Source organism: Rana temporaria, chromosome 1, assembly GCF_905171775.1.
Source record: "Rana temporaria chromosome 1, aRanTem1.1, whole genome shotgun sequence".
Classification (NCBI taxonomy): domain Eukaryota; kingdom Metazoa; phylum Chordata; class Amphibia; order Anura; family Ranidae; genus Rana; species Rana temporaria.
The window spans coordinates 499,552,885-499,624,973 of NC_053489.1; the positions used below are offsets into that span (position 1 = coordinate 499,552,885).

At 44.8% G+C, this 72,089-nt stretch overlaps 1 protein-coding gene across 1 annotated transcript; it reads right to left on the bottom strand.

The window, feature by feature from the left end:
- Positions 1 to 3,115: 3,115 nt before the first annotated feature.
- PGRMC2 (progesterone receptor membrane component 2) lies at positions 3,116 to 30,398 on the bottom strand. Its single transcript, XM_040330785.1, has 3 exons — positions 29,894 to 30,398; positions 6,466 to 6,621; positions 3,116 to 5,202 (listed from the first exon to the last, which is right to left on the bottom strand). Exons 1-3 carry the CDS (start codon positions 30,213 to 30,215, stop codon positions 5,105 to 5,107), a joined length of 576 nt encoding a protein of 191 aa, XP_040186719.1. The 5' UTR covers positions 30,216 to 30,398; the 3' UTR covers positions 3,116 to 5,104.
- Positions 30,399 to 72,089: the final 41,691 nt, after the last annotated feature.

Here is a 72,089-nt window from a genome sequence, read left to right on the forward strand (position 1 = left end):
TGTACTTTCATACAGAAGTGGGCTTCTCCATGGATTTGGAAGCTTTGGGCTGTCGGGTGCGCTTGTGGCCAGGGGAGACTGTGGGCTTAGAGGACTTGACCTTGAAAAGGATCTTTGGCCACAATAAAATTTGTTTGGGCAGTGAAAGAAGGGCCAGGCTTCCGATACATGTCCTTAGTCTTACACAACTGAAATAGAAGGGTACTCTTGCCACCCATGATGTTTTTGATAATGTCATTCTAGAGAACTACCAAAAAGACAACTGCCCACAAAGTTGATTTCATTCAGGACCTATTTGAACATTGATCTGCAGATCAGCACTTAAGCCAAAGAAGACACCACAAAATGACAGCAGAAAGCAGAGAGCTGCTGGATCTACCAATTCCATATAGGCAGCGGAGACGTGTTCTGAAGCCAAACCTTTGCCTATTCGGTCAGTGTCTGAGAAACCAGGGAAGAGGCTATGCTTTCTGCTTTCCTGTCTGATGGGTCCTGAAAGAGAGGGATTTCTAAGATTGAATGATGGTGGCCTTATTCAGTCTTGAAATGGGGTGGTCTACACCTGGAGGAGTAGACCACTTTGACAAATGCCTCCTCAAAAGGGATAGCACACAGAGAAACGTTTTGGCAGGGTGAATGACTTAGCTGGACGTGACCATGTCTTGTAGATAAAATTGTCAAAAACAGAAAATACATTATTATTTTTTTGCCTGAGTCCCATAGGGAACCTGGAAATCTGTCAACGTGGATAGGGAATCCTCTATGTTAAAAGTTTCCTGAACCACTGTGATAAAATGCGAGACCAGCTCCTTCTCATACGCCAGTGGCTGCCAGTAGCTTCTTTTCAATAATTTCAAAGAGGACACATCTCCCTCAGAGGTCTCCAGATTCAATAGGAGGTACGTCTCACCAGTCAACTCTGTAGGAGGCTGCTTGGTAGCGGCTCTAAACAGCCTGCAGACCTGCTACCGAAAATCAAAAATAGACTGGAGGCAGAAGGACCAATACCACATAGCTTGTGTCCAAGTAGCGGGCAGATGTCTTCCAGACTGAGGAGTTTGGTAGGCTTAGCAAAGTGGCTCCACCAGGGAAAAAGTCTGTAGCCCCACAGGGAGCACGTGCCATATTGCAATCCCTAATCGTAGGGAGCCCTGCGATCCACCTGCCACAACTCAATCAAGGCAGAAGAATAGACTAACCCCTCCAGACCAGCACCTGTATTAGAAGTTCACTAGCAAAGTTTTGCTGTGACAAAACTGTGGCATCAGCAGAGAGATGGCAGGAAAACTCAGCATGCTGAATATATAAGGCTGATAACCGTGATTTGACAGTGGAAGCCACTGTGCACTGAGCCCTGCGTAGCTGCATTAGGAAAAATAACACCCTCCTGGTCTGCCTCAGCAGCCTAGACAGCTTCACTGTTATTGATGTTAGGCCTTTTGGAAGCAATAGTAATTTCACAATTTGCAAGAATTCCATACTTTCCAAGAGGTTGTATAATAAGCAACTAGATATTCCACCTGAATGACTGGAACCAGTTAGCCAACTTATGGCCCCTTTCACACGGATGGATAGAATTGTGCTTTTAGCTGCGGATTCTCACGTTTTCTACCGCAGCTAAACGCTTTCCTATGGCCCCATTCACACACTGCATTTAGCTGCGGTTTCGTTATGTGCGGATAGAAAAAATAGAATTGACTGCGTCCAGGAACAATTTAGCGCAGCCATCTGCACATAACTGCAGATAAGTGGTTTGTGTCAACTGCGGATAGCAGTGTTCGTGTTTGTTTTTGTGGACAGTGAGGCATTCAGTCTAGACTAGAGCATCTTATGTGTTCATACTTGCAAAGGGGTTTAACCACTGCAAGGTAAATATCCAACCATCGTCTCACTCTGGCATGCAGGATGGTTGTACTCATGCTTGGTATACTGGCAATCAAATGACCTATATTACACAAAGCAATGCAAATGACCACACAGAATGCAAAAAAAAAAGTCATAAGGGAGAGGAGTGAATGGTGTCAGTGCTTTTTTCCCCCTTTCAAATATTTTTAATCAGCCCTGTCATGGCATGTTTTGAATGTAAATTTATATTGGTGGGTTTAGTTCAACTTTAAACTGCCACCTTTGCCAGACAGCTCAATCTGTTAAAGGGAATTGAAATAGAACCGATTTACTGGCTGGCCTGCCAGCCAGCTAATAAACTAGTAACAGAAAAACAAAATTGACATTCTGTTCTTCCCACAAATAGGAGCTTTATTTTGGTGGTATTTGCTCATCTTAGCGGTTTATATAAAAAAAAAAAATAAAAAAAAAAAGGAGTATTGGGTATATAGTATATATATTTTACTATAGTAAAACATCCAATAAAAAAAAAAAAGTCTTCATCAGTTTAGGCCAATATGTATTCTTATACATATTTTTGGTAAAACGTAATAAGCGTATATTGATTGGTTTGCGCAAAAGTTATAGCATCTACAAAATAGGGGAAAGATTTATGGCATTTTTTTACATTGTGGAGGACAGATCAGACACTTTTTTGGGACCATTAACATTTATACAGCAATCAATGCTATAAAAATGCACCAATTACTGTGTAAATGTCACTGGCAGGGAAGGGGTTAACACTAGGAGGCCATCAAGGGGTTAAATGTGTTCCCAACTGTGGGGGCAGTGTAGTGACTGGAGGAGACATATCGCTGTTCCTAATTGGTAACAACAGACTGTCAGAAAGAGGATTTGTGTGTACTGGTTCTCATGCCCATGATCGCGGGTGGCCGGCGTGCACGCGGGCTACGACTCCTAAAAAAGAGGCCGAGGTACAGTGTTTCATGCAGGGAAGCCAACCAACCTCCATAAATGTACGTGAGCCGATCGGGAAGTGGTTAAAGCCCAGGTGCAGGGGGAAAAAAAAAAAAAAAAAAAAGTTTTCTCCAGGAATGACTGGTTGAGCTTCAAAAAGCTTGCAAGTTTTTTCTTTTTTCTTTAACAGATAAAATATGCAAACCTATCCATGTAAATTTTAGTGAAACCAATGCATTTTATGTAAAACAGTCCATCTAAAATGTAAATCTTAAGTGCATGCATAAATCAGTGCAGCAAAAATAGCTGAAAGTCATATCAAAGCAGTTTATTCAAATTCTAGATAGTCCATATATTATGCACAAGTGTCATTCCACGATATACATAAAAAGGTAGGGTACTGCTACCAGTTTCCATCCTCAAAGCGCATAGAAAGAGACATAGATTTGGTTTAATGTACATGCTTTATTAAAACGGTACCCTTATTTACAGTTTCCTGAACGCATCTCACATTTCTCACATCCATACACACTCCCAGGCATACACTCTACTCCACATAAACATGAAGACTGAACTTTTCTGAGCAAAATAAAGCAGTGCCATGGACAAGGGGTACTTTTGGCCATTATAATGCTACCTTAATGTATATGAACATATATATGGCAGTAATACTGAAGATTCTTTTTTTTCCCCCCATTCTATTTACAGAGAACATTATCAAGGTTTTCCAGTCAACACAGAACACCAACTTCAGTATCAAATCTCTGACCTTGAACTAATACATATTGGGTTTGATTTCCCTTAAAGCGATTCAAGTCTTTGCAAGAAGTAAGGCACATAGGGAACAACTGTGCTGCTGTAGAAGACTGTGGTATGCTTTATCAATGTGTTAAAAGGCCTCAACAGCAGCAAAGTGGTTCATATTGATTTCATGAGTCCAGACTAACACTATCCTACCATTTGCTGGAAACGTTGCCTTCAATACAATTGGATTTTTTTTTAAAAACCTCTTTAAATCACTAGACAAAGTTGGCACAAAGCCAGTCCGACAGTGGAGGGAAAATCTTTTCCTTAAATACATCCAACAAATCAGGTTGAGATTTCTTTAAAGATCTGGCCACCTAAAATGATCTTTTAGTGCAGGGTAGTTGGCACTCCACCTCGTGTTTTCTGTCTCTTGGAGCAAGAAATTTGCAGCTGGGTGTTCCCAGTTCCTCCCACCCGTTACAGCCATTTTAAGGAGGGCCTGCTCTCTGTTGCTCTTTAAATTTCCATTACAAAATGTCAGATATGGGACCACTCTTCATGCATTAGAGAAAGCAAAACACTACAGCAGTGTTTAGAGAGACAGAGATTTCACCACTAAAGTACACAAGGAATATAAATTAAGGTGACAGAAACCAGCAGATTGCTTCCTATAACAAAATATGGATGGACTAACCTCTTTAAAGAGAAGCTGCCGCCATAGAAAAAAATGGAAAGTTAACATTGCCAGCCCGCTTTTACACTTCTATGCCATCAACCTTATTACTCAGTTACCAAGTCAAAAGCCTGGAACATGCATGCAGCCAGAAAACAAAACTCCTGACCTTCATTATCTGTTCCAGGTCTATAATTAGTGAAAAAAGAAATGACACCCCCCATATGTATTCAGTGTCTCAGGTAAGTAATCATTCCAGCGGTATCTAGTGTGGAGAATATGACATGTTGGGGGGATACCTGAGGATTGGTGGTGAACATTTACCTTCTTTTTTTTTTCCTTCAACAAAACTAAGTGCCAATACCTGGAATTGCTTGCAAAAATGTACATACAAATTTGAGGACTTCACTTGAAAACATTGGTTTAAGTAGTGCAGACTGACGAGTCAAGAAGTGATAAAGACCCAAGATACCACAATGCGTACGCTCTCCTCAAGCGCTCTAATCACCACCTGCCAGTACCATGGTAGAAAAATCGCTTGGCAACATGTGCAGGTTATCAGGAGATCATGGAGCTACTGCTGACAGTTTTCATATACAAGACAGGTATAGCTATACACAAGTTTCCCACAAAATTTTACTCCTGGACCAGGATTCCTTATACAGATACAGCAAATGTGTCGGGGAGAAACATGGCTGGCAGTTTAGATTAGACTGCTAGTATTAAAATCTTTCACAGACCCTCAAGGTCATCATTCTTATTTCTTTGTACAAAATCTGGCAATAGTGTTAAAAACACATGCCACCCAAGATGTCCATGGGTGTTGGTGGGAAGGAACAGGCTGCAGTTTCTGAAAGGCCCCTGACTTTGGTTGTTGACAGTTCAATCTTGTTTTGAATGATCCCGAACATCTTCCTCATCTGTGTATTCAGATGGCTCTTCTCCAGGTTTCAATAATCGGCCAACATAATCATACTTCTCTGTTAAAAGGAGGGGGGACGAAAAAAAAAGAATTACCAAATTACAGCAGATGGCAACATAAAAATAAATAAAAAATTATATATTACATGGGATAGCTAGCAATTAATGTGGCTTCATCGGTCCAGGGATTTAAAATCTCTGCGGCTTATTCTTCTATCCCTACCTCTAATTGTGTATGGATATTAGGCATTCTAAATTGGTCAGCACTGTCACAAGGACGAAGCTGGCTAATCAGTCTCAGTTTAGTCCGTCTTGTCAGCGCCGTGGTGTCTGACACATTACATTCAGTAGGGGATGTAGTTCTGCTTTAAACATTTGGGAAGGCAAAGAAAACGGATTTACATTTTGTGGACATTAGGCTTGTTTTAAACTCTGATAGTTATAACCATTGGGTTAATAATACTTTGCCTCAGGTGACAATAACTGGACACCAAGTAAAGCAATATCTTCCCATGGTAAAAAGACTTTGGGCAGATGTTTGGGGCATGGAGAAGTCCTGGAGATGACCATATCGAACAATTTATTCAACCATTTCCTCCTACTCAGCCATCTTCTTTAAGCGTTCCCTTAAAAATAATCTCTACAAGGAACCCTATCCTGCCTCTAAACCTACTTTCTCCATCAACACATCCCCACACATTACCTTATGAACCACTCTCTTATGCCGTAAGCTCTTATGAGCAGAACCCTCTTGTATTTAAATTGTATTAAACTGTTGGTTCTATAAAAAAAAAAAAAAAAATCCTGCATCAAAATAGTAAAAGATGTTGTAAAGCTATAAAATTGTAAAACCAGGCAATTACTTAACAGAACCTGGGCCAAGACCTATAACAGTGTTTTTGGATGCTAAGAGCTGCCAGTATCTGGCAGCATGGGAAAATACTTCTTTATAGCTGTATTTACCCTTTCTGGCGATTTTAGCAACCTTATACAAGCATTTTAGAAGTGTATTACACTTGGGCCCCAAGGGTTTTCTGAAAGGCGCACAGAAGACAGTTTGACTTCAAGCTTCCTCAATCTTACAAACTGGAGAAAACCTTTATGAAGGTCAATACCTCAAACCAAAATTCCCACGAACAGGAATTTTGACAAATGTTCAATCTAAAAACTCTGCTGAACAAATGTAAAGCAGAAGAAAAAATATCTATATAAAAGCCAAGAAAAAAAAAAAAAAATGAAAAATAATGTTTAATCAATATACATTTCCTTTAACATTTACTGTTGAACAAGTGCCTGAAAATCTAAATTATTAAAATAAATACCTTTAAACTGCATCTCCCATTCTCGAACACTTTCCATTTGCACAGCATTGAGGTCTGACAGATCATCATATTCATCTCTAAGGGCCTCCTTATCGAGGCAGAATGTTGCAAGTCCCCTAGAAGCATCTCTGCCAGCGAATATCCCATATGGTCCATCTATAGGAGAAAAGAACCAGTCCTATGAAGCAGATATACAGGGGAAAAAAAAAAAAAAAACAACACCACAAAAAAACACAAAATTGGAGCCAGAAAGTGAATATTTCCCCAATCCAGCCAATAATTTTCATGGATACAATGAGTTGAATTAGGCTACTTTGGCAAATAGTTACTTTTCTCATGAAATAAGGCTGGCATTCTGTATTTGCCAAGTGCATAATCAGACATGTCAGTCCCAGCTAAAACATCTGCACTTACGCACCAAGAAAAAAAAATAAAAACATTTCACTAGATGCTGTATACTTCATGAAACAGATCCAAAGTGGAAATCCAACTAAAACTTGACAGGAAATCGGCCAAAAAGGTGTCCATCATGCTACAGTATGGAGAAAATATGAATAAAACAAAGTGCAGCGCTATAAATACATATAGTGAATTGAATAATTAATAAGGAGTTCATAAAAACAAATAAACGTCAAATATAAAATAAAAGGTCCCATAGAAACAAAATCTGTGCTTATAAAAAGGTAGATACAAGGACAGTGAGCGCGACACCCAAAAGGTAAGATCAAACTGGAGGCTTGCCAGAAGACCAGCGAACGCCCCTTTACTCAGGGAGGTCAATAAGCACTTAAAGCGCAAGTAAACCAATCCATTTACCAGTTTCAAAAAACAGTTTTGTTTCTGGCACGTGTCGTAAATGTAACATTCCCATTGGTTGTGCTCGAAACCAAACTGTCAAACCATCCAATGGCTGGTGCCATAACTGATCACATCATGGCAGTTGTAGATTAAACAGAGGCAAAGATGGGGGTTTACTTCCACTTTAATCAGACTCCAAATCCACCAGCAAAGTCTTGGGTAGCAAATAAAAGGATAGAAGATAGACAAGTACTCCAGGAGTCCATGCCAGCAAGTCCTCACTCCTCTCAATGAATGGAGTATATGCAAAATACAAAGCTCCATATAGTACAGTACAAATCATTTATTATAAAGAAAAAAAGTAGTGCACTTACAGTTAAAACATTAAAGGCGTGAATCATATCACAGGCTGTAAGCAGGTCAGTTTCCCTTAACCAAAATGGCTGCTTATTGACCTCCCTGAGTAAATGGGGGTGGGGGGGGGTCGCTGGTCTTCTGGCAAGCCTCCAGTGTGATCTTATCTTTGGGCGTCGCGCTGTCCTTGGATCTTCCTCCATCAGCACAGAATTTTTCTAGGAGACCTTTTCTTTATTTTCACGTTTGTTTTTATCAACTCATTAATTGATTTATTCAATTCACTATAGGCATTTATAGCGCTGCATTTTGTTTTAGTCATTGTCACGTAACTGGGTTATAGTGTTCAGCTGCCAATCTTGGATCCAAGCTCAGATAAACTCTCCCCTATAGTATGGAGAAACTGCAGAACGGATGTCTGCATGGTTTAAGAAACAATTTGTGCCTACTAACCTGGAATATTCACACCACAGTTCCCAGAGGGCTGGTGGTTAGTAAATACTGAAGTATCACAAGATTGTGCATAGCAGCAGATCACCAGAGGGCCAAGTGTTAATGTCAGCAAGTGACACCTAGCCCCTGATGGTCCTGGACCCAAGAAGACAGCACAGAAAATGTTGCTGAATTATATGGACTTGTAGTTTTTTTTTTTATTGCAACAAACATTTTTGTTGAAGCCAAATTTAGATTTTGACATTAAGCGGAAAGGTTCCCTTTAAACTCTAAACACTGCCGCAGTGCTACTCCCTGGCTGCTGCATCCATTCCACCCTCCCAGCTACCCACTGCACACTGTGGTTCCTCCCACAGAAGGACAGTACTTTATCTACCCAAAAGGATTGAATACTTGCAGACGTCAAAAGGAACAGCATTGCAGCAACCAGAATGGTAAACATATAGCTTTTTTTTTTTTTTTACAGATAATTCTGTTTTGAACACTTTTGCAATTGCGACAAGAAATTGTGACCTGGCGCCTGGGGAAGCTTAGGGCTGCAAAAGGCCGCAAAGTCGCGGCCTCAATTAACGACCGGAGCGGGGCGGCTTTGTGGCCTTCTGCAGGCCTCAGCTTCCTTCTGTGATCTGGCGCCATCTTGTGGTGGCCGTTGGCATTACAGGTTAAATTACAAGTAGCAAAACAGCAGTTCCAATGTGTTTTTTCACTGCCATCTCCTTCCGTCTAATTAGAACCCCGAAACATTATATATATATTTTTTATTCTAACACCCTAGAGCAGGTATATTCAATTAGCGGACCTCCAGCTGTTGCAGAACTACAAGTCCCATGAGGCATAGCAAGACTCTGATAGCCACAAGCATAACACCCAGAGGCAGAGGCATGATGGGACTTGTAGTTTTGCGACAGCTGGAGGTCCGCTAATTGCATATCTCTGCCCTAGAGAATAAAATGGCGGTCGTTGCAATACTTTGTGACACCGTATTTGCGTAGCGGTCTTACAAGCGCACTTTTTTGGGCAAATTTTTTTTTTTTTTTTTTTATTTAAAAAAAAGTGTAAGACAACAGTAAAGTTAGCCCAATTATTTTTTTATATTGTGAAAGATATTACGCCGAGTAAATTGATAACCAACATGTCACGCTTCAAAATTGCGTCCGCTTGTGGAATGGCGACAAACCTTCGCCATTGCATGTTTTACAGAGGAGGTCTAGGGATAGAATTATTGCTCTCGCTCTACCAATCGCGGTGATACTGCACATGTGTGGTTTGAATACCGTTTATATATGCGGGCGCTACTCACATATGCGTTCGCTTTTGCACGTGAGCTTGGCGGGACGGGTGCGTTTTTTGGCTCCTAACTTTTTTAGCTGGCTCCTAGATTCCAAGCAAATTTGTCAAACCCTGTGGTAGGGATCCACCCAGTTTCCTGGACAGAAACCTGGCTCTGCTGAGAGCCTGAGCCAGCCCCTTCCATCACCCCCAACACAGCCCAGCGCTTAACTGAGTGCTGGAGAGGCAGAGAACCAGTGACTGACAGCCACCGTTCTCTGCTCGCAATGCAAAAGAGAACTGAGCGATCAGCGTTTTTTGATCGCTCAGTTTTCACTGCAGAGCTAGCAGGGGACAGATGCTAGTGCTACATTCATCCAGATAAGTATAACCGTTCGGGGGTTTTCTTTTCTTTTTTTAAAAAGTCTATACTTGTCTTTCAAATCTTATTTTCCAGACTGTAAGAAAACAAGATGCAGACAAAATTCAGGTCTGTTAACAGCCATACAAAAATATACTCACCCACGCTGTTTGATATACTGCTTGACAGAAATATGTACAATTTCTGTCTGCTCTGTAGGTTACTTTGGTCACGCGTAGTTTAGTTTAATGCATCACTAAAGTTACTAATTGCAGTGCAAAGTTCTAAGGGCCTGGACTAGTAGTGCTTTTTTCTCAGGCACATGTTTAAATTCCAGTGGGTGATGGGTTTCTGGCCGTTTTATCACTAGTGAAGAGATGTTTGAGAAAAAAAATTTGCTAGCAAAACATTAAATAAGCCAAGATAACTGCATAGTTTCAATTTGTTGCATCACATTACTGTGTACACATGATTTGATATGTGTTGCCAACGAGAAAAAGATAGACGTGGCAGAGAATGCTCCAATATGAATTCAATGCATGTTTAAGAAATTAAAAATAGATTTTCTCCATAAAAAGAGAGAAAATATATAGGATTTATAGCAGGTTACCAGTTTCAACAAGCCTGAAGTCTCCACCCAACTATTCTCATAAATTAGAGGCTTTGTGAAAACTGCCATAATGGCTGTCACAGAAACAATGACTGTACTGCTCAATGGTAATTAATGTAGGCAGCATCTGATAAGGCGGAAATCAGGGGACAAAAGGTAGGGAAGTACACCAGTTCATAAGAGGGGGATTATAATTATTTGCTTAAACATGTAAAAATCCATGCAAAGATTTAATCAATTAAAAATGTTTTGCCCTTAACAATCTGCATAGAAAGATTCAGCTGTACATTAAACGGCAACCTCAGAACTATAAGCAACCATCTAGTGTGCTTGGCTTATAAAAATAAAAATCAATATACACTGATCAGCTCTAACATTATGACCAGCCATCTAACACTGAGTAGCAGGTCCTTTAGGTTTTCACCAGCTTGCCTTCTTCCCATAATGCTTCCTGATGCCACCTCTTCCCCAGGCAAGTGACACACATGCACCCAGTCTTCCACATGTGTAAAAAAAACATGATTCATCAGATCAGGCCATCTTATTACACTGCTTAGTGGTTCAGTGCCGATGCTCACGTGCCACCTGTTGGTGCTTTTGGCTGTGGACACAGGTCTGCATGGGCACGCTGACCAATTTGCGGCTTCACAGCCACTTACACAAAAAAAAAAAAAAAAAAAAAAAAGATGTGTATGCACTGTGTGTTCCTATACCTATCGGAACAAATATTAACTTTTTCAGCAACTTGAGCTACAGTAGCTGTTCCATTTGATTAGAGTACACACATGCCAGCCTTTGCTCCCCCAGGTCCACTAGACCTGCTGATTGGCTCCCCGGAGCATGCGCACCCACGAAAGCTAGTATTGGTACAGCGATTTGTGAAGCACATCTTCGTTACAAGAATATTGCTTTTTTTGACAGAAGTGCAACGTTGAAATACAAAAACTCTTAATAATGCCACCATGCAGTGCACATTTACATGAACTATTTGGGGGGGGTGTTATGTAATCTTCAGGCCCAAAATAAGCATGGGTGTAAAAACAGCTCTGGCAACAAAAGGGTTAATGTGATTGTTAAAAAAAAAAAAGGAAATTACTCTTTACAAACACATTATACTTACCTTCTCTGTGCAGTTGGTTTTGCACAGAGCAGCCAAGATCCTCCTATCGAGTGCCCCCACAGCCAGAATCTTCCTATGGGGGCCCTGGAGCCGAGTCACAGCTCCGCATTCAGACACGGAGCCCTGAACCTGCCCCACCCACTCTTCCCTGATTGACAGCAACGGAAGGAAATGGCACTGCTGCTGTGTCTCAGCCAATCAGGAGGAGTGTCCCGGACAGCTTAGACATTTGTGGACATCGCTGGAGAGAGATGGGGCTCAGGAAAGCAGTTAGGGGATGCTGCTACACACAAGTTTTTTTTATCTTCATGTATTTCAGATTAAAACCTTCTGCCTTTACAACTCCTTTAGGCTGCATTCACACCTGAGCGTCAGTCGTTCGGCGTTTTTTTTCCGGCGTTTTGTCGCGCGTATTCATGCTTATTTGCGCGTTTGCATACAGCGTTGTCCGACGTTTTTGTACTTTGACGTTTTTTAAGTTAGCCAATAGGAAAAACTATCATCTTTTCATCACTTGTTGCTAGATTTTTTTAATCTTCTGCATGGGCGACAAGTTCTATTGATTAAAGCGACGAAACGCCCGTAGCAAACGCCCGTTGTCGCGCAAGTCGCTTGAATCGAGCATTTCCATTACTTTCTATGGGAGATGGAAACGCTCAAACCGCCCGATACGCGCGGGAAAAAAAGTGTCTGGAACTTTTTTTTGGCGATGGGCGTCAGGCGCATCAGCGTTCAGATGTGAACCATCCCCATAGACTTTCATGTATTTTGGTCCCTCTGGCGTTTGCGAGCGTCGCGCTACAGGCGACAAAACGCCTAGGTGTGAATGGGCTCTTAATCCTGCACAGATCAGACGGTGTGCTGCTCTCCTGTAGTGGACAAGCTGTGAAGCTTATTGACAAGGAGCAGCTCTCAAGATATCAGTAGTAGTGAGTGTGTGGCCACATGTGAGAGGGTTAACTACACAAAAAATGTCACGTGGTGTCAGTCCACAAGAGAAAATTGAGAGCCTGAGCCCAGTACATTTTTAACATAGCAATGGGTATTTTTTGTACTTCCAGGGTCTTAGGAGAATCTATTTGGATTCTATTTCTGGTGACGGTGGGATTGTAATGGCAGGAAATATAGAGCTAAATTTGTATTATTTTGCGCCAGTTTTTTATTTATAATATATATATATATATATAATGATTTGGTGTTTTACCCTGTCATTGACAAGTTAAAAGGGATAAAGGAAACGTACGTGTATTACAGAGATGTTTGGCAAACGTTCCCCCAGACATAAGCTATACATTTAAAAGGATTGTACAATGAGTTTACACAATTTGTTGCCATATTTAGAAAGGCAGCTGATGTATCTGATATTTATTCACACCACGTATATGCAACTTGTGTCACAGGTCAGGGTTACACTTAAAGTACAACTGCAAGGTCAGCACCAAATAACTCTATACAGAGTGGTCTTGCTGAATCAAATCTCTCACTGTAGATAAATATAATGGGTTCAAAATATAAGGTAGTGATCTTATGATAAAAGTCATTTGTCTTTTTTTTTTATTTTATTTTTTATGGTATTCAAGGTTGATTGGCACCAAGAGTAATAGTGATCTGTAAAGTGGAGCAAGCCAAATTTTATTTTAATGCAGTAACCCAAGCAAAACACTTATATTACTATCACTATACTATACACTATAACACTATATTACTGTGCACTTTACCAGAAAGTGACCAGGCACAATATTGGGAGTTGTCTTTGACAGAACATTTGTCCATACACAGGCAGTTTCCCAGCCCAGCAGTTGTCAAACACAAAAAAAAAAAAAGTCCAATGTCATTGTCTACAGGCCATTTTAATAAGCATTTGCCAGAAGAGTTTGCAGCACACCTCCCCCACATTTATCCATAAACCTAAACACGAACAGTAGTATGAGGCAACTATTGATGTGTAGGTTTAGGGTAGGGGTAAATAAGATTACACGCTGTTGATTTTAGTCAGTAAAATGGTATCACCCTTGAGTCAAACTTATTTTGTTGATGGCTACCACAGTACAACACTCTGCTACAGTAACAAGAGATTAACGTCCCTGGCGGTATGATTCTGTCTGGAATTACGTACCAAAAGCGGTACAATTATTTTGCAAGGAAATTTGGCGTTTTATACTGTAGGCCTGCAATTCTTAGGAAGAACTCATTTAAATCTGACCAAACAAGAGTAGTAGGCATCCCCGGTATGATTTTTTTTTTTTTTAAATCAAAATATAAATAAAAAAATAATAACAAATAATATAATTATAATAAAAAACGGGGTTACTTACCGGTAACATCCCTTTTCCTGGAGTCTTTCAGGACAGGTACTGTAGAGAGACACAGGCTCCTCCCCTCACAGGAAACACCGCCTTCCAATTAAGAATTTAAGCCTCATCCTCCCTCAGCTCCTCAGTTTTTTCCAGAGTACCTCCGGCCAGCTGGGGAGACACAAGAACACGTCATAAAAGTATAAAATTACATCTTACCTGACGGCCTCGTCTGATGAGTTTCCATAATATCCCCTACAACAAAAGAGGGTGGGTACCAGTGCTGTCCTGAAAGACTCCAGGAAAAGGGATGTTACCGGTAAGTAACCCCGTTTTTCCCTGTTCGTCTTTCAGGACAGGTACTGTAGAGAGGATAAGCGAGCACCTTACCCTAGGGTGGGACAACTGCTTGCAGTACTTTGCGTCCAAAAGCCTGGTCTTTGGTTGAAAGTAGGTCCAGTCTGTAATGTTTTACAAACGTTGAGAAACTAGACCATGTTGCAGCCTTGCAGATCTGCTCCGGGGAAGCACCAGCACACTCTGCTTGGGAAGTTGCTACTGCCCTGGTGGAATGAGCCTTGATACCCTGTGGAGGCTCTACCCCCTTAGAAGAATAGGCTAGAACGATGGCTGCCCTTAACCACCTGGCTATCGTGCGTCTAGAAGCCCTAGACCCTTTCTTGGACCCAGAAAACAAAACAAATAGTGAATCAGCTTTCCTGAACTGACTTGTGTAATCCAAGTATTGTAGGACACACCTCCTAACATCTAGGTTGTGAAACTTGTGTTCCTGTTCCCTCACAGGATTTGAACAAAAAGAAGGCAATGTTATTTCTTGACTTCTGTGAAACTTAGAAGCTACCTTTGGTAGAAAAGCCGGATCTGTCTTAAAAATGATGCGATCCGGAAAAACTTGAAAAAAGGGGACCCTAATAGATAGGGCCTCGAGTTCGCTCACTCTCCTGGCAGTAGTGATCGCTACTAAAAACACTGTTTTGAGAGTGATCACTTTTAAACTACATTTGTCTAAAGGCTCAAATGGTTCTACTGTAAAGGCTTGAAGAACCAATGAGAGATCCCAAACTGGGAAGTTGGAGGTTTTAACAGGTCTCCGTCTACTCAAAGCCTTAAAAAATCTAGAGACCCAAGGGTCAAATGCTAGTTGTTTTTCAAAAAATACACTTAGCGCTGACACCTGACCCTTCAGCGTGCTAGTTGCCAACCCTTTATCAGCTCCAGCTTGAAGAAATTCTAAAACAGCCACCGAGCTGTTGACACTGAATGAGCTTTCTGCACACCAGATGTTAAACCGTTTCCACACTTTTTGGTAAATGGCTTGCGTCTCCTTCTTTCTACAGCTTAGGAGTGTTTCAACCAAGCGTTCTGAAAACCCTTTGCCCCTCAGCAGCTCTTCCTCAGAAGCCAGGCTGCCAGGTTCCATCTCTCTACCTGCGGGCAGCAGATTGGACCCTGCAAAAGGAGATCCTCCCGAATTGGTAGAATCCAAGGAGATTCTATCGATAGATTTTTTAGGATAGAGAACCATGGTCTCCTGGGCCAATGAGGTGCGATGAGAATGAGTGTTGTGTTCTCCCCCTGCAGTTTCCTCAGGACTGCTGGTATTAGAACCGGAGGGGGGAAAGCATAACACCTGGAGAACTTCCAGGTTTGGGCCAGAGCGTCCACCGCCAGAGCTCCATCCCATCTGTTTAGGGAAAAAAAGAGCCGAGTTTTGGCATTTTCTCTTGAGGCGAATAAATCCACCTCCGGAAGACCCCATCTTTGAGTGATCGCTCTGAAAACTTCCTGATTCAGAACCCAATCGCCCTCCCTCAGTTTCTTCCTGCTGAGGAAGTCTGCGACCTGATTTAATTCTCCCTTCAGATGTATGGCTGAGAGGGACAAGACATTGGCCTCCGCCCATATGAGAATAGATTTTGTCAGATCCCATAAGGACTTGCTCCTGGTGCCCCCCTGCTTGTTGACATAAGCTACTGCCGAGGAGTTGTCTGTCCTGATTCGAACATGCTGTCCCTGCAGCTCCTTCTGAAAGGCTTTGAGGGCTAACTCTATCGCTTTTAGTTCTCTCCAATTCGAAGATTTTTGCGAGTCCTCTTTTGCCCAGCGACCCTGTGTCAGAAGGGAGTCCAGATGTGCTCCCCAACCGGAGCCACTGGCATCTGTTGTCACTGTTCTGGAAATCGGGGAGATCCAATCCAGGCCCTGTAAAAGGTTCGCCCCCTTCCTCCACCACCAAAGGGACCTCTTGATGTGAACCGGTATGGATATCAGGGAATCCAAGGATTCCGGTTTGTGGTCCCAAATGTTCAGTATGAACAGTTGTAGAGGTCGGAAATGCAGACCCGCCCACTGCACTGCAGGAAGACAAGATGTTAATAACCCCAGAGCTGACATGACTTTCCTTATCGGAAGCTGGCAACTGCTCTGAAGAAGTGATATTACGTTGTCCACCTTCTGAACTTTTTCTATTGGGAGAAAAGTCATCTGTCTGGTTGAGTCCAGTACATATCCCAGAAAAGTGACTCTTTGGGAGGGTGTCAGGCTGGATTTTTCCAGATTGAGTAACCAACCTAGGTTCTCCAGAATCCCCTTTGCAACCTGGAGGTCCTGGGACAACCGTGTCGGAGAGTCTGCAAAGAATAGCAGATCGTCCAGGTAAGCTATCACCAGGATGCCCTTGAGACGTAGAAAGGCTAGTACCTCCACCATCACTTTGGTGAATATGCGGGGGGAAGAGGAGAGCCCGAAGGGGAGTGCTTTGAATTGCAGGTGAAACATCCCCTCTCTGGACCTCACGGCCAGTCTGAGAAATCTCTGATGGCATTCCGCTATTGGGATGTGTAGGTAGGCATCCTTTAAATCTATGGATGCCATGAAGCAGTTCGGAAGGAGGAGTGTCCTCACGGAATAGATGGAATCCATCCGAAACCGTTTGTACGTGACCGAGGTGTTTAGAGGTTTTAAATTCAGTATAAGCCTGAATTTCCCTGAAGGCTTGCGGACCACAAATATGTGGGAGTAGAAGCCCTTTCCTATCTCCTCCGATGGAACCCGAACTACCACCTCCTGATCCTCCAACTCCTGAAGAGAGGAGATCAGAGCCACAGATTTCTCTTTGCATTGGGGCAAATTGGTGACTAAGAGTCTGGATGGGGGGGGACTTGAGAACTCTAGTCTGTACCCTCTCCTTATGATCCCCAGCACAAATTGGTTGCTGGTGATCGTCTCCCATTGTGGGAGAAAGGCCCCCAACCTTCCTCCCACCTTGACTCCGTCATTGAGGTTTTTGGGGCTGTTCAGGAGCACGAAAAAGTGCCCCGGCACGGCCTTTCCCTTTTGGTCCCCAAAACTTTTTCTTTCCCTCAGGTTTGGGGACTTCCACCTTCTTTTGGGTCCAGAATTTTTTCTTTGTCTGTCCCCCAAATTTTTTCTTTAAGGGGAAAGCCTTCTTCTTGTCGGCTGTACGATCTAAGACAGCCTCCAAGCCTGGCCCAAATAATAAGTCTCCTGTAAGGGGGATCCCGCACAATTTAACCTTTGAGGCGCTATCCCCCTGCCATGTCTTGAGCCAGAGAGCTCTTCTTGCAGAATTAGATAGAGCTGCAGATCTGGCAGACATGCGGATTGACTCTGCTGAGGCGTCCGCTACATACCGTACGCCACTCAGTAAAGTTGGAAAAGAGGAAAGTATAGTCTCTTTTGGCGTTCCGGCCTCAATATGTGCCTTAATTTGTAAGAGCCAATGCTCTAAATTACGGGCCACCACTGTTGCTGCCATAGCTGGCTTAAGGTTCCCCTGGGAAGCATCCCAGGACTTTTTTAATAGCGAATCCATCCGCCTGTCCATGGGGTCTGAAAGGACCCCCATGTCCTCAAACGCCAAGTCCGTATGTCGGGATACCTGCGAAAAGGCGGCATCTAGTTTGGGGGATTTGTTCCATACTGAAGCCTCCTCTTCAGAAAAAGGAAACCTCCTCTTCAAAGAGTTTGAGAAGAAAGGTTTCCTCTCTGGGTCCTGCCATTCTTTTTTGATGGCATTGACCAGTACTTCATGGACTGGAAAAACCCTTTTCTTTTGTTCTCCCAAACCACTGTACATCTGGTCATGGAGTGACAGTGTCTTTTTCTCCTCAACTATCCCTAAAGTAGCGTGGATAGTTTCCAATAACTCTTCCACCTCTTCAAGGGAAAGCTTGTAGCGAGAGACCTTTGAGGACCCTGCCTCTGTCTTCTCACTATCTGACTCCTCTTGGGAGCTAGAAGCGGCACTGTCTTGCTCCTCCTCAGCATCCTCTCTGATATCCGCAGGTTTCTCTCTACTCCCAGAGGGAAGAACCTCAGGATTCGGTGGAATTACCTGTTGCGCTACAGAAGGGCTGCTTTGGGGCAATTGAAAATTAGCAAAAATATCTTTAAACGATTGAAAGGTGCCAGAAAGCTCTTTCATAGAAGCTGCTAATTCAGATGCCTGCTCTGCCTCCCTTTCTTTAACCAGCCCTTCAATACATCTCCTGCAAAGTGCTTTGTTCCAACTCTCACTAAGTGAAGATCTGCAGGAAGGGCATTTCTTCCTGCTGTGGGCTGATTTTTCTGTGGATTTCTGAAAAACACAGAAGAAAGTGGAGGCTAGATTAAAAGAGAGACCAGCGCATAACACAGGTAACCACCAGGAGTGTTCTAGGACCAACCACCACCAGGGTTCCAGACACACTACACTAACAAACTCCCCGACCACCAGGAGAAGAAAACAAAAAAATCACCAGTGAAGCTGTACAACATGATAAGGGAACACCACCCCAGGGTTCTCCTTACCTTAGAGTGGCTGGTGCTGTCGTCATCCGGAGGTGCACGGGAAGCCTCTGCTTCCGACATCTCGCTGAGGAATGTGGTCGCGACTGCCTGCCAAAACGCCGACCCTACGGCTGAGAAGAGAGAGGCCGCACCAGCCCAGCGTCAGGCCTTTTCACACTGCAGCGTCCGGGACCAGTGACGCGTATCCGGCGGAAGTGCCCGCCCCCCCCGGAACTGACGTCACTCGTCATCCGGTCCGGCCCAGCTCCTGGCCGACTGTGAAATCTCACAGGGAGCGTGCACCCCGCCTGCAGCGCCACCCCTGTGCGTTGAGTGAATAGGCCTCCGCGGCTGAATCCACCCCAGGAATGTCTGCGGGACGCTACACGGCGATGTCCTGGGTAAGTGACTTCCCCAGTCAACCAGGACGCCATGCGTTTAAAAAATAGCCCTGAGCCCAGGGAGAACAGGTCCCCCCTCTCAGGAAAACTGGCCTCAGCTTCCCCAGCTGTCTGGCCCTTGGCCCCCAGCGGTGTCTCCCCTCCGGAGGAAACACCATAAACTGAGGAGCTGAGGGAGGATGAGGCTTAAATTCTTAATTGGAAGGCGGTGTTTCCTGTGAGGGGAGGAGCCTGTGTCTCTCTACAGTACCTGTCCTGAAAGACGAACAGGGAAAATTATTCAATAATGTAATCAACTCAAAATCACTAAAATTTGCTCAGTTGCAGAATTGTCGCTGTCATTACTTTTATTTTTTTATGACGAATTTCCCCACAAATCGCTATCGCACAATTCTGCAAGTGATTCTAATTTATTATCGCTGTTTTCTAGCTGATCTAAAACCACTTTTGACATAAAGGGACACTTTTGGTTGCTATGGACAATCTCCAGTTTGCAGGGAGAAAGAACAGTTTTTATTTTATAAAAGTACATGTAGGGCACTGGGCAGACCACTAGGGACAAAGGGGGGTGTGTATTTTTTACATACAGTACTGTAATCTATAAGATTACAGTATACTGTATGTAATGTGTTTGTTTACTTTTTTGAATTTGGCGCCGTTCTCCGCCCCCCGTGCGTCGTAACGTCGCAGGGAATGGAGATCGGCGGTACACGGGGACACTGTGAATCGAGCGAGGACCTGCTCGCTCACACAGCGGGGATGCATCGCAGGATCCAGGGACAAGGTGAGTAACTTGTCTGTGGATGCTGCGAGAAGGTAAGCCACGCCGCTGCACATCCACCCCGAGCGTGACTCGGGGATACCGATCTTAGCATAGAGAAACAACTAGGTTAAAGCCTACCCTAGCCATTTTCTCACTCTTCCTAGTCCTGAATAGAGTGGGGAAGGGTGAGAACTATAGGGGAAAGACTAAACTTGCAGCCACCTTCATACAAGATCCATCACCAGAAGAAATCTCCCAGGGGATCCGGTGCACATAGCACTTGTCCCCATCCAATCCTGTGCAGGGGTTGCCGAGTTGTGGTGCGGGATAGCCAGACCCACCCAGTCACCTAGCTATTCAACATTAAATCAACAGAGACATGGTTCAGAGTGAGAGCTCAGGAGGAGAGGGCCGTGACAGGCAATGCACACAGAGCCTGCACAATAGTCACCTCACCCCTAAGCTGCCAGATAGAACATCTGTGTGCCGTGCCATCTCCTCAGCTTTCATCTTTAAAATTTACAGAGTCTGGCTCTGCAGCCTGCTATTCAGGGGAACAGAGGGTGGAAACTGTTGGCTTGTGTTGTGAATAACGCAGCTCAAGAAGAGCACACTTGGTCACAAACACAAGCCAGGTACTACATGAGGCCGTCTCAAAATAAGTATAGTAGCTGTTGTGCTGTTGTCAGATTGTTTTTTGAAAATGAAGGTGTTCTTTTTAAGCTGTAATCCCTTATAAAAACCAGCGACAGTTTCTACTCTCTACTGCACACTTAAAAAAAAAAAAAAAAATTACTGTGTTTTTTTACACTGTTACTAAAAAAAAAAAAAAGTTTTAATCACTTTTATTGCTGTCACAAAAAGTATAAACATCCTTGTGACAGCAAAAGGAATGCGACAGGCACGTTTTATGGAGGGATCTGGGGTCAATAAGACCCCCAAATACCTCCTTTGCATATGAAAGCATTAAAAAAAAAAAAAAAAAAAAAAAAAAAAACACAGAGATCTGCGCGTTTGAACACCTTCTATTCTTAAAATAAAAAAATGGCACCGTTAAGATGTCATGTCATTGCTTCCTGGTTACCATAGTGGTGACCCAATCAATACCGATTCCGGCCTTCTTCGGGGTGCCAGCTAGTAGCTCAGATCTCCCAGTGGGGAGGGAGAGCTCGAGTGAGCGGCAGGTGGCGGCAGAAGCGTTCCCTCCCACTGCTTGCAATAACAACCGAGTGGTTAGACGCTCCGATTGTTATTACAAGAAAGCCAACTGTTGGCTCTAGGGCCGAAACTAATCGATTATGAAATTAATCGATTACAATTTTCATAATCGATTAATCGGCCAGTAACATAATGGGGTTAAAAACTAAAATTAGCCCTTTATAGTACAAAATAGCAAATTGCTACTGTAAATATTACTTTCACTGTCCCACGGTAAAAAATGACCCCCTTACAGTAGCGATTATTTGCTCTTTTTGTACTTATTCTTGTTTTTTTAACCCCATTATGTTACTAAACATCTCAGGCCGGGGTTCACACCTGTTTTTTGGTGCTTTTTGCAAAAACACACTACAGTTTATTTACATGTTTTCCTATGGGACACGTTCACATCCATGTTTTTCAGCTGCTGCGTATTTGGAAAGGGCAAGGACTTTTTAAACACAAAGCGGTGCTATTTATTTTTTTTGGTTCAATATACTTCAATGGAGAAGCTGCAGAAAAGCATGTAATGTGTTTTTGCGGCAATTTGTGTTTTGTAATCTGCCCAAGAACAAATTGGCCCCAAAAAATTAAATTTTTTATTATTTTTTTAAAGTGGAGTTCCACCCTCTTTTTCAACTCCTCTTCATCCCTTGCTGCTCAGTCCCCTTAAACGAATTTGGCATAATATATATATATATATATATTTGTTTTTAAAACTCGGTTTTATTAGTCTTATAAATCTCCTTCAGCTGCGGCGAGAGCCCTGAGCGAGTCATCCCCGCTCCGCAATGCCTCCTGGGAGATGTTTGGCAAGAAGCCCAGAAGGCAGTTGTTTGCTGTGCACTAACTTCCCTAAGCCACGCCCTCCCATTTCTTATTGGGCATCCATGCCTAGAGGGGCGGCTGATGTCCTGTCCTCCCTGTTACCATGGAGCCGGACACTAGTGAAGCTTCACTAGCCACTTCTCACTATAACAGTATTCCGGTGATCGGTGGCAGCCAGCACCCCCCCTGCCCCTCCCCCCAGTCATTTTTTGAATGTCCCGCGATCATGGCAACCGCCCCCCCCCCCCCCCAACAATCCCGTTGCTATGGAAACCTGACATGAAACCTATTACACCGCTTGTGCAGCACTGAGCGTGTGCGAGATCTGCAAGCATGAAATCCAGGAAGTAATACAGTCTGGCTTCAAATGCCCACACTTAAGATGGCCACGGTCTAATGCTAGTTTATAACCTTTCAAAATGCTGCAATAACAAAACAGACCTTAGTTTGCAGACTAACTTTACTAAAATACATTAAGCTTGTGTATTATTGGGGTATTTTTATTTAAAAAGTGTAATTTTGGCTGGAACTCCACTTTAAGGCTATTATCCGATTAATCGAAACAATAAATCGGCCAACTAATCGATTATGAAAATAATCGTTAGTTGCAGCCCTAGTTGGCTCTAAAAAACGGTACTGGGGTGATGCCTGCAGCCCAGGTACAGCCACTTGTCAAGTCAATGAAGTACCAGGTATGTGATTTGTCGGCAAATGGTTAATAGCATAACCCTGATATATAGAATACATTTCCTGTGTAGCAGATTGTGGCTGTGGTTATAATCTACTCATGTACAATCAAAGCACATCATTGTCTTTTCTAGAGACAACAGGTGCCTTTACACGATACACAGTATTGTTTAGCACACAAAAGTTGCAATCAAATCGAATTTTAAATTCTTAAGTATTTTTACTAGAAGCTAAACTAATGTACAGGGACCACCAGTAATCAGTTGCCTCCAATACCCAGCAGTGATTATGCACACATGCAGACACAATTCAGCAACATTTGGAGATGCTTCTAAATCACCAATATTCTATGGTCCATGTAACATCATATATTAGTTTCCTTATTGTAGTTCATTTATTTCTGGCCCCCAGAGCCCCCATTTTACTTACCTGAGCCTCGAATTTTCATGGGCACGATCCAGCGTTGCTTTCCCCAGGTTTTGTCCACTCTTCATTGGATAGATTGATAGCAGCACAGCCATTGGCTCCCGCTGCTGTCAATCAAATGACGTGGCCGCTGGGGCGAAGTCATACAATTGGCGGCTTTGGACGTCGAATGTATGGTATGGGAGTGCGCCTTTAAGGTAACCCCCTCAGAAAAGAGCTTCCCAGAGGGGGTTAGCTCTTGCGGGGAGGAGTCGCAAGACCCGCCGTGAGACCCCAGTAGAGGACGATCGAGGCCACTCTGTGCAAAACGAACTGCACAGTGGAGGCAAGTATAGTATGTTTGTTATTAACCATTTAAGACCTGAACCATTATGCAGGTAAAGGACCTGGCCCTTTTTGCGATTCAGCACTGCGTCGCTTTAACTGACAATTGCGGTCGTGCGACGTGGCTCCCAAACAAATAGGTGTCCTTTTTTCCCACAAATAGAGCTTTCTTTTGGTGGTATTTGATCACCTCTGCGGTTTTTATTTTTTGCGCTATAAACAAAAATAGAGCGACAATTTTGAAAAAAAAAAAAAAAAAAAATCAATATTTTTTACTTTTTGCTATAATAGATATCCCAAAAAAAAAAAAAAAAAAAAAAAAAAAAAAAAAACTTCTCAGTTTAGGCCGATATATATATTTTTTAAAAAAAAAAACATGTATCGCAATACGCATTTATTGATTGGTTGGCACAAAAGTTAGAGCGTTTACAAAATAGGGGATAGTTTTATGGCATGTTTATTAATTTTTTTTTACTAGTAATGGCAGGGATCTGCGATTTTTTTCGTGACTGCGACATTAGGGCGGACACATTTTTGGGACCAATGTCATTTTCACAGTGAAAAGTGCTTGAAAAATGCACCGATTACTGTGAAAATGACAATGGCAGTGAAGGGGTTAACCACTAGGGGGTGCTAAGGGGTTAAGTGTGCCCTAAGGGAGTGATTCTTACTGTAGGGGGCGTGGCTGGACGTGTGACATCACTGATCATCGTTCCCTATAACAGGGAACTGACAATCAGTGACAAGCCACAGAGAAGAACGGGGAAGGTTTGTTTTCACTCACCTCTCCCCGTTCAGCTCCTGTGACCCGATCGCGGGACACCGGTGGCGATGGGGTCCGTGTGTCCCAGAGCTTTGGACCGGGTCGCGAACGCACCACCAGCGGCGCACGCAACCCACGGCTGGGCATTTAAAGGGCAACATACCTGTGCCCAGCCGTGCCATTCTGCCGACGTAGATCGGCATTAGGCGGTCCTCAAGTGGTTAAAAAAAAAAGCTTTAAGTGTGATCACCCTATGAACATTCACGTTTTTTATCTTTTTTTTAATGCGATAAATGATCTTTACAAACAAACTTTTAGTTACATGTGTAGCAGTTGACATCCTCATTGTTTGCAGCAGAAGCACCGAAGCCGTTCAAGCATTTGCTGTGCAATTACATTTAGAAAGTAAAAGGCTGCCAAATCACTGCTGGGAAGGGTGAGCAATGATGTTGAGTTAGCAAAGACTTCAGAGTTCTCTCTGAATTTTGAGGATATGCTTCTCTGCAGCTAAGGGGGTCTGTGAGAGCTTCTAAAGCTCATTTACTGCTTGTTAAAATGGAACTCTAGTCAGCCAGAAAAAAAAAGTACCGTATTTATTGGCATAGAACACGCACAGGCGTATAACACACACACCTTCATTTTAAGATGGAAGTTTCAGGAAAAATAAATAACATTTTAAATAAAGAACTTTGAAGCAAAATAAGGGTCAGTGCCCTTCAATGCAGCCTCATAATTGCCCACCGATGCAGCTTTATCAATGCCCATCTGCAGCCTCATAATTGCCCACCGATACAGCTTTATCAATGCCCATCTGCAGCCTCATAATTGCCCACCGATGCAGCTTGATCAATGACCATCTGCAGCCTCACAATTGGCCATCAATGCAGCTTGATTAATGCCCATCTGCAGACTTCCCATTGCCATGAATGCATCCTGATCAATGCCCATCTCAGGGAGGGGGGCGGGATAAGCCCCGTCAGATTACATAAAGCGAGAATCTCCTGTTTACTCGATGGCCTCTTTAATACAAAGTCCCGCCTCCTGGACCAGCTTCTATGATAGACAGAACACTGGTCCAATGCCGGCCCAGGAGACTGGACTTCCCATTACAGAGGCCGCTGAGTAAACAGGAGATTCTTGCTGTATAATCCGACGGCGCTCATCCCACCCCCTCCCTGTTCTCTCTGAGGCAGCCCAACATGCAGTATAGGCGTATAACACGCACACACTATTTGCAACCAATTTGCAGGGTGAAAAAGTGTGTTATGTGCCAATAAATACAACATTAAAGGGTTACAGTGGTTGTGAACCACTTTAGGATCACCACAGCACACATGCTGCGGCAGGGTGGCTCTATCGTGTGAAACTATGTACCTGTACGCTGTTTCATGCAACAGATACTGTTGGCGCGTGTGACCGATGCACGACACGGGACCATGTGGGTCCAGCGGACTTAATGTCCAACTACAATCGCTGCACAGAGAGGCAGAACAGGGATCTGCCTATTGAAACTGTCATAACAGTTCTGACAGGGGACAACATGAAAATCTGCTGTTCCTAGTGATCAGGAACAGCGATCTCCATGTTGTCCCAGTGAGCCCAGCCCCCACAGTTAGAACAGGCCCAGGGAACACAAACAAATATTTTTTTTTTCTTCAAAATTATTGGTGTTTTTTTTTTTGTATGTTTATAGCGCAAAAAATAAAAACCGCAGAGGTGATCAAAAAGAAAGTCCTATTTGTGGGGAAAAAACAGACATAAATATTGTTTAGATACAAGGTTGCACTACCACACAATTGTCAGTTCAATCGACGCAGTGCCGTATAGCAAAAATGGCCTGGTCATTAAGGGGGTAAATCCTTTCGGGGCTGAAGTGGTAAATAAGAAAAGGTTTCAGTCTTGCCACTCTACCCCATAGCCCAGACACATGAAGAATACGGGAGATTGGTGTCACATGTAATACATTTGCCAGATATTCCTGCCGCTGCTTTAAATATTGCTGCAGACATCTTGGCAGTCGCCTGAACCAGTTTTTCAGCATTTTGTTTTTAAAACAGTTTTGAAAGAATGTGCAGTTCTTGGTGATGTGACGGTTGTGCCATATTTTCTCCACTTGATGATGATCTTCACTGTGTTCCATAGTACAGGGCTCGACAAATCCTGGTCGCCATGGTGACTAGAAATAGCATCCTTTTTTGTGAGCTGGCACCATCTGGTGGTGGCCGTTGGTATTACAAGTTAAACAGCAATTCTAATGTCATTTTTCACTATTTTCACTGCCATCTTCTTCCCTCTAATTAGAACCCCCAAACATTATATATATTTTTTATCCAAACACCCTAGAGAATAAAATGGCGATCGTTGCAATACTTTCTGTCACGCTGTGTTTGCGCAGCGGTCTTACAAGCGCACTTTTTTGGGAAAAAAATTACACTTTTTTTAATTAAAAAATAAAACAGTAAAGTTATCCCCATTTTTTTTTAATATAATGAAAGATAATGTTACGCCGAGTAAATTGATACCCAACATGTCACGCTTCAAAATTGCGTCCGCTCATGGAATGCCGACAAACTTTTACCCTTTAAAATCTTCATAGGCGACGTTTAAAAAAATCTACAGGTTGCATGTTTTGAGTTACAGAGGAGGTCTAATGCATGCTTCAATTTTATGTGTCGTTTTTGGCCGACGTCGTTTTCTGTGTTCTAAACATTGACCGTGTGTACGTAAAAACGTCGATTTAAGCCCGCGCATGCTCAGAAGCAAGTTAGGAGACGGCAGCGCTCATTCATGTAAAACGACTGTTCAGAATGGAATCAGCACATTCGTTAAGGTGTTTTTCAGCTTATAGACAAGAAAACGAAATTTAAAGCACAGTCACTGAAAATCACGAATCGTATCTCACCAAACTTTTACTAACACGCAGCAACACGATATCAGCAAAAGAGGCCGTCTTCCGCATGGAAACGACCCTTTATAGTGACGTCGTGCGTGATTGACGGAACTGCGCTGTGCTAGAGCGTTGTGAAAAAGCAATGGTGTGTATGCTACGTCGTTGTTCAAATTGAAGTTTGAAAAATGACGTTTTTTTAAAGCACATAAAGCGTCGCATTTTTCCATCGCAGAAAACGATGGTGTGTACGCGGCATAAGGCTAGAATTATTGCTCTCGCTCTACCAATCGCGGCGATACCTCACATGTGTGGTTTTAACACCGTTTACATATGCGGGCGCTGCTCACGTATGTGTTCACTTCTGCGCGCAAGCTCGTCGGGACAGGGTGCGTTTTCTGGCTCCTAACTTTTTTAGCTGGCCCCTAGATTCCAAGCAAATTCGTCAAACCTTGCCATGGTATATCTAATGCCTTGGAATTTTTGTTGTACCCTTCTCCTGACTGTCCAACAATGAGATCCCTTTGATGCTTTGCAAGCTTTTTGCAGACCACGGCTTTTGCCAACTAAGGAAATGTCAGAAAATCCTACTAGAACTGCTGATCCTAATTTAGACACTGCTACATTTATGCATATTACTGCCATCACTGTTCTGTGGGAGGAGAGGAGTGTGTTCAATCCCGTGCACCCAGCACTGTGACTGCAGTCATTGACAGCTTCTAGTATTTTGCAGCAATTGGGGCCCAGCAGGATGAGCTTCCAATCACATGATCATTGCGAGAACCAACCAGTGTTAATAGCATCAATGTAGACAACACTGCTCCAGACACTGATCTCCCTTCACTCAGAAGCCTGGAATTCACCTCTCAAAGAGCCACTGAGCCCACCACTCACAACCCAGTGCTCCAATGAGTGCTGGAGGGGTAGAGATCTGGTGCTTGGACAGTCACCAGATCTTTGCAGGCTACAGACCGAGAGCAGAGCGATCAGCGGTGTTCAACTGCTCAGTTCTTAGAAGTGGCGGAAGACACATGCAGATGGAATCGGTGCCGAGTCTTCTCTTTAAAAAATGAAATGTGTCCGGCTAACAGAATACAGTGCTTGTTTTGTCCTGAGAATTACATAATACAGAACACTTACCTTGAAACAGGGTTCATGCAGTCCATCCCTCGTCCAAATGTGGGTGGGCATTCCAATGCCACCACATACATTGCAGGACCAATAGTAGCTGATGGTTCAACATTGTATGTGACACATTCATGACAACAGTTCTCAAAAATGTCAGGGAGAAAAAACACGGAGTAAGATAAGTATTCTTCTGCATTACATAATCCCCTAGTAAAAACAAGCAATATATCCTGTAGCAGCAGAGGTAAGATTTGTACTTGCTTTTGTCTGTAGCTAGACTTAAAGGGTTTTTAAAGGGTAGTTTTTTATTTTCTAAATAGGTTTCTTTTAAGCTAGTGCATTATTGGTTCACTTACCTGTTCCTTCGATTTACTTTCTGTTGAATCAACATTGCACTAGCTTAAAGGAACCTATTTAGAAAATAAAAAACAAACCTTTACAGCCCCTTTACTTTAAAGCATTTGTAAACCTCAGACATGAAATATAAACAAAGCATATTTCTCTATATCCATGGTGGATCTCTATAGTGTGTACTATTCTCACTTAGGAGCACAAGGTGTCATTTCTGTCTGCTGCTCCATTCCCCCGCTGTCAGCAAGTCTCTTGATACCCAGAGAAAAAAGGCAACAGGGGAGAGACCTCCAGCAGATTGAGAGCCTTAGCTCTGAGCTGTGTGGAGGGGGTGTGTCCCTTCCCTGCAATCAGCTTTCAGTGCTCTCCTTGTTGTGCTTTCCAGAGTGGAACTTCAGTCCCCCTTTTTCCTGACAGCTCAGACAAGCATTATAAATTCTGGACTTGGAACAGATGTAGAGAAGAGACGCCTGCAGATAAACAGGTGCAACTTATGTAGGAGGATTTTCTTCATCTCTGTGCATCACTGAGGCTAGTCACTTCATTGGGTATATGTAAGGGTTTATAACCACTTTAAATATTCAAACTTGTAAGGGTCCCTCTTTCCTTTACCAAGTGGTAGTATACATCTTCACTACTTGTTGCCAGGGAAACGCAAGCTGGGTGCATTACTGTGAGCATCAAACTGTATACAATCACTCCCAGCATCCTTCATACTACAGCTCCCCTAGTTTATACTCCCGGTACCTTCAACGCTACGGCTCCCCCGGCAACACCCCAACGGCCCCGGCAACATCCCAACGCCGTGGCTCCCCTCGCAACCCCTCCACGCTACGGCTCCCCTCGCAACCCCTCCACGCTACGGCTCCCCTCGCAACAACCTACATTACGGCTATCTCAGCACACCTTTGGCACCATACGCACTGCGGCTTCCCCCCCAGCAACCCCTCGCGCTGCAGCTTCCGCCCCGGCGACAGCTCGCGCTGCAGCTTCCCTCCCGGCGACAGCTCGCGCTGCAGCTTCCCTCCCGGCGACAGCTCGCGCTGCAGCTTCCCTCCCGGCGACAGCTCGCGCTGCAGCTTCCCTCCCGGCGACAGCTCGCGCTGCAGCTTCCCTCCCGGCGACAGCTCGCGCTGCAGCTTCCCTCCCGGCGACAGCTCGCGCTGCAGCTTCCCTCCCGGCGACAGCTCGCGCTGCAGCTTCCCTCCCGGCGACAGCTCGCGCTGCAGCTTCCCTCCCGGCGACAGCTCGCGCTGCAGCTTCCCTCCCGGCGACAGCTCGCGCTGCAGCTTCCCTCCCGGCGACAGCTCGCGCTGCAGCTTCCCTCCCGGCGACAGCTCGCGCTGCAGCTTCCCTCCCGGCGACAGCTCGCGCTGCAGCTTCCCTCCCGGCGACAGCTCGCGCTGCAGCTTCCCTCCCGGCGACAGCTCGCGCTGCAGCTTCCCTCCCGGCGACAGCTCGCGCTGCAGCTTCCCTCCGGCGACAGCTCGCGCTGCAGCTTCCCTCCGGCGACAGCTCGCGCTGCAGCTTCCCTCCCGGCAACCACTAGTGCTGCGGCTCCCCCAGCCCACCCAGCACCCTCCACAAGCCCCGTCCTCTCACCACGGCCATAGAACTTGCTGCCCTCCGTCACGTCGAACACCTTGCCGTTGACAGCCAGCAGTATGCGGGGGTTGGTGGCTCCATCAAAGTCTCGCAGCTGCTGCAGAGTGAAGTCTCTCCGTTTCATGCGGGGTAAGGAAGAGCGTGACCGGGTCCCGGCCCCTCTCCAGCGCCAATACACCCGCCAGGCCCCGAACGCCAACACCGCCAGGAGAGCCGCGTTCAGTAGCAGCGTGCACACAAAGCCCAACCCGGAGCCTTCTCCTTCCTCTTGGCCCGAAGCGGCACCGGCCGACTGCTGCTCCTCCCAACTCTCCGACATCACCCGCCTAACGTTCCTCCCGGGTCACCACTGGACGACACCCGCCGGGAGGTGGGCACACACTGGCGGGAAGGTTCAGCCCACAGACACACTAGCAGAAGCGACAGCTGACGCTACTCGCCACGGTGACGGTTACAGCCAGGCGACAAGGTGCGCTTTCTGATGACGTCATCCATGCGCGAGAGCGGTATTTGGAAGTCACAGGAAGGAGAAAGAGGCGGGGAAAGGTTTTTTTTTTTTTAAAAGAGCTTTATTTTTATTATTACATAAAACATAAAGCGGGCGACACGTGATTAAACTGCGTGCTGACTTTTTCAATGCATTGGTGCGAGCTCTTCGTTTTCATAACAAAATGGAGTTCTGGCCAAACCGACCAATCCGCTTTTTTGCTTCCTTGTTTACAGCGTGGGAGGTGAAGCCTGATTGCTTGATCGATGTATACTCCTGGCCCAGTTTACAGGGAGTGGCTGATACATTGCACCTGTATCCAGGCTGTATGTATTATAATAATTACTGAAGGCATCATAGAAGTCATTTTTATGTTTAACCCTATCGCTGTCAGAGCTGTTTCTGCACGTTTTTAAAGCATTTTAGGCCTGAAGATTATTCAAAACCCCCAAACATATTTTCTGATCTGAAAGCAAACACCTTAGATAGTGTTTTCTTGGAGGAACCATTGGCGATAAGTATGAGATCTCAGGGGACCCCGAAAAATAACATTTAGATCTACAGATCACAGAACATGGTCGTGTAATCAGATGTTATAACAATAATTTTTGGAAATAGCATTAAATAATAGAATATTAAAATGTATTTGTTTCTTGTAAAACACGTGCTTGTTTCTTTCTGCATAATTGCTAAATTGCGGGTCAAACTTGAGATAAGCAGTGTACAGGGGGGCAGCAGGGTAAAGCATAGGAGGGCACATTACAAAGGGGCAGAGCATATTCTGGGCACATTTCCATAGCTTTCAACTGTTCTTCATTTGTCGCTCTGATCTGATCTATATAGTTGTATATATATATTGCACTTTTTATCTATAGGCGGCACTGATGGGCACCAATAGGTGGCAATGATGGGCCTTGACAGGCGGCACTGATTGGCAGTACTGTTGGGCAGCACTGATGATGAGGTACTGACAGGTGTTCCTGCTGGGCACTGATTGGCACTGTGATGGGCACTGACAGGCTTTATTATTGGGGCATTGATTGGCAGCTGATGGGCACATCTGATAATCAATGTGCTGCCCCCCCCCCCCCCCTGCAGGTAGAGCCGTTGATCGGCTCTCCCTGTCAGCGCAAACCGAGGAATGCCATATACGGCATTTCCTGGTTCACGCGATGATCAGCTATGATTGGTCACAGCTGATCACGTGCTAAAAAGCCTCTGACTGAAGCTTCTTACCATGATCGGAGATGCAGCACGCACCGGCATGTTATCCTGCTGGATGTCATCTGATGCCCAGACAGGATAACAGAACCACCACCCAGCCGTCAATCTGTTATAGGCCAGGTGGGAAGTGGTTAATCACAGCTGGGTTTTTTATTTTTTGCTACAAAAACAAAAAAAGACGGGGAAAAAAAAAAACAGTTTTATAGTTTGTTATAAAATTTTGCAAAAAATAAAGGAATATATTACAGACACCAAGTGCCAATATAAAACCACAGCGCTATGAGAATAAATAAATATTCAAAACTAAAATTATGCAAGTGTACAATGTGATAACACAATTTCAGTGATTAAACTCATACATTGAAAACATGCAACAAAATTATTATATATTAATGATAAATATAAATTTAAATTTAAGTGAAAAAAAGTCCGTGTTGTAACATAAAGACGTGAAGAAAAGAGTTCATATAACTTCAGTGTGTATAATCCACTTTTCAGAACTTCCACCACACCTCAGTGTTCAGTGCTCCAATCCCCCTCACAGTGGACACTCACCACAATGCTATGCCTCCCACTCTCGTGTTTGGCTACCGAGCTTGAAATAAATATCTCCACAGTGTCACCCGTCAATGAATTCCAGTGTTAAATGTAAGGATGTTCCAAGTAACAATGCAAAAAAAGGAAAGGTGCACAATAGTGTAATAACGTAAAACCAGTTTAATATAAACACATAAGAAAACCTCCAAAAATTGCACTCACAAACAAACTCCAATAAAAAGCTTTGTGTATGAACAGAACGCTGCACACTTCAAAATCCTTAATGGCAAATAACAGTGGTCACGGCGGACCCTCGGTCAACTGGATTATCTCACCGCAATCCTCGGCACAGCACACCACTTCAAACGATACTTTGTATTTCCAAATAGCTCCGATATAACTGCAAGCAGTCTTGGATGTAACTTAGGACTTTCTAAACATGGATTAGGCCACGCCCCGACATGTTTCGACTTCCTGTCTTATTCATGGGTATGGGCCAATCAATTCTTCCCCTCTTTTAAGAGTATTCAGGGATACTGCCAGCAAATGAAATCAGACAGTGACGATTCGCACCACGCCTCTTGCGTGTGCGTATCGCACTATCTGAAAGAGCGAGGACGTCACCCGGTCACGTGTGCAATGGTGTCCAATAGGGTGAGATCATCGCCGCTGTCTATGGGCGGGAGCTGTGTATAGCGTCTCATCTATCACTATGGCAACGAGGAGCGCAGCCAATCATGCTGCGCCTCTCTTGGTACGCCGTAGAGTGATCAATGAGTGTGAGCTATCATTATGGTGCCGCGTTGTCTTAACAACGGGGGACGCGGCCAACTGGTCACGTGTGCCCCGTGGTCGATAGACGCTGCTCGCAGCATTAATCCATACGGAAATATAGTACACAGAACTGCACTAATATCACACACAACGGTTTACTTTCTAAACTGACAAGTACAAATTGGAGAATGAGATAGTGCGGGCATAGTAGCACTTATCAAAACCTAGGAATTAAAAATGATCTAAATTTGGGACCGGTCTCTCAAGGATCCCCGTGACCACCAATACCTAGGTTTAACAAACATCTCAATAAAGGTCATACATTCATTAGGTAAATGCAGAACTTACATCATTAAATTAAAAATTTAGAATTTAAAAATAAATTAAAACTAGCACTATAATTATGGTCTGACATATATATATGATAAATTAAAACAATATGAGATATTTTTAAAATTTATATATAAATGAATAAATCATATATAAAAATAAATTATACACGAATCTATATATCTACATAGTAGTCCGAGAGGAGCTAAGCCATTCCATTCAGGACAACATATCATGAGGTATCCCTCATGAATATGGGTAAATATACAAATAAATTAAATAAATAAATTAAATATGGAATGAATGGTTGATTATCAATAATTATGATTGAGGATGAACGAATATAAATAAATTAAATCCAGACATCATGATAACCGTATGTTTTTCAGGTATCTGGCACCCAACACTGACAACTGCAAGGATGAGGGTTTCAACTGGTATCACCCAAGCTCATGTAGCTTATTATCCTGCAATTCAGTACTGGGTCCAGCCCTAAACCGAACAATAAAGAATGAGTTGCTCACTACTACCATATACCAATGGCATAGATGAACAGCCTGAATATGGAAAATATACTAGAGGCATTGTATGCTTCAAGAATTGTTAATGAAGCAGTTGAGGTCAACTTCTATATTTAAACCTCGAGGCTGAAGACATTTAAGCAGGTATATCCACTGGGTTTCGCGCTGTGAGAGGTCCCTTATTCTATTTGAACCCCTCCACCCGAAATACACTACATCGATCCCACAAAATTGGATCAGAGATGGATCCTGTTTATGTCTCTTTTTGAAGTGCATCGAGACGCTGTGATGTTCAAAGCCCTTTTTTATGTTCGCTAGATGTTCAGCGATTCGCACCCTAAGCAATCTTTTAGTTCTCCCCACATAAAGTAAACCACATGGGCACCATAATAAATAGACTACATAGGAAGAATTACACGTGCTGAATTCTTTAATTTCAAAAGATTTGCCATCACTTCCTGTAATTTCACATTTCCCCCTGTTATGTGTGCGTACTGTCCGACAACATATACACTTTCGACAGGGAAAAAAACCTTTTAGGTCAATTTTTATAGAGGGATTGGGAGGATCCAAAATTTTCCGGACAACCCTATCCCCAAAATTTGGTGCCTTTCGGTAAATAAACCGAGGTTGTTCTGGTATTACAGTCCCCAAATGTGTGTCTCTAGCCAAAATGTACCAATGTTTCCGAAAGATAGTTTCAATCTCCTTATATTGAGAATGGAATCCTGTTAAAAAACCCCATTGGTGTTGACTATTAGATTCAGCAGATACCCTCTTTCTCAGACATTGTTCCCGCGGTACATTTGCTACATCTCTTATGATGTTATTCAATTTAGTTTCATTGTACCCCTTCTGTACAAATCTCTGTTTCAACATGGTTGCTTGTTCTATATAGTCAGATTCCTCAGTACAATTTCTCCTCACTCTTAGGAACTGTCCTTTCGGAATATTGTTTATCCACGCCGGATGATGTCCGCTCCGGATCGACAAGTAACTGTTCCGATCTGTCGTTTTAAAGTGTACTTTAGTCTTCAATTTACCATCTAGGTGTTTAATGTTGACATCAAGGAAATCGACTGAACTGGTGCTGATATTATATTCAAGCTTGATGTTATTACTATTGTTGTTGAGATCTGTTAGGAACTGTCTTAGATCCAACTCCGATCCCTCCCAAATAAGTAAGAGATCGTCGATGAATCTACGATAGAAAATCAGCTGTCGTTTCTGGTTACGGAAGATATATCTATCCTCCCACTCCGCCATGAACAGGTTGGCGAGGCTAGGGGCAAATTTCGCTCCCATAGCCACGCCAACCTGCTGCGAAAAGAAGAAGCCATTGAACCAGAAATAGTTGTGTGCCATGCAGAACTCCAGAGCCTGGCCGAGGAATTTCTTTTGGACATAGGGAATGTCCTCCCTCCTGCTCAGTGCCCAATTTAATGCCAGCGCAGCGTCCTCGTGTTGGATTATGGTATAAAGGGACGCTACGTCCGCTGTTACCAAAATAATGTTGGACCCAGAATTGATATTAACTAGTTGCAAAGATGTTAATAAGTCCGTAGTGTCCTTCAAAAATGCCCTAGTATTCCGAACACTAGGCTGGAGGAACTTGTCTAGGTATTCTCCCAACCTGGCAGTTACTGAACCAATCCCATTTACAATGGGTCGGGCCGGTGGGACTGTTGGGTGCTTATGGATCTTTGGAAGCGTGTATATCACAGGAGTCCTACACACAGAAGGGGCCAAATAGGCTTTTTCTTTGGCATTAAGGGCATTGGTCCGGTATCCCCAACAAACTAGAGCTTCTAATTGGGATTTATAATCCTCAGTGGGGTCTGAGCCCAATCTCCTGTAAGTGGTAGAGTCACTCAACAATGTGGTTAGTTGGTTCAGATAAAACTCCTTGTCCATAACGACCACCCCGCCCCCCTTGTCAGCAGGGCGGATGATGATCTCTTTATTATTTTCAAGGCTTTTTATTCCTTCCTTAATGAAATCAGGGTTCACCTTCTTCTTTTGGGGGAGTTCATCGATATCTTTCAGCACTAATTGTTTAAAGACCTCGATGTAATGGTTATTTGGGTTTTGGGGATTAAAAAGGGATCTATTCTTCAGGCCACTATCCCTTTATACCATAATCCAACACGAGGACGCTGCGCTGGCATTAAATTGGGCACTGAGCAGGAGGGAGGACATTCCCTATGTCCAAAAGAAATTCCTCGGCCAGGCTCTGGAGTTCTGCATGGCACACAACTATTTCTGGTTCAATGGCTTCTTCTTTTCGCAGCAGGTTGGCGTGGCTATGGGAGCGAAATTTGCCCCTAGCCTCGCCAACCTGTTCATGGCGGAGTGGGAGGATAGATATATCTTCCGTAACCAGAAACGACAGCTGATTTTCTATCGTAGATTCATCGACGATCTCTTACTTATTTGGGAGGGATCGGAGTTGGATCTAAGACAGTTCCTAACAGATCTCAACAACAATAGTAATAACATCAAGCTTGAATATAATATCAGCACCAGTTCAGTCGATTTCCTTGATGTCAACATTAAACACCTAGATGGTAAATTGAAGACTAAAGTACACTTTAAAACGACAGATCGGAACAGTTACTTGTCGATCCGGAGCGGACATCATCCGGCGTGGATAAACAATATTCCGAAAGGACAGTTCCTAAGAGTGAGGAGAAATTGTACTGAGGAATCTGACTATATAGAACAAGCAACCATGTTGAAACAGAGATTTGTACAGAAGGGGTACAATGAAACTAAATTGAATAACATCATAAGAGATGTAGCAAATGTACCGCGGGAACAATGTCTGAGAAAGAGGGTATCTGCTGAATCTAATAGTCAACACCAATGGGGTTTTTTAACAGGATTCCATTCTCAATATAAGGAGATTGAAACTATCTTTCGGAAACATTGGTACATTTTGGCTAGAGACACACATTTGGGGACTGTAATACCAGAACAACCTCGGTTTATTTACCGAAAGGCACCAAATTTTGGGGATAGGGTTGTCCGGAAAATTTTGGATCCTCCCAATCCCTCTATAAAAATTGACCTAAAAGGTTTTTTTCCCTGTCGAAAGTGTATATGTTGTCGGACAGTACGCACACATAACAGGGGGAAATGTGAAATTACAGGAAGTGATGGCAAATCTTTTGAAATTAAAGAATTCAGCACGTGTAATTCTTCCTATGTAGTCTATTTATTATGGTGCCCATGTGGTTTACTTTATGTGGGGAGAACTAAAAGATTGCTTAGGGTGCGAATCGCTGAACATCTAGCGAACATAAAAAAGGGCTTTGAACATCACAGCGTCTCGATGCACTTCAAAAAGAGACATAAACAGGATCCATCTCTGATCCAATTTTGTGGGATCGATGTAGTGTATTTCGGGTGGAGGGGTTCAAATAGAATAAGGGACCTCTCACAGCGCGAAACCCAGTGGATATACCTGCTTAAATGTCTTCAGCCTCGAGGTTTAAATATAGAAGTTGACCTCAACTGCTTCATTAACAATTCTTGAAGCATACAATGCCTCTAGTATATTTTCCATATTCAGGCTGTTCATCTATGCCATTGGTATATGGTAGTAGTGAGCAACTCATTCTTTATTGTTCGGTTTAGGGCTGGACCCAGTACTGAATTGCAGGATAATAAGCTACATGAGCTTGGGTGATACCAGTTGAAACCCTCATCCTTGCAGTTGTCAGTGTTGGGTGCCAGATACCTGAAAAACATACGGTTATCATGATGTCTGGATTTAATTTATTTATATTCGTTCATCCTCAATCATAATTATTGATAATCAACCATTCATTCCATATTTAATTTATTTATTTAATTTATTTGTATATTTACCCATATTCATGAGGGATACCTCATGATATGTTGTCCTGAATGGAATGGCTTAGCTCCTCTCGGACTACTATGTAGATATATAGATTCGTGTATAATTTATTTTTATATATGATTTATTCATTTATATATAAATTTTAAAAATATCTCATATTGTTTTAATTTATCATATATATATGTCAGACCATAATTATAGTGCTAGTTTTAATTTATTTTTAAATTCTAAATTTTTAATTTAATGATGTAAGTTCTGCATTTACCTAATGAATGTATGACCTTTATTGAGATGTTTGTTAAACCTAGGTATTGGTGGTCACGGGGATCCTTGAGAGACCGGTCCCAAATTTAGATCATTTTTAATTCCTAGGTTTTGATAAGTGCTACTATGCCCGCACTATCTCATTCTCCAATTTGTACTTGTCAGTTTAGAAAGTAAACCGTTGTGTGTGATATTAGTGCAGTTCTGTGTACTATATTTCCGTATGGATTAATGCTGCGAGCAGCGTCTATCGACCACGGGGCACACGTGACCAGTTGGCCGCGTCCCCCGTTGTTAAGACAACGCGGCACCATAATGATAGCTCACACTCATTGATCACTCTACGGCGTACCAAGAGAGGCGCAGCATGATTGGCTGCGCTCCTCGTTGCCATAGTGATAGATGAGACGCTATACACAGCTCCCGCCCATAGACAGCGGCGATGATCTCACCCTATTGGACACCATTGCACACGTGACCGGGTGACGTCCTCGCTCTTTCAGATAGTGCGATACGCACACGCAAGAGGCGTGGTGCGAATCGTCACTGTCTGATTTCATTTGCTGGCAGTATCCCTGAATACTCTTAAAAGAGGGGAAGAATTGATTGGCCCATACCCATGAATAAGACAGGAAGTCGAAACATGTCGGGGCGTGGCCTAATCCATGTTTAGAAAGTCCTAAGTTACATCCAAGACTGCTTGCAGTTATATCGGAGCTATTTGGAAATACAAAGTATCGTTTGAAGTGGTGTGCTGTGCCGAGGATTGCGGTGAGATAATCCAGTTGACCGAGGGTCCGCCGTGACCACTGTTATTTGCCATTAAGGATTTTGAAGTGTGCAGCGTTCTGTTCATACACAAAGCTTTTTATTGGAGTTTGTTTGTGAGTGCAATTTTTGGAGGTTTTCTTATGTGTTTATATTAAACTGGTTTTACGTTATTACACTATTGTGCACCTTTCCTTTTTTTGCATTGTTACTTGGAACATCCTTACATTTAACACTGGAATTCATTGACGGGTGACACTGTGGAGATATTTATTTCAAGCTCGGTAGCCAAACACGAGAGTGGGAGGCATAGCATTGTGGTGAGTGTCCACTGTGAGGGGGATTGGAGCACTGAACACTGAGGTGTGGTGGAAGTTCTGAAAAGTGGATTATACACACTGAAGTTATATGAACTCTTTTCTTCACGTCTTTATGTTACAACACGGACTTTTTTTCACTTAAATTTAAATTTATATTTATCATTAATATATAATAATTTTGTTGCATGTTTTCAATGTATGAGTTTAATCACTGAAATTGTGTTATCACATTGTACACTTGCATAATTTTAGTTTTGAATATTTATTTATTCTCATAGCGCTGTGGTTTTATATTGGCACTTGGTGTCTGTAATATATTCCTTTATTTTTCACATATCATTTATTTAAACAGCAGCTAGGCGCTTTAATTTCTCTTTCACATCGGCGCACTAGTGGGTTATCAGTCGGGCGCTTTCTTTGATATCCCAATTACTACATAAAATTTTGCAGACAGGTAATTTTTCTCCTTCATTGATGTGCACCGATGAGGCTGCTCTGATGGACACTGATGAGGCAGCACTAAAGGGCACTGATAGGTGGCTCTGAAGGCCACTGGTAGGTGACACTAATAGGCAGCAGTGGATAGGTGGCACTGGTGGGCATTGATAGGTGGCACTGATCGGCACCACTGATATGTACTGGCAGGTGGAACTGGTGGGCACAGATGAGGCGGCGGTGGCTCTCACTGTTCGGGGCCGCTGTCCCTTTGACAGAAGCCGGTGATCAGCTTTTTTTCGTGAGCAGAAAAAAGGCAGATTACAGATCTTTTGTTTACATCACGTGATCAGCTGTCATTGGCTGACAGCTGATCGCGTAGTAAGGGGCCGGTATTGGCCTCTTACTCAGATCTGCGATCATTTGAGTCTCATTGACTCAGTGATCACAGAGCGCACCGTGCAGGCAGCTCATGCATTGGAGGACTTCTATTGACGTCTAATTAAGACCTGTGCTGCTGTAGCCATTATTCGACTATAGCGTGGGCAGGAAGTGGCTAAGGGGGCATGGCAGAAGGTGTGTCCTGTGCTTACATACTTTTGCTAATAGGTGTCCCTCTTTCCCATCTCAAAAACTTGAGAGGTATGCAATACATGAGATCAGGGTACATGGGAACAAGGCACCTGGGATCAGAGCATCTTACATGGGACTAGGGCACCTTACATGGGAACAGGGCACATGGGATCAAAGCACCTTACATGGGAACAGGGCACATAGGATCAGGGCACTTTATATGGGATCAGGACACTTTACATCGGATCAGGGCACATGGGATCAGGGCACCTTATATGGGATCAGGATATCTTACATGGGAATAAGGCACCTGGGATCAGGGCACCATACATGGGACCATGGCGCCTTTCATGGAATCAGGGCACCATACATGGGATCAGGGCCCTTTACATGGGATTAGAGCACATGGGATCAGGGTACATCTGATAATCAATATGCTCAGGGAAATTGGCAGGGCAGCAGTAATTTCATTTGCAGAGATAAGCAGGGAAGTGGCTGTGATGAATCCTCAACGGCTGTGCCGTTCCCCGATGGCCCCTCCTCTCTTCCCTTCCTGGATGCGATGTCATATCCAAGTACCCAGGATAGACAGGAGGTGAGCAGCGCTGTACAACTAAACAAGCAGAGTCACTTGCCTTCGGAGCTGTGTGTAATGCCGCATACACACGGCCGGAATTTCCGACAACAAATGTTTGATTGTTGTCGGAAAATCCGACCGTGTAGGCTGCAGCGGACATTTGCTATCGGAACTTCCGACAACATATGTTTAAAGGGGAGGTTCACCCTAAAAAACACTTTCTCTAATTACACTGGCCCCCCACATTACAATACGATTACGCCTGTTATGTTTTTTTTGATGCTGTACATACCTTCGTACAGCTATTCACCCGTGGCTTCGGGGTTGCGAGTCCCGCGGGAGTGGGCGTTCCTCACATGCTGGTGATTGATGTTTTGACAAAAAAACAGCTCCCCCCCATTGAGCTGGTTCTCAATTTTTCCGACAACAAAATTTCCTGTCGGAAATTCAAATCGTCTGTAGCCAATTTTGACGCACAAAAATTCTACACATGCTCGGAATAAATTTGACGCATGCTCGGAATCATTGAACTTCATTTTTCTCAGCTCGTTGTATTGTTGTACGTGAACACGTTCTTGACGTTCAGAATTTCTGACAACATTTGTGTGACCGTGTGTATGCAAGACAAGTTTGAACGAACTATTCGTTGTAAAAAAATCCACAATTTTAATGTTGGAATGTTCGATCGTGTGTACGCGACATAAGTGAGCAGAGGGGATGCATTCTACCCAGCTATGATTAAGCACTAATTTATAGTGCGAAATGCGTCAGCTGTTTTACTCCCGTGTTGTGTGCTGTGACTTGTAGTGCATTTTTCCTTTTTTAAATAAAGACAACCGTCAAGGTTTTTTGGAGTGCGGCTGTCCATATTTCTCTTTCGTTCATAGACGGACACAGCATCCTTTGACCTTAGGGTTATGTCCTTCCTACCAGGAGATTTTAGGCAGAATTCTTACAGCACTTAAGGTGTTAAAACTTTCCTTCATGCCGCTCCTCCCAGGGGGCGTGGCTCCCCCAGGCATAACCCACACCCTGCTCCAGCAGCTTCAGTTTGTTTCTGCCTAACCATCAGGAGAGTCAGGCTCTCTCTGGAGTCCTGGACTCTGGAGTTTTTTCTTGCAAATTTTTTTGCATTTTGCGAGTTTTTTCCTCGCTTTTTTATTTTATTTTTATTTTTGAATCCTGCGATTCTTCTATCAACAGCCGACTGGGTGACAGGCTGGGTCCTCGACCCTTGTAGTCCCCCCAGGTTCGGCCTTCGAGCGTGTGCCGGCCCTCAGCTCCGCTTTGGGACGTCCACGTCAGGCCCCATTGCTCCAGGGGCGGCCGGGGAACTTCGGTTCTAGGGCACACATATGACCGGTCTCTATGGCCTTGTCACAGTGTGTCTGGCTGACAACCATGCCGTTCGCGGACGTTGGTTCTGTCTGGGATACCTCCAGCCCGGTAGTCGCAGGACAGGTAAGTAGTGGCCCCTTACTCAGGTAAGTGGTCTGGCTGGAATGTTTTCCCTTGGGAGGTCGACTGAGGGTTTTCCCCTGCTTTCCTCTCTCCCTTATTCCTCTCCCTCCTTCCCCCTTTGGGTGACGGCTGTGCAGGGTTTTTTTTTTCTCTGGGGCTCATTTTTTCACTCGTGGTATGGCTGGGGCTGTTCTGTGTCACTGCAGGGGACTGTGGTGGACATTCTGGGCATTTTTGTGTGTGCTGTGTGCTGTTTTGGTGTACTGTCATTTTTGGGTACACTGTCTTTTTAAAACTGCGAAACGGCGGCCATTTTGCCGGAGCCGCGCTTGTATTATTCGGCGGCCATTTTCTTGTGGCCGGCACCGTTTTAAGCACTAGTTCGGCCTCTAGTGGCCGTTTCGGCGGGGAAAAAAGACCACGAATCATCTGAGGGGACAGACGCAGCGCTGCAGCTTCTCCTCAGCACACACTTGTCCTTCACAGACCGCGCTGTACCAGGGGGGTGGTGAGTCTCAGGGGGCCCCAGACTGTGCTCTAGCGGCCGGGAGGTGACCTGTGGGGGACTTTTTTCCTGCCATTGGCAGTGGGGGTGACACGGCAGCTGCAATATGGAGCCTGAATCAGGCCCCTCATTCCTCACAATGCCGGAATTAACCCTTAGCGCCCCTTCCCCTGCCACATCTGTTGAATCGGTGTCGGCTGTCCTGGAATCTTTTCTCACCAGGTTTGAAGCTGCCAGTGCTCGGTTGGGGGGTAAAAAAGCGCCCCCCCCGGAGGCTGTTTCTGGGGATATCTCTGACGCAGAATCTGATAACGCTGTTGCTGCTTCTGGTTCTGTCATGTCAGAGGATGCGGGCTTAACCCACATGGACAGCGAGGATGACTCTGCTGCGGAGTCTGCTGACAAGGAATTTGTTGGAGCTCTTATAACTGCGGTACGTGAGACTCTTCATTTAGAGGATGTGGCGGAGACACCAGCGGTGTCAGTCCCTTTTCGATTCCGCAAACCACCGCGTACCGCTAAGGTATTCCCTTGTGTTCCTTATTTGGACAATTTGTTGTATAAGGAATGGGATACACCGCAAAAGGCTTTTACTATTCCTAAAAGCTTTGCTACCCGTTACCCCCTGGAGGAGGACTTTTTAAAAAAGTGGGTCACTCCTCCGTCGGTGGACCCTCCTGTGTCCAGACTGAGTAAGGCTACTACGTTGCCTGTGGAGGGGGCTCCTGCTTTCAAGGACCCCGCTGATAGGAGAGTGGAGGCCGTGGCCCGCTCCCTGTTCTCGGTGGTGAGTTCGGCGGTAAGGCCGGCTCTGGCCGGCGCCCTGGTTGCTCAGACGCTAACTGAAAGGGCGAAGCTCCTGCTGCAGGACGTAAGCGCCCCTGGTTTAACAAACCAAACAAGCCTGCGGACAAGCCTGCTTCCGCATGAAGGTCTGCCCCCGCCCGGGTCTCGGGTGGGGGGACGGCTTCACGACTTCGCGGATCGGTGGAACTCTCTTCTGACCGACCGTTGGGTTTGCGAGGTGGTCGCCTCGGGGTACAAGATAGAGTTCCTCTCTTGTCCCCCAAACAGATTTTTTTCCATCCAACCTCCAGCTTCCTCCGGATCGTCGGCTAGCCCTGTCCGGGGCTGTCCAGGATCTTCTGGACAGAGGGGTGGTTGTGCCGGTTCCCTCGCTGGAACGGTTTCGGGGGTTCTACTCCAATCTGTTCGTGGTTCCCAAGAAGGGAGGGGTTCGCCCTGTCCTGGACCTAAAGGCCCTCAACTCCTTTGTCAAGGTGCAGCGATTCAGGATGGAGTCGGTCCGTTCTATCATAGCGGCCCTCCACCAGGGGGACTTCATGGCGTCCTTGGACATCATGGACGCATACCTGCATGTCCCCGTTTGCACAAGCCACCAAAGGTATCTGCGTTTTGCGATCGGGGAGGTCCACTATCAATTCGTGGCCCTCCTGTTCGGGCTGGCGTCGGCACCACGGGTGTTCACCAAGGTGCTCGCCCCGATCCTGGCCTTGCTAAGGCAGCGAGGGATCGCTATCGTGGGATACCTGGACGACCTTCTCCTGAGAGCTTCTTCAAGCTCAGAGTTAGAGGAGGACGTGTCCATCACGTGTCGGACTCTGCAGGAGTTCGGCTGGCTTCTGAATCTCAAAAAATCAGTGTTGGTTCCGTCCCAGAGGCTGGAACACCTGGGGCTGGTTTTGGTTCGGGGGAGGCAAAAGTGTTCCTCCCATCGGAAAAACTGCGGACCCTGCAATCTGCAGTGAGACAGTTGTCGACCCAGAAGTGGTCGTCTCTTCGCTTCTGCATGCGGGTTCTGGGTCTGATGGTGGCCTCCTTCGAGGCGGTTCCGTATGCCCAATTCCACACCAGGGTACTACAGAAGGAGATTCTGTCACGATGGGACAGGGTCCCATCTTCTCTGGATCGCCAGATTCGGTTGAGCCATCTGGCCAAGTCTTCCCTGGCATGGTGGCTGACGTCTCCGGTGCTTCGGTCCGGGAAGTCTTTTCTTCCGTGCCGCTGGACAGTGGTCACGACGGATGCCAGCCTCTTCGGCTGGGGGGGCGTCTGGGGCACCCAGTCAGCCCAGGGGCGTTGGACTCAGGAGGAGTCCCGCCTGCCGATCAATATCCTGGAGCTCCGAGCGATCAAGCTGTGCCTTGTCAGGTGGTCCCTGGAGCTGCAGGGCCGTCCTGTCAGGATCCAGTCCGACAACGCCACGGCCGTGGCGTACGTCAATCATCAGGGCGGCACAAGGAGCTCGGCCGCGGCGACGGAGGTCGCTCACATACTTCGGTGGGCCGAAAGGTCCGTTCCGGCCCTGTCAGCGGTATACATTCCGGGAGTTCTGAATTGGCAAGCCGACTTCCTAAGTCGCACGACTCTGGATCAAGGGGAGTGGTCTCTCCACCCGGAGGTTTTTCAGATCCTGTGCCAAAAATGGGGCACTCCAGACGTGGACCTTCTGGCGTCCTGTCTCAATCGGAAGGTACCACGGTTTGTGGCCAGGTCAAGGGACCCGTGGGCAGACGCGTCAGACGCGTTAGTGGCTCCCTGGGGTCAATATCACCTGATTTACGCCTTCCCTCCTCTAAGGCTCCTACCCCGCCTGCTGCGCAGGGTGGAAGCCGAAGGGATTCCAACGATCCTGATCGCCCCAGATTGGCCGCGTCGCTCTTGCTACGCGGACCTGGTACGTCTGGTGGCAGACGCCCCCTGGCGCCTGCCTCTGAGGGAAGATCTCCTGTCTCAGGGCCCGATCTTCCATCCTGCTTTACGGTCACTGGCTTTAACGCCGTGGCTGTTGAGAACCAGGTACTGAAGGACCGGGGCCTGTCAGGGCCGGTAATCTCTACCATGATACGTGCACGGAAGTCCACTTCTCGAAAAATTTATCATCGTACATGGAAAGCATACATCTCTATGTGTGAGGAGATGAAGTGGCACCCCCGTACTTACGTGGTGTCCCGGATCCTGCTGTTCCTACAGCGGGGAGTGGACCAGGCTCTTGCCTTGAGCACGATCAAGAGTCAGATTTCTGCTCTGGCTGTTTATTTTCAGCGTCCCGTGGCAGCGCACTCTTTGGTTCGCACGTTTGTGCAGGGGGTCCGGCATGTGGCCCCCCCGGTGCGCCCTCCGCTACCTTCTTGGGACTTGAACTTGGTCCTCTCGGCGCTTCAGCGTGCCCCCTTTGAGGACATTCGGGAGATCCCCTTGCTGACTTTGTCGCAGAAGGTGGTCTTTCTGGTAGCTATTACCTCTATCAGATGAGTGTCTGAACTGGCGGCCTTGTCTTGCAAGGCCCCCTACTTGGTCATCCATCAGGATAAGGCGGTGCTGCGCCCGCGACCTTCTTTTCTTCCGAAGGTCGTTTCGGCCTTTCACATTAACGAGGACATTGTTGTTCCATCATTATGTCCTCAGCCGAAGAACCCGAAGGAAGCCATTTTACATTCTCTGGATGTGGTTCGGGCCCTTCGAGTTTACTTGTCGGCGACAGCTCAGTTCCGGAAGTCGGACTCGCTGTTCGTGTCTGTGTCCGGTCCCAGTAAGGGCCTGGCAGTCTCGTCGGCCACCATTTCCAGGTGGATCCGACAGGTTGTGCTTCAGGCCTACGCCCTGAAGGGGCGGGCGCCTCCCTTTCGGGTCACGGCGCATTCGACCAGGGCGATTGGAGCCTCCTGGGCTTTCCGACACCAAGCCTCTGTGTTACAGGTGTGTAAGGCTGCGACCTGGTCGTCGGTCCACACTTTTTCAAAGTTTTATAAGGTGGATGTGAGTGCATCTTCTGATGCCTCATTCGGCCGCAGGGTGTTACAGGCGGCAGTTTAAGGTTGGAGTTCCTCCGTTGAGTAACTCCGGTTTTGTTTGGGGTGTAACCTGTTGTTTGCTGTGTTATTTTTCCCACCCCTCGTTTTTTTTGACACTGCTTGGGGACGTCCCTAAGGTCAAAGGATGCTGTGTCCGTCTATGAACGAAAGAGAAAAAAGGATTTTTGTACTCACCGTAAAATCCATTTCTCTGAGTTCATAGACGGACACAGCACCCACCCCTCCTTGGTTTGTACTGCTTGTTACGAACTGAAGCTGCTGGAGCAGGGTGTGGGTTATGCCTGGGGGAGCCACGCCCCCTGGGAGGAGCGGCATGAAGGAAAGTTTTAACACCTTAAGTGCTGTAAGAATTCTGCCTAAAATCTCCTGGTAGGAAGGACATAACCCTAAGGTCAAAGGATGCTGTGTCCGTCTATGAACTCAGAGAAATGGATTTTACGGTGAGTACAAAAATCCTTTTTTTCTTTTTCCATATATATATATATATATATATATATATATATATATATTTTTTTATACAAAAAAGGGGGGGGGGGGTTGTCATCCAGGGCCCTGGGGACCTCCAGACCCCTTACAAAAAAAAAAAGGTGAGGGTTGCCATCCAGGCCCATGGGGACCTCCGGGCCCCTTACAGGTGTACTGCCTTGTGCCCCCCTGATGGCGGCACTGCTTCTAAGCATACATTTGCTAAGTTTACCAAGCTAGGTTTGGCTAATGTGGGTTTTCTGCTTGGTTTAGCCTTGTTTAAAGGAGTTTTCCACCCATTTTGTAAGTTTATTAAAAGTCAGAAGCTACAAAAAGTGTAGCTGCTGGCTTTTAATAAACCGACACTTACCTGCTCCACGGCTCCAGCGACGCGTCGGACGGGGCTCCGCTCCTCGCCCCCCCTCGCCGGCCGGCGTCTTCATGCTCAGTGTGAGCACCCGGCCGTGACCGCTTTCGGCTTCACGGCCGGGCACCCACTGCGCATGCGCGAGCGGCCCGGCGAGGCGCCGTATGATTGGACAGGCGATCGCCGAGGACCTGTGACGTGTCCTGGGCGATCGCCTACAGCAGCCCCTTCCTGTAGGTGATTAGGCTTAATCACCTAGGCAATTAGGCTTAATCGTCTACCCGGAAGGAGGAAGTGGGACAGGAAGTCCCACTCCTCCTGAAGCCCCCACTCCCCCCCAAAAAAATGACATGCCAAATGTGGCATGTAAGGGGGAGAGGAGTGGGTTAAGAGGAAGTTCCAAATTTGGGTGGAACTCCTCTTTAAGGCATTTATTTTCATGAGGGTCTCTCTTGATCCCTTTGATGGCGCATGTGTGCTTTCAGATTCTACACATGTGCAGGGAAATCTGGTGCACGTGCCGATATGTCATAAGTCTCCACCATATCCCGAATGCCAGAAAGAACTTTCAACTCTTTATGTGAAAGCAATTAAAATTGAACTAAAGGTATAACTTTTTTTTTTATAGAATTCCTGTCTATGTTCTATTGGTGAGATTTCCATTCAAAAGTCAAAACAGGAAATGAGAGGACATCTTTCCAAAGGGAGGAAATCCCTGGTTGTGTCCAGGGTCACGAGAACTAGTGTCATTGGAAGACTTACCTTCTATTACTGTTCAGATAACAAGCCAAAATTTGTGATTTTCTTACAATTTCACTTTTAGTGATAACGATAAACATAAAAAAGGGTGAATCTCCCTAACAGGGGCACAGACTACACTAAAAACTTGGCAGGTGTTCTATACCCTCTCCATTGTATTCAAAACTAAAAAAAAAGTTTTGCCTTTACCTACACTTCATGATAAGTAAAAAAAAATATTTGTTATTTTATTATTTTCGTCTGACTTTAGCAACTCGCGGCAGGAGAGAGAAGAGAAGACTTGATTTTGTTTTGTTCGTCAGCACCAACCCCCCCCTGTCCCGCTTATCATCTCGCGGCAGGAGAGAGGAGGGCCCCCCTGGTTCTCTGCTCCAGGGGGGCCCTGCCTAAAGCTGTGTAAGGGGCCCCAAAATTTGTGATGGCTGCCCTGCTTAGAAGACCAGGTAGGGGTCTTGCAAAGCTGTGCAGCGTAAGCCTGATGTTAAAACACACTTGATCTGCCAACCAATTTTAGTAGAATGAGTCTTATGCCGCGTACACACGATCATTTTTCGGCATTAAAAAAAAACGAAGTTTTTCGGCATGTAGAAAAAACAGAGTTTTTCCAACTTCATCATTAAAACGACGTTGCCCACACACCATCGTTTTTAAAAAATGCTCTAGCAAAGCGCGGTGACGTACAACACGTACGACGGCACTATAAAAGGGAAGTTCCATGCGGATGGCGCCACCCTTGGGGCTGCTTTAGCCGATTCCGTGTTAGTAAAAGACGATTTGCGCTTTTCTGTCTGTCACAGCGTGATGAATGTGCTTACTCCATTATGAACGGTAGTTTTACCAAAACGAGCGCTCCCATCTCATAACTTGCTTCTGAGCATGCGCAGGTTTTTAACGTCGTTTTAGCCCACACGATCATTTTTTACAACCCGAAAAACTACATCGTTTAAAACGTCGTTAAAAAATGCAGCATGTTGTAAAAAATGTTTTGTCGTTTTTCAGAACCCGAAAAATGATGTGACGCCCACACACGATCATTTTAAATGACATTTTTTAAAAACAACGTTTTTTTCATGCCGAAAAATGATCGTGTACGCGGCATTAGAGCTGCATGATTATTCATTAAGAATTGAGATTGTGATTATTTCTCCCTCATGATCTTAAAGCGGGGGTTCACCCTTAGAGGGCACTTTTCCCCCTTTAGATTCCTGCTCGTTTTTACTAGGGGAATCGGCTATTTGTTTTAAAATATGTGCAGTACTTACCCGTTTACGAGATGCATCCTCTCCGTCGCTTCCGGGTATGGGCTGCGGGAATGGGCGTTCCTTCTTGATTGACAGTCTTCCGACGGTCGCATCCATCGCGTCACGATTTTCCAAAAGAAGCCGAACGTCGGTGCGCAGGCGCAGTATAGAGCCGCACCGACGTTCGGCTTCTTTCGGCTACGAGTGACGCGATGGATGCGACCGTCGGAAGCCTCTCGGAAGACTGTCAATCAAGAAGGAACGCCCGCTCCCGAAGACCCATACCCGGAAGCGACGGAAGAAGATGCAGCTCGAAAACGGGTAAGTACGGCTCATATTTTAATACAAATAGCCGATTCCCCTAGACCGAACGAGCAGGAATTTAAGTGGAGAAAAAAAAAAATGTAATACATGGGTGAACTCCCGCTTTAACAAAGCATTTTCCAGATTCTATGCAGCGTTCTCTGCTCAAGCCGACAGCTGGCAAAAAAAAAAACATACCGTCTGCCAAGTTTCACAACATTCCTCAGCCGCTGAGCTAACTATAAACATTTTAACGTTTTGTTCTTTAAATCAAAGGAATGAACTGCGATCTGTAAATGAGAGAAATTTAACCGGTTGCCGACCACCGCACGACTAAATACGTCGGCAGAATGGCACGGCTGCGCAAAAGGACGTATATATACGTCCCCTTTAGGAATCGGCATGCGTGCGTCAGTGCGAGCTCCGTGACTCCGACCGCGGGTCATGCGGACTCGATGTCCGTGGGATACCCGCGATCATGTCATGGTGAGGAAGAACGGGGAAATACTGATGTAAACTAGCATTTTCCCAGTCTTCCTAGTAACAGGACAGTGATCAGAGCTTCCTGTAATCAGAAGCGGTGATCACTGTCGCGTCGCATACAGTCCATTCCCCCTACAGTTAGAAGCACTCCCTAGGGCACACTTAACCCCTTCAGTGCCACCTAGTGGTTAACCCCTTCACTGCCAGTGTAATTTTCACAGTAATCAGTGCATTTTTATAGCACTGATTACTGTAAAAATGACAATGGTCCCAAAAATGTGTCAAAAGTGTCCGATGTGTCCGCCATAAAGTCACAGTCACGATAAAAAAATCCGATTGCGATTTTTTTTTTTTTAACCAAAAATATGTAGAAGAATACATATCGGCCTAAACTGAGGGAAAAAAAATTATATATGATTTTGGGGGATATTTATTATAGCAAAAAGTAAAAAATATAGAATTTTTTTCAAAATTGTCGCTATATTTTTGTTTATAGCGCAAAAAAATTTAAACCGCAGAGGTGATCAATTGCCACCAAAAGAAAGCTCTATTTGTGGGAAAAAAAGACGTCAATTTTGTTTGGGAGCCACGTCACACGACCGCAAAAATTCTCAGTTAAAGCGACGCAGTGCCAAATCGCAAAAAGTGGCCTGGTCTTTGGCTAGCAAATTGGTCTGGGGCTTAAGTGGTTAACCACTTAGACAAAACCTTTTTCTGACACTTGTTGTTTTCAAGCTAAAATCATTATTTTTTGCTAGAAAATTACTTAGAACCCCCAAACATTATATATATTTTTTAGCAGAGACCCTAGAGAATAAAATGGTGGTTGTTGCAATATTTTATGTCACACTATATTTGCGCAGCGGTCTTTCAAATGCAATTGTTTGGGAAAAAAATACACTTTAACTAATTAAAAAAAACTAAACAGTAAAGTTAGCCCAATCTTTTTGTATAATGTGAAATAGATGTGATCTTCATTCAAAGCAAAAAAAAAAACATGATTCTAATTTTTCCCAGATTTGTGCAGCTCCCTTTGAGAAGGGAGGCTCCTCACTCTTCAGAGAAAAGGTACAAGAAACGATTTGGCAAATCCACTTTGCAATTATGGATTATAGATTAATGAGTCCTTTTTGATGCCTATGGGCTAAATAAAAAGCAAGACTGATTTTCTGAGGGAATCCTTGCCTTTAATGTCCAGCCTCCTTTGGGCTCTTAGGAAAAGGGCAAAGGGATGGCAAAACAATATCCTTTATGTAAGTGGAAGCCAGACAAGTTAAAAAGGGAGCAAAACACCCTTATCCTTATGTAACCCCAAAAAGGATTCCCTACAGCAGCCTTTCTCAACCAGTGTGCCGTCAGAGGTTCTCAGGTGTGCCGCGGGGTCAGTGGAGAGAAGGCTGTCAGATGAGCTCTCCTGCAGAACTGTGAGAAGCTCTGTCGGCTTCAAAAGTGAAAGTAAAGTGCAGAGGAGTGTGCTGTACTCTCTGCTTCCCCCTAGAGTGCAGTACCCGGCTGAATGAGGAATCTGGAAAGGTACTGAGCTAGAAGCTAGATTCATTTTAAAATGGCTTTATACATGTGTCTGTGTGTGTGCGCACATGTGAGTGTCTGTGTGTGTGTGCGCATGTGTATGCGTGTATAAGGATGTGTGTGTAAGTATGTATGTGTGTATGCAGGCCCAGATATACTCCCTTTGCTGCCCCAAGGCCGGGTCCTTCAATGCCGCCCTCGTCTACACAGTACAGGGGGGACATTATCCGCCGGGGGACTTTTTCGGCAGGATACTGAGATGCATTGAGAAGCAGAGGGGGGGTGGGGGAATGGGATTGGTACTGCCGAAAATGACACTGAGAACCTCAGGGGTTTTGCTGGCAAAAATGACATTGAGCATTGGGGGGTGCTGCTGCCAAAAATGACATTGAGAACAGGGAGGGGGGGTGCTGCTGCCGAGAACCATCTTACCTCTGTTTTCTCTCCTCTCACCATCCGCATGACAGGGGGAACTCCCGTAATGAAAGTGAAAGTGTCCTCTCCTCTCAGCCACAGTGCCGCCCCTGCACCCACTGCCACCCCGAGGCCTGGCCTTGTTGGCCTTGTCTGGAATCCTTGCCTGTTACTTTTAATCCTGACCCCCCCCATTCCTGTACCATGAGAGTGGCTTTTGTAGGGCTTGTTTGATAGCAGCAAGGACTGCTGCTCCTCTGAAAAGCAATCCATGCACAGATAGCTTTTCAGAGGCATTTGACAGGTGGTAAAGAGGCATTATGTTGCCTCTTTACCACCTGTTTTAAGCCCATAATTGCAGCATCACTACACCGCAACCGTGCAATGCACACAGTTGCGGGGTAGTTGCAGTGCAGCCCCATTTACCCTCGGTATACCTCCAGTTGCAGCCACAGCATGTGAACACCCTCAGCTGCTGCCTCTGCAGCTAAAGGTGGAGAAGTTGGGGGTGGTAAAAACAGCTCAACCATGTGGTTTTACCACCCCCTATGACATGTGAACAAGCCCTTGGTTCATATCTGTGTAGCTGCATGTAGGGCAGTCCATTCATTTCCGTACCCACAAAATGCAGGGAACCAAGTCTCCAAACTTTTTTTTTTTAAATTGCACTGCAGCAAAAGCACCCCACGTTTTCCAATGTGTGGGGGTACCATTACGAATTAATAGTACCCCCTAAAGAGCAGATCCTTTGTCTGTGTGTCAGGAATGAGCGTGATTTTGGGCATGTGTTCTGCGACACACCGTAATGTGAACCAAGCCTTGGACTGGGGTGCCTCAAGACTGAAAATACTTTTTAAGGGTGCCCCAACTGGAAAAAGGTTGAGAAACACTGCCCTACAGGACAGTGTAGCGAGCTCTGAAGCCCATCTGGCAAAAGGTAAAAGCCACCTAACAGTTAAAATCTACCCATGGAATTTCCTGGATTGGTTCAAAGGGCAGCTTTTGGAGAACCAAGAGTACCAAGGGAAGATCCCATGGCCTTACTGGCATCTGATAAGGCGGGGCAATGTGAATATTCCTTTAATAAAAACCTTCATCAAGGAGTAAAGGGTGGGGATGTGACCTTTCAGCATACTCAGGGCCATTTTGTGATCTAGTCCTGACTGCAGGAAGACAATCAAGTGACCTATAGTATAATTGTGAGGAAAGAAGTTCTTCTCACAGCATTAGAAATGACAAGAAAAGGGGCAATTTTACCCCCCCCTTTTCTCCATGGGAGAGCGACGGGGGACAGTAGTTTTTTCTGGGAAGGGGGGGTAGTGTTGTTTCTCCCCCCCCCCCCCTTCCTCATGTGTAGAGAATGGCTAGTGGCCTTTGGGTGACCTTTCCTGGGCCTGAGAGATTGCCCGGGAAAGGTCAGTTCAAATTTAGCAATTTGTCCCCCAGGTGACCTCTCTCTGAGGGAATTTGGCGGGCCTTTTGAACTGTGTATGACCCTTCCTGGGCTTCTGGTCAGAAAGCCCGGGAAGAGTCAGTTTAAACCGGTCGGAACCTGTGGATTTTAGCCCGATCCTGGGCTATTTAAAGCGGGTTCCGTCCAGCCCAGGCTCATTCGCCTCAGAAGACTTGGAGCTGTGGTGTTCTTCCCCTCCCACCCCCCCCCCCCCTTTTTTAAGAAGATACCTTGTTATTTGTATGTGGTAGTGTCCCCTTTGCAAAAAAAATAAAATAAAATAATAATAAAGATTAAAAGTGTTTAAAAGCAAAGGGGGACTAGCTATGCTCATATTATTTTACTTATTGAAGGTTATCTGTATGAAGTTGGGCACTGATGTTTTTTAGCTGGGTAATTGTGTTGGCAGCCTGGGCCGTAGTGGCTAGGTTAGCTTTAAATGCTTTATATTTATGATTATTTATGATTATTTATTTATATGTTGTTGATAATATTTATCACAATATTTTGAAACCAATATTAAATAACCGCGGCCTTTAAAATCCAGCAGTGGTCTTTGTCTCTTATTTATTTATTTATGTATTTATTTATAAAAGTGTTAAGGTTTATTCCCGTCTGCGATCCCATACGCCTTCCAGTTAGAATGGCATAAAATATGGGAAGTAACCTTTTTTGCCTTAAGAAGTGTGAGAATCACCCATTCCAAAATGTTCCCTTACCTTGGTGCCCTAAAAAGTTTGAGAAGATCTGGGCTCGATGGATAAAATCTGTATTTGGGGACATAGAGGTGTATAGTATGTAGTATGGAAGGGGGTGACAGAGTACTCTATGCGTGGAACACACAAGCGGAATTTCCGCCAGCAAAAGTCTGATGTGAGCTTTTCATCTGAAATTCCAACCGTGTGTATGCTCCATCAGACTTTTGCTGTCGGAATTTCCTCCAGCAAAGTTTGAGAGCAGGTTCTCAATTTTTCTGACGGAAAAAAATCCTATCAGAAAATCCGTTCGCCTGTATGCAACTCCGACGGCAAAAAAAACACGCATGCTCGGAAACAATTTGACGCATGCTCGGAAGCATTGAACTTCTTTTTCTCGCCTCATCGTAGTGTTGTATGTCACGCGTTCTTAGTGCTTGAAAGTTCAGAGAACTTTTGTGTGACCTTGTGTATGCAAGCCAAGCTTGAGCGGAATTCCGTCTGAAAAAACATCCAACTTTTTGGGAAAAATTCCGCTCGTGTGTACAAGGCATAAGGGTACACTGATGTGGCACTGAGTTTTATTAAGTACTTGAAGCGTGGTAGAGTATCCTATGATTGAAAAGGTTTACGTTTTATTTTGGTTGACTTACTTTAACCACTTCAGCCCAGAAGGATTTACCCCCCTAATGGCTAGACCATTTTTTGCGATACGGCACTGCATCACTTTTACTGACAATTGCATGGTCGTGCAACACTGTACCCAAACAAAATTGACGTCCTTTTTTACCCACAAATAGATCTTTCTTTTGGTGGTATTTGATCACCTCTGCGGTTTTTATTTTTTGCACTGATCAATGTAAAAATGACACTAGCAGGGAAGGGGTTAACACTAGAGGGCAATCAAGGTATTGAAGGGGTTGTAAAGGTAAAAACAAATTCCCTAAATAGCTTCCTTTACCTTAGTGCAGTCCTCCTTCACTTACCTTATCCTTCCATTTTCAAATGTCCTTATTTCTTCTGAGAAATCCTCCCTTCCTGTTCTTCTGTCTGTAGCTACACACAGTAATGCAAGGCTTTCTCCCTGGTGTGGAGTGTCGTGCTTTCCCCCTCCCTTGGGGCGAGCAGGAGAGTCAGGACGCTCTCTATATGCAGATAGAGAAAGGAGCTGTGTGTTAGTGGGCGTCCTGACTCTCCTGTAGTCCAAGGGAGGGGGCGAACATGACACTCCACACCAGGGAGAAAGCCTTGCATTACTGTGTGGAGTTACAGACAGAAGAACAGGAAGTGAGGATTTCTCAGAAGAAATAAGGACATTTAAAAGCAATATCGAAGGATGAGGTAAGTTAAGGAGGACTGCACTAAGATAAAGAAAGCTATTTAGGGATTTTTTTTTTACCTTTACAACCCCTTTAAGTGTTGATATGAATATCTAGGTTCTGGAACGACCATCCTTTTGGATTATTAATTCAGCAAGCCACCGTGGACCCTTCGGTTCCGAGAGACACTCAGTGAAGACAATGAACATAAAGGGGCAGATCCACAAAGATCTGCCCCGGCGCACCGTATCTGAGATACGCTACGCCGCCGTACCTTACTTCTCTTTGGTTCGAATCCTTAAAGATTTTGCGCCGTAAGTTACGGCGACGTAATCTATCTCTCGCGGCGTAAGGGCGCGGAATTCAAGTTGGGCAGGTAGGGGGCGTGTTTCATTTAAATGAAGCGCGTCCCCACGCCGAACGAACTGCTCACGCCTAAATTTCCCACCGTGCATTGCGTGAAATGACGTCGCAAGGACGTCATTGTTTTGACTTGGACGTAAATTACGTCCTTCCCGCGATTCACGGACGACTTACGCAAACAAAAAAAAAAATTCAAATTAAACGCGGGAACGACGGCCATACTTAACATGACAGGTGTAACTATGCGCCACAAAACAGCACTTTTAACTATACGCCGGAAAAAGCTGACTAGAGACGACGTAACAGAATGCGACGGCCGCTCGTACGTTCGTGGATCGTCGGAAATAGCTAATTTGCATACTCGACGCGGAAAACGACGGGAACTCCACCCAGCAGACGCCGAAGTATTGCATCTTAGATCCGAAGGCGTACGAAGACGTACGCCTGTCGGATCTAACCCAGATGCCGTCGTATCTTTGGTTTGAGGATTCAAACCAAAGATACGACGTGGGAAATTTAAAAAGTACGCCGGCGTATCAGTAGATACGCCGGCGTACTCTCTTCGTGGATCTGCCCCAAAGTGTATTCACCAAGTCGTCTGTTTTTACTGAGAAGACATACAGCTTATATTGAATACAGAACAATAGAAACTAAGGGAGGCAGTGGTGTATTTAGGTTTTGTGCTGCCCTAGGCCTGACTAAACTTGCGCACCCCCTAATTTAAATATGACCCACCCCTTCCTGTCAATGCCACACCCTTTTCTGTTTAAGACCTGCCCCTAGGGACACTAGTTCTGAGGGCCTGGGGGGCATTGAATTCCCTTAATTTGCATAGATTTACTCTCACTTCCTGTTTGGCTATGGGGCAGAAAGTGAAGGAAAATCTCTGCAATGGGACAAAGATAGTAAACAATAAACTGACAGGGGCTATAACCTTCCCTTACTCTATCCAAAATGAAAAAAAAAGTGTTGCCTATAGTTCTACTTTAAGCACAATTTTCTGATAATTTTATGGAGAGGACTAAGAAGATATAACCATGCCAATGGTGCAGCAGAAAACATACAGCATAGTGAGGAAGAGCTGTGGTCCAGGATGATAGGACAGTCAAAATTAGAAGAAGCCAGCGTTGCACTAACAGTGTAGCGCAAGCCGGCGGGGACTCTTTTCGTGCTGCCCCCCCCTGCAAAGTGCTGCCCTAGGCCTGGGCCTTGTTGGCCTAGGCCAGGATACAGCATTGAAGGGAGGCAGTGTTTTTCGTTACATGAATACAGAGGAAACAGGTTTTCTTATCAATAAACAGTTAGATGGACACCTGGTCATTTAGTATTGCCTGATACCCCGTACACACGACCAGGTTTTCCAATGGGAAAACTGCGAGGAGAGCTTTTGGCTAGGAATCCCGGCCGTGTTTATGCTCCCTCGCAGTTTTTCAGACGGGAAAACTGCCAAACCCACCGGACAAAAGAGAACCAGCTCTCCTTTTTCCCGCCGGGATTCCCGACTGACTTTTTTGCCGTCAGAAAAGCAGAAACCGGACATTTTGGGCAGTTTTCCTGTGGGGAAAAACTCAGATGGAGCATAAAATTGATCGTCTGTACGGGGGAAAAGTAGAGAGCAGGTTCTCGGTTTTCCCCTCTGGATTTCCGACGGACCTTTTCCCGTCGGGAATCCCGGTCGTGTGTACTAGGCATTAGGGTTAAACAGGATGTCCAGGCTTCAAAGACTTGGCCATAAACAAACACAATAGGGGGTATGTTGTTTAAACCAGGCAAATACATTTAAGATGGCAGCGTTCCAACAAAATGGAGTCCTGATAGTTAATTTATGTTATTACAAGTGTGTTCCCAGGGTGTGTTCTAACTGTAGGGGGGATGTGCTCACTGGGACATGACAGAGATCACTGTTCCACTGGGAACAGGAGATCCCTGACATGTCATTAAGCAGAATGGGGAATTATCTTGTTTGTAGGCAGTTCCCCTGTTCTGCCTCTGTACACAGCGATCGCGGGTCGCTGGCGAACTTCAAATCCGCGGGCACGCTCCGGCAGAATGCTTTCCTCCTAGCACAGGCCAACATACACCTACAGCGATTTGCACAGGAGAGCTGACCTGCCACTGGTCGGCAAGAGGTTAATTGATAAGATGCTGAAGGTGTATATTATGATGCACATATTTTGTTTGTATGTAACATGATTATGGCTGTATGTATGTATATCTATGTTATCCTCCATACAAAGCAAGTAATGGATGTTGTACTTAAGAATCCTTTTTGCAACATGAATACAATTTACCCTTTAAAAAAAAAAGGACAGTGACATAAACCTTGATAATCATGGATTAGACAGATGACTATACAGGGGGGCTAGTGGGGCCGTAATGAGGGTGGTGTTTGGTTTAGGGTTGCCACCTTTTCTTCAAGCCAAACCCGAACACAGTAGTAATGCAGTGCGCATAGGGTGTCGCAGCGAACAGTGGGTTTGGCCAAATTGCTCTTGGTGATGTCATCTCCCTGCCCCCGAGTGATGCTAAACCTGTCCCCAGACAGCCGCCTGCAGCTCCCAGACAGCAACAAATTTGTATGTGATTATCTTGGTTTCTAGGGGAGCCACAGCCCAGTATGAATAATGCGTCTGGGTTTCAGTCCGTCTGAAACTCAGACACATGATTCAAAACCCGGACTGTCTGGGTGAATCCTGGACAGCTGGCAACCATAGTTAGGTTGGAGCATGTGTTATAAAATGCAGAGTCAGGCCATTTTTATCTCTTTTCTTGGAGCCTAGGCACAATACAGAACTTAAGGATGGACTTATGTACTGTAACACATCATCTCTGTTTTTATTCTCATGTACTCTAGTGTTTTTTTTAGAGATCTGTGTATTAGTGCTTTGCTGTAAATAAATAGGACGTTTGCTTTTCTAAGCATTATTGTGTATGGTATTATATCTATTATTCATATTTGCACTATTGATATTATCAGAGCTCTAACAGAATAGTAGATTATAAGAGCAGACAAGATATACATCTCTCTCTCTCTCTCTCTCTCTCTCTCTCTCTCTCTCTCTCTGTATATATATATATATATATATATATATATATATATATATATATATATATATACAGTAACTTCCCTTCCATTACATAGATTGAAACTCATCCAGTCCCTGGTGAACTGGCCAAATTTTGATCCATGTATGGCCAGCTTAAGAACTATACCTTTGCAAACTTCAACACTTGTACAGAAGATGCTTTGACTTGCCAGTTTATTATTTTGTTAAAGCAATGTGAGAATCAAAAACCATCATCTGAAAAAGGAAGGAAAGCAAACCTTGTAAGCATGTTATTGAGAATGAAACAAATTACTGAGCAGAAATAGCGGCGGCAGAGGTATGCTGAGAAAGCACAGCTTATGCCGCGTACACACGATCATTTTTCGGCATGAAAAAAAAGACGTTTTTAAAAACGTCATTTAAAATGATCGTGTGTGGGCTACACATCATTTTTCGGCTTCTGTCGTTTTTCGGGGTGTAAAAAATGATCGTGTGTGGGCTAAAACGACGTTTTTAACCCGTGCATGCTCAAAAGCAAGTTATGAGACGGGAGCGCTCGTTCTGGTAAAACTACCGTTCATAATGGAGTAAGCACATTCATCACGCTGTAACAGACAGAAAGGCGCGAATTGTCTTTTACTAACACGGAATCAGCTAAAGCAGCCAAAAGGCGAATAGAATTTCCCCTTCAGAGTGCTGTCGTACATGTTGTACGTCACCGCGCTTTGTTCATAATTTTTTAAGAACGATTGTGTGTGGGCAATGTCGTTTTTAATGATGAAGTTGGAAAAACTTTGTTTTTTGGACAACGTTTTTTTTTCATGCCGAAAAATGATCGTGTGTATGTGGCATATGGCAACAAATAGAAAATGTGATGCCCCGTACACACCATCACTTTATGTAATGAAAAAAAAAGACATTTTCTGTGAAGTAAAAAATTACGTTTTTGAAACTTCAATTTTCAAAGACGAAGTTGCCTACACACCATCGTTTTTCTCGACGTTTTTTGCTACACATGGTCAATTTCTGTGAAGTAAAAAATGACGTTTTGAAAAACGACACATAAAATGCTTCATAAGCTTCAATTTTTTTTTGTCGTTTTTTGCAAGACATAAAACGACGTTTTCCCCCACACACGGTCATTTAAAGTGACGTTTTTAAAAACGTCATTTTTTTTCATCACATAAAGTGATGGTGTGTACGCGGCATTAGAAATAGCAGATGCAAAGGCGAATGTTTGTGATCAACTGAGAGATGAAACTTAAATTGGTAAGTGAGCACAGTGCACTGGAACCGAGATGGGATGAATGGGAAGAAAGATGTAAGGCGAGAGAATGATGTATCACTTCTTTAGAACAAAGGGATGCCGGGAATAAGAATGTAATAATATTGCTTAGGAAAGAGTTACAGGATTCCCAGGCTGCCATAATGGAGTCATGCTCCGAATGTGTAGAGGTTGATCATTCTCAGTGTTTAGCACAGATAGAGTCTCTAGAACAGCAATTACCGAAGTATAACACTTTTGTTGCTACAAGTGATGTTTCTATTGTTGGAGTCAATGTTAGTGATTTAGATAAAGAATGTATAGACATTAGACAAATTGTAGCATCTCCTGAAACAGTGGACATGGAAAATGCATCTGAGCCTTTGGTTGAAAATAGTATTACTGTGGAAGTAGACACATGAATCCATTATGACTGACTGCTCCTCAGACAATAAAGCCTCGTACACACGATCAGGACCGTTCTCATCGGTTAACCGGTGAAGCTGGCTGATGGTCCATCACGCCTACACACCATCAGTTAAAAAACTGATTGTGTCAGAACGCGGTGACGTAAAACACAACGGCGTGCTGAAAAAAACGAAGTTCAATGCTTCCAAAAATGCATCGACTTGATTCTGAGCATGGTTTTTAACCGATGCTTTTGCATACTAACGATCAGTTTTGACCTATCGGTTAGGCGTCCATCGGTTAAATTTTAACGCAAGTTCTCATTTTTTTGACCGAAGGTTAAATAACCTATGGGGCCCACACAAAAGAAACTCTCAGTACTCTAAAACTGCATCAAGGAGCAATGACTTTTATTCCCTCAGGTGGGGTAGTGCTCCAAGGCATGGAGGCCATAGTTGTCAAAGCCAGGTCCCTTTTAAAACCCAAATACTTAGGTTACAATCTAAAAAAAAGTCAGTTGAAGCAGGAAAGGCATCAGTCTGTGACCCTACTGAAAGTGCTAAAAGTGGTTGTAAAGCTTTGTTTTTTTTAAATAAACAGTGGTCTAGACCCTCCTTTTCTGGGGACTACCCGCGGCGCTCTTCCTCTTCTCGAGTGCTCCCACGGAGAGCCACATTCCATGGGGGCACTCATGCGGGCGCGCTCCAAAGTCCTGCTGCTGTGTTCAGGCTTTGACACAGACAGCAGGACTCGGCCCTGGCCCCACCCCTGCTCTTGTGTCACTGGATTTGATTGGCTCCTGCTGCTATTAATCTATCTAATGAGGATCGGAGACAGCGGCTGAAAAGTGTGGCTTGCATGTGTATTTAACCCGCTTTACTCTGATAGCCCAAACTAAAATTTGGTAGAACCAATTGCCCTCAGAAGTCACCTTATTAGTAAATAGAGTCCACCTGTGTGCAATTTAATCTCAGTATCAATACAGCTGTTCTGTGAAGCCCTCAGAGATTTTTTTTAGAGAACCTTAGTGAACAAACAGCATCACAATGGCCAAAGAACACACCAGACAGGTCAGTGATACAGTTGTGGAGAAGTAAATAGCAGGGTTAGGTTATAAAAAAATATCCCAAGCTTTTAACAACTCATGGAGCACCGTTCAATCCATCATCCAAAAATGGTACAACTGCAAACCTACCAAGACATGGCCGTCCACCTAAACTGACAGGCCGGGCAAGGAGAGCATTAATCAGAGAAGCAGCCAAGAGGCCCATGGTAACTCTGGAGGAGCTGCAGAGATCCACAGTTCAGGTGGGAGAATCTGTCCACAGGACAACTATTAGTCGTGTGCTCCACAAATCTGGCCTTTATGGAAGAGTGGTAAGAAGAAAGCCTTTGTTGAAAGAAAGCCATAGGAAGTTCCGTTGGCAGTTTTTGAGAAGCCGTGAGGGGGACACAGCAAACATGTGGATGAAGGTGCTCTGGTCAGATGAGACCAAAATTTTACTTTTTGGCCTAAACCCAAAATGCTATGTGTGGTGGAAAACTAACGTTGCATATCACCCTGAACAAAGCACCCCACCCCTTCGTGAAACACGGTGGTGGCAGCATCATGTTGTGGGGATGATTTTCTTCAGCGGGGAAACTGGTCAGAGATGATGGGAAGATGGAGGGAGCCAAATACAGGACAATCTTAGAGGAAAACCTGTTAGAGTCTGCAAATGACTTGAGACTGGGGTTGAGGTTCATCTTCCGGCAGGACAACAACCCTAAACATACAGCCAGAGCTACAATGGAAAGGTTTAGATCAAAGCATATTCATGTGTGGCCCAGTCAAAGTACAGACCTAAATCCAATTGAGAATCTGTGGCAAGACCAGTGGCGCCCCATGCATTGTGGGCGCACGGGTGCCGCCTCCCTAACACCTCCACCGCCCTCCCTATCCATGTGCCCGGCCCCTTTCAGGACCCCGGACACATGAATTACTATGGCGGGAATGGGTGGGGGGGTGTGTATTTTGAAGCACGTGATTAGAGCCAGAGGCTCTAATAGGCTTCACAATAGGGTGGGAACGGGGCAAAGAGCACTGCGTCACGATCCAACCCTGTTGTGTGACGATAGCGAATACATTTTCACTATTATCGCATTAACGTTCCTCCCTGCCAATCAGGAGGCAGGTCTGTGAGACCTGTTTCCCGATTGGCCAAAGTGCCAGGCTATCCTATTGGATGGCCAGCACTTTGGAGATCAGAGAGGGGAGGGGTGGACACCGAGGCCACTGCCTGCACCCAACGAGAGGAGAAGAGGAGACCACAGCCCCAGCCCTAGATCGGATAGGTGCCTTACTGTCGGCTGAACGATGGGTGGGGGGGCCTTTCTCTGTCCTGCGCTGCAGGGGGGGGGGGGGGGGGTTGTTGTCAGCTGCCACTGAAAATGATTATGTTCTTTTTTACCAGCCGGTTGATTCCTGCACCTTATAGGCAGACAAAAAAAAGCACTTACACCCTTCCCTGCTGAGTATACATTAAATCCTAATATTTTTTTTTTTAATTGATCACCAATATGTAAGTCAATTAAACAACATTCACTGTATGATCTGCCTATCACAGCGTTAACCTGCTGTAGTAACCTAATGCTTAGCATTAGCATCAGCCATGATGTTCTCGAGTTCTGTATAGGAGTAGAGAGGAAAAAAGGGGGGCTAGATGTAGCAGGAAAATAATAGGTTGGCAGACTGGAGTCCACAATGTTTCCATCTTCACGCTGTGTGTTGTCATTGCAAGAGATGATCGGGGCAGTGTAAATGTTTCCATTAGTCGTCCTAAGTCAACATTGTTCATAAAATATTCAGCAAGTGACTCATTCCTCTGCAATTGCTATTATTAAATGTATGCAGAAGAGGTAGTTAAAATGTTAGATCACACACACCATACAATAATAATAATAAAAAAAAAATATATATATATATATATATATATATATATATATTATATATATATATATATACACAGGTGGTTCTCAAAAAATTTGCATATTGTGATAAAGTTCATTATTTTCTGTAATGTACTGATAAACATTAGACTTTCATATATTTTAGATTCATTACACACAACTGAAGTAGTTCAAGCCTTTTTATTGTTTTAATATTGATGATTTTGGCATATAGATCATGAAAACCCCAAATTCCTATCTAAAAAAATTAGCATATCATGAAAAGGTTATCTAAACGAGCTCTTAACCTAATCATCTGAATCAACTAATTAACTCTAAACACCTGCAAAAGATTCCTGAGGCTTTTAAAAACTCCCAGCCTGGTTCATTACTCCAAACCGCAATCATGGGTAAGACTGCCGACCTGACTGCTGTCCAGAAGGCCATCATTAACACCCTCAAGCAAGAGGGTAAGACACAGAAAGAAATTTCTGAACGAATAGGCTGTTCCCAGAGTGCTGTATCAAGGCACCTCAGTGGGAAGTCTGTGGGAAGGAAAAAGTGTGGCAGAAAACGCTGCACATCGAGAAGAGGTGACCGGACCCTGAGGAAGATTGTGGAGAAGGACCGATTCCAGACCTTGGGGGACCTGCGGAAGCATTGGACTGAGTCTGGAGTAGAAACATCCAGAGCCACCGTGTACAGGCGTGTGCAGGAAATGGGCTACAGGTGCCGCATTCCCCAGGTCAAGCCACTTTTGAACCAGAAACAGCGGCAGAAGCGCCTGACCTGGGCTACAGAGAAGCAACACTGGACTGTTGCTCAGTGGTCCAAAGTACTTTTTTCGGATGAAAGCAAATTTTGCATGTCATTCGGTAATCAAGGTGCCAGAGTCTGGAGGAAGACTGGGGAGAGGGAAATGCCAAAATGCCTGAAGTCCAGTGTCAAGTACCCACAGTCAGTGATGGTCTGGGGTGCCATGTCAGCTGCTGGTGTTGGTCCACTGTGTTTTATCAAGGGCAGGGTGAATGCAGCTAGCTATCAGGAGATTTTGGAGCACTTCATGATTACATCTGCTGAAAAGCTTTATGGAGATAAGGATTTCATTTTTCAGCACGACCTGGCACCTGCTCACAGTGCCAAAACCACTGGTAAATGGTTTACTGACCATGGTATTACTGTGCTCAATTGGCCTGCCAACTCTACTGACCTGAACCCCATAGAGAATCTGTTGGATATTGGGAAGAGAAAGTTGAGAGACGCAAGACCCAACACTCTGGATGAGCTTAAGGCCGCTACCGAAGCATCCTGGGCCTCCATAACACCTCAGCAGTGCCACAGGCTGATTGCCTCCATGCCACGCCACATTGAAGCAGTCATTTCTGCAAAAGGATTCCCGACCAAGTATTGAGTGCATAACTGAACATAATTATTTGAAGGTTGACTTTTTTTTTATTAAAAACACTTTTCTTTTATTAGTCGGATGAAATATGCTAATTTTTTTAGATAGGAATTTTGGCTTTTCATGAGCTGTATGCCAAAATCATCAATATTAAAACAATAAAAAGGCTTGAACTACTTCAGTTGTGTGTAATGAATCTAAAATATATGAAAGTCTAATGTTTATCAGTACATTACAGAAAATAATGAACTTTATCACAATATGCACATTTTTTGAGAACCACCTGTATATAATCTAGATTGATAGACATACTAGATTCAGGTTGCTGAAAGCATGCTAATATTTTGACATATATATGGTATGTAGCACTACCCCCGAAGGAGCTGCTGGTTTGATTTGGGTGGCATGTTACCTCTTATCTTCTCGCCGTCTAGGGTACTGGATGAGATCTGTAATAAAGTCAATGTCCACAGTCAATGTCTTTTCTGTGCTTTTTTACCCAGCCGGGTAAAAACGGTAAATAGTAGAAAGGTGAAGGGATAGGAGAATTGAGAAATGGCGGATTCAGGGTTAACTGGCGTGGAAACAGTCCTACTCCCAATGGTAAATCTCTTCACCACTCTAGCCAGAGTGGGTACAGTGCATCTGGATAGGCCTCTCTCATTGGCCTAGCAGCCAGAGTGTCACTCGGAACTTTAGGTTAAAGTCTCTGCCACAGACCTTCCCAAAGGTGGAGATAACTTCAGTCCAAAATCCCTCTCAACTGGATTCAGCACCCGGATCTCCTTCAAATAGCTTCAATTACAGTAATAACTGACAGGCGACCACCTTCCAGCCTCTCAGGTATGAAGTGTCCTTCAGTGAGTGGATAGGCCTCTCCTGCGACACCAGCCTTGTGCTCGGTGTCCCTCAGACAAGTTCCCCATCGACCGGCTTCCTCCACTTTGGACGGACAGCACAGGACCACTTGTAGGTTCGTAGACTCAGTCTGCGTAGACCCTGGCTCCGGACCAACGTGGTTCCGAAGCCAGGAACACAGCAACACACACCCCGGCCAGGAGGGCGACACACGGGGGTGGTGGGACGACTGCCCAGGTGGAAGGCGTGGGGCGACGACGACCCGCACCAATGGCGTCTGCCCCTTAAATACCCCTCCCCAGCATGCACAGCGAGGCGATCAACCCTACTGATTGGCTGCCGAGGAGAAGTATCCACACAACCCTGGATTTACTGCTGCCCCCTACCGTCTGGTCAAAGTTAATTAACTCTCTGACCCCCTTTAAATTTACAATAGCACCTGCCATAAAAGTAGCCAGGCGCTACATTTATTAGTGTGAGATCGAATTTCATCTCGCAGTCAGTTTTGTAAAATTAAGGCTGCACCCCCAGGTCTCTATATACAGGTTGGAGGTCAGTGTTAGGAGCGAAGTACCTGATGCCCCCTTTATGCTCCTGCCTGACTTTACACAAGGAAAAGTTAGCCATCCATCGCCTTAAATAAGAGAACCTTAACCACACACTTCCCTTTTTTTTTTAACACCAAAACAAGAATGTGAATAGCGATCGTGCGATCAGCTATAAATAAGATTTATAGCTGATGATGAATAATTGATCAATGGGTGCACACAAGTGGTACATCAACATTATAATATTTTACAGAGTATAGAAAAATATATTATTATTTGCAATTGTATGGTTTGGCATAACATCTAATCAGCATGTATCCCATAATGCATGATAAAAAATCTCTATTACTTACAGATCTGAATAGTTTTTCTAACAAATGCATGTCATGATAGATGGAACATCGGATCTCGGGGTCCTGCTGGTCTGCATTTATGCACCCATGTGGTGAGATGTGGATATAACTACAGTAGATGGATAGTCTGAGGCCGCGTACACACGGTCGTTCCAAACCAATGAGAATGGTCCGACGAACCATTTCCATCAGTTCACCGCTGAAGTGGCCTGATGGTCTGAAGTGCGTACACACCATCGTTCCAAAAACCGATCGGGTCAGAACGCGGTGACCTCAAACACACGACGTGCTGAATAAAACAAAGTTCAATGCTTCCAAGCATGCGTCGGCTTGATTCTGAGCATGCGCGGGCTTTGAACCGATGCTTTCTGTACTAACCATCGGTTTGGACTGATCGGGCAGCGGGCCATCGGTTCGATTTTGAAGCATGTTTTAAAATTTTGGACCGAAGGACAACAGACCGGTGGGCCATACACACGGTCGGTTTGGACCGATGAAACTGAACCTTGGTCCATTCTCATCGGTTTTGTCCGACCGTGTGTACGCGGCCTTAGTATTTGAGGACAAAAAACGCAGGACAATATGCAGAGACCAAGCAACACACCAATGCATCACTAGGTGGCGAAGATAGCTAGTGTAAAGCAAAAGAAAAAGGGGACAATATATGTATATTTAGTAAATAAAATGCTCAATTGGTCATCAAAGGAATGATGACCAAGAGACACTCTACTTAACATTGTATATAAAAATTATAGCGAAAGCTTAGGGCATCTGTTCCAATACCTGGGGTTGTTCCGCTTGTTATGTGTGATCCTGGATGTCTCCTGGGCATGCAGCAATGTTTGCTTGCATGTCCAGGTATAAAAAGGGTCAGGTAGTTCAAAATGAACCAATCAAGGCTATGGGATGTTTGGCGCTAAAAAAGAGGCTACAGGTAATCGCGGGGAACCATTTATTCTGGTCCCACCGCTTTACCTGTGCCTCATGCGCATCAGAAGTGTCTCCTCCTGACTTCTGTTTGTCGGGGGAGGGGCAGCTGCGTGATGGAGTGAGCAGGCTCCGAAGGTGCTGAGGAGTAGAGGTCCGACAGAAGTACGTCTGGTAGAGCAAATAACATGCTCCTGAGAAACCCTGAGAGCCCCCCAATGAATGATAGGCGACGCCTCTATAGTGGCACTATAGCTGCTCTGCTTGAACTGTTTGCGCCTTAATAGAGCTAATTTAACAGGACTGAGTCCCCCAAATAAAGAGCGTTTACCTGCTGGCACATTCGGCTCATATTATCGTTTGGATATCCCGTGCATGAGCTGACGCTGGGAGGCTTCCTGTGCTTTGACACCCGGCTGGTAAGTGTTGAATCGGGAGAGGGGAGGAGAAGCTGTGCCTGGAAAAAGAGGGGAAGATGGAGGCTGGAGCACTTCGTTGGATGCTGGTACAGCCCCTGGAGAGTCACGTGACACCGGACGCCGTGATCGAAAGGGACACCTGGAAAGTGTAGTCCCTGAAACGCGTGGGGTAGGTCTCCTGCAGTGGACGCACTACAGCAGTGTCCCATAAATGGGTGCCCCCGACGCTAAGCAGCAGGACCGAGAAGGGAGCCGGAGTGTAGAGCTAGGAAGGATGAAGGACTGTGACCGTGGAGGGGGTAAGGCTAACACCAACATTCCGTTCACCTAGCCTTATCAGCCCTTATCAGCCCAAATCACAGTAAAATAAAAAGCTGCAACCTAGCATGTGGAAAAAAGGACAAATAATTATTTAAATGATAATAAACTGTCGGGAACTATCCTGAATGATTTATAGTACCTTATTCAAAAGAACACAATGGGGTAGATCCTCAAAAAAATTACACCAGCGTATCTCTTGATACGCCGCGTAATTTCAAATTTTGCGCCTCGTATATATGTTTTGATATCCACAAAACAAGATACGACGGCATCTGGGTTAGATCCGACAGGCGTACGTCTTAGTACGCCGTCGGATCTTAGATGCAATTTTCCGGCGGCCGCTAGGTGGCGTTTCAGTCGTATTCCGCGTCGAGTATGCAAATTAGCAATTTCCGATGATCCACAAACGCTGTCGCATTTTTTTACGCCGTTTCCGTTCGGCTTTTTCTGGCGTATAGTTAAAGCTGCTATATGGTGGCGTACTCAATGTTAAGTATGGCCGTCGCTTCCGCGTATAATTTAGAACATTTTACGTTGTTTGCGTAAGTCGTCCGTGAATGGGGCTGGACGCCATTTACGTTCACGTCTAAAACAATGACGTCCTTGCCACGTCATTTGGAGCAATGCACCCTGGGAGTTTTTACGGACGGCACATGCGCAGTTTGTTCGACACGGGGACGCGCTTTCTACCCCCTACTCGCCGAATTTGAATTCCGCGCCCTTACGCCGCGAGAGATACGCTACGCCGCCGTAACTTATGGCGCGGATTCGTTGAGGATTCAAAGAAAAGCAAAGTAAGTTACAGCGGCGTAGCGTATCTTACATACGCTGCGGCCGCCGCAGATGTATGTGGATCTGCCCCAATATCTTTAGGAATACACTGTGCACAATTCCCGGCCCTTAAAGTGGAGGTTCACCCTAAAAACAATTTTTTTTACATTACAGCCAGCATAGTAAGGACATTTCATTTCGGCATTTTTTTTTTTTTTTCTCTGTACTTACCTTTATATCCTGATTTTGTCCAGGGCTTCCGCGTTCTGATGAATCCGGGACTGGGCGTTCCTATCCCAGCCTCAGGGTTCCGATGACTGCGGGACTGGGCATTCCTATCCTTCCGTTGGATGATTGACGGCTTGTGAAACAGGGGACCTGTCGCACAACACACGTCACCAGATTTACGGAAATAGCCGAGCTGCGAGTTGGCACTATACGGCGACTGCGCCCGCCGTGTAGATCTGACTGTGCAGGCGCCGTATAGTGCCGACTCGCAGCTCGGGTATTTCCCGACATCTGGTGTCACCTGTTTCACAAGCCGTCAATCATCCAACGGAAGCATAGGAACGCCCAGTCCTGCAGTCATCGGAACCCGGATGCCCTGGAGAAAAACAGAATATAAAGGTATGTACAGAGGAAAAAAAAAAAAACTCTGAATGTAAATGCCCTTAGTATGCCTGCTCTAATGTATGTAAAATTAAAAAAAAAATTTGGGTGAACCCCCGCTTTAAGGCACATAAGAGCTGAATAATCCTGAGCATATCGGAACTTTTGGACCCCTGGACTTGCTGATTCCACCTATATTTATCTTCAAGTGAACTTAAATATATGGGGGATTAAATATATCTGGAGTGCAGTTCAGGAAAGCCAAACAAACGGGCCCCCTGTGTTTTTTTTTCTTTTTGGGGGAGTCGCTTATACAGTTGCCCGTACTGACGGTTTGGCTAGATAATACCATCACTGGACCTGCCTCCACTGCTTATTACCGTCCATGCAAAGGAGGGGGAAGAGCAGGGCAAGTGGGTTTGTCTCAGGTGTACAGTTCACACCAGCCCACGTTTACCCTACCCGCTATATGTCAGGCAGACAGGACGTCCAACAGGACTCACGTCAGGAGGTGAGAAGTACTGGAGGAGACGGGGGGATTTGATACGGGAGTTACTGTCTGAAGTGTCAGCATTGGCACAGGCGATCTCTCTTCCTCAGCAGGTGCAGCAATCGCGGAGTGGAGCAGCCTGGGAGGCGGGAGAAGCGCTGGACGTCATGGATGAGAATGTAGATCAGGCGCGGCAAAACCTCTCAAAGACTCAAAAGACTGTGGATCAGGACTTACAGGTATGCCTGACAAATGTTCAAGATAGCCAGCAAACTGTGCAAAATGAACAAAAAGGAGAAATAGATATCAGAAAACTTTTTCTGCTTATTTAGGCATTACCCACTAGGAAAGATATCCAAGAGATTATGGTCAATTTAACAAGCACACTACGGGGGGAGATTGAGGAGGTCCAAACTCAGGTAGGGCGGGTGGAGGAAAGGATGTGCAAACTGGAAAATGAGCAAAGTACAACAGAGATGCGTCTTAAGCCCCGTACACACGGTCGGACTTTTGCCCAACCAACTTCAAAATCCGGCACTTTTCGTATTTGTCCGACCGTGTGTACGTTCCATCGGACCAACTTTTTTGGCTTTCATCGGACAAAAAGTTGGGTCTGCGAACGGACCAACTTTCTGGCAACAAAAGTCCGATGGTGCCTTGTCCGACCGTGTGTACAGCAAACCATCAGACTTTTGGACAAAGTACAAATGCGCATGCTCAGAACCAATATTAAACTCAACCAACAATAGCAGAAGTTAACCAAAGGGTGGCGGTAAAGAGCAAGTAAAACCACGTGATGTTGGGAAAGTGTTAGAAAAGTTTGCAGAAAAGTCCGAGCGTGTGTATGCTATGGGTGTGATCGGACAAATCAATTAAGACAAAAATCCAAGGGAAATTTTGTTGGATGTCCGACCGTGTGTACGAACCTGCTGGAAGATAAGGTTTATACACAAACACATTAGTTAACTACTCTACAGCTCCAAGCTGAAGAAAGCGAAAATAGGAGTAGGAGAAATAATATCTGCCTTAAAGGCGTTCCAGAGAATCTAGATGGTATAGAACTAAGAACTGTAGTGATAGAAATGTTGAATCAATTATTTAAAAATCCCCCAGAGACTCATATCGAAATAGACCGTGTACATAAAGTGCCCACAACAGTGAATCGGACCCAGAGTAATCCACGAGGACAAGGGACATATTACTGGAATTATTGTGTGTTTTGTATGGAGTACGTTCTGATGTTGCGATTCATGGGAAGATCCACAAAATGCAAAGTGAATCTCCCTATGAATTGTCGCACAGGATATCTTCTATTATGGAATTGTTGGTTGGTAATAATCTTGCATTTGAGCGGGGAGGCTCGATACATATCAGTATGTTGCTAGATGCTTTGCATGAAGATATTAAACAAAATATTTTATTAGTTAACCCGAATCCTCATGATTTAAAAGATGTATTATTGAGAGCAGATCATTTATGGAGAAAGTCAAATGAGCAAGCTGTCAGAATTGATGTAGCCACATTGTTTAGGACAAACACTGAACAGAAAGATCAGAAGATAATATCTAATGATCACATCAAAAGGGGAAACTCTGGGTCAAACATAGGTGATATTAACCACTTACCCCCCGGACCATATTGCTGCCCAAAGACCAGAGTACTTTTTGCGATTCGGGACTGCGTCGCTTTAACAGACAATTGCGCGGTCGTGCGACGTGGCTCCCAAACAAAATTGGCGTCCTTTTTTTCCCACAAATAGAGCTTACTTTTGGTGGTATTTGATCACCTCTGCGGTTTTTAGTTTTTGCGCTATAAACAAAAATAGAGAGCCAATTTTGAAAAAAATTAATATTTTTTACATTTTGCTATAATAAATATCCCCCAAAAATATATAAAAAACCATTTTTTTTCCTCAGTTTAGGCCGATACGTTTTCTTCTACATATTTTTCGTAAAAAAAAATCGCAATAAGCGTTTATT

Excerpts from the sequence above, each read along its gene's own strand:
- PGRMC2 (XM_040330785.1), bottom strand. The coding sequence starts at position 30,215 with ATGTCGGAGAGTTGGGAGGAGCAGCAGTCGGCCGGTGCCGCTTCGGGC. Across the intron at positions 6,622-29,893 it reads CAGCAAGTTCTATGGCCGTG|ATGGACCATATGGGATATTC; the intron begins GTGAGAGGACGG and ends TTTCTCCTATAG. Across the intron at positions 5,203-6,465 it reads ATGGGAGATGCAGTTTAAAG|AGAAGTATGATTATGTTGGC; the intron begins GTATTTATTTTA and ends TCCTTTTAACAG.